The sequence below is a fragment of the Miscanthus floridulus genome, chromosome 18 (genome assembly GCF_019320115.1).
Source record: "Miscanthus floridulus cultivar M001 chromosome 18, ASM1932011v1, whole genome shotgun sequence".
NCBI classification, from domain to species: domain Eukaryota; kingdom Viridiplantae; phylum Streptophyta; class Magnoliopsida; order Poales; family Poaceae; genus Miscanthus; species Miscanthus floridulus.
The window spans coordinates 94,889,403-94,960,603 of NC_089597.1; the positions used below are offsets into that span (position 1 = coordinate 94,889,403).

At 45.9% G+C, this 71,201-nt stretch overlaps 4 protein-coding genes and 1 non-coding gene across 6 annotated transcripts; 3 read left to right on the forward strand and 2 right to left on the reverse strand.

Moving 5' to 3' along the window:
* The first annotated feature begins 10,019 nt into the window (after positions 1-10,019).
* LOC136524904 (small nucleolar RNA R71) lies at positions 10,020-10,128 on the forward strand. The gene has a single exon (XR_010776253.1). It is a non-coding gene; the product is annotated as a small nucleolar RNA R71 (small nucleolar RNA).
* Positions 10,129-31,703: 21,575 nt separating this feature from the next.
* On the forward strand, positions 31,704-37,026 carry LOC136520715 (phosphatidylinositol/phosphatidylcholine transfer protein SFH9-like). Of its 2 annotated transcripts, XM_066514361.1 has the most exons (12): positions 31,704-31,971; positions 32,151-32,179; positions 32,481-32,548; positions 34,171-34,254; positions 34,349-34,402; positions 34,515-34,592; positions 34,845-34,898; positions 35,376-35,435; positions 35,525-35,620; positions 36,002-36,103; positions 36,177-36,257; positions 36,419-37,026. In XM_066514361.1, the coding sequence occupies exons 3-12, from the start codon at positions 32,504-32,506 to the stop codon at positions 36,710-36,712; spliced, it is 948 nt and encodes a 315-aa protein (XP_066370458.1). In that variant the 5' UTR covers positions 31,704-31,971; positions 32,151-32,179; positions 32,481-32,503; the 3' UTR covers positions 36,713-37,026. The 2 variants fall into 2 exon arrangements, with proteins under 2 accessions (XP_066370458.1, XP_066370457.1); XM_066514360.1 differs by lacking the exon at positions 32,481-32,548.
* Positions 37,027-37,464: 438 nt separating this feature from the next.
* On the forward strand, positions 37,465-40,114 carry LOC136522477 (ABC transporter G family member 26-like). Its single transcript, XM_066516292.1, has 5 exons — positions 37,465-37,614; positions 37,725-38,008; positions 38,125-38,280; positions 38,376-38,559; positions 38,672-40,114. Exons 1-5 carry the CDS (start codon positions 37,465-37,467, stop codon positions 39,896-39,898), a joined length of 2,001 nt encoding a protein of 666 aa, XP_066372389.1. The 3' UTR covers positions 39,899-40,114.
* Positions 40,115-63,768: 23,654 nt separating this feature from the next.
* LOC136524213 (uncharacterized) lies at positions 63,769-66,008 on the reverse strand. The gene is made up of 2 exons (XM_066517664.1): positions 64,123-66,008; positions 63,769-64,012 (listed from the first exon to the last, which is right to left on the reverse strand). Exons 1-2 carry the CDS (start codon positions 66,006-66,008, stop codon positions 63,769-63,771), a joined length of 2,130 nt encoding a protein of 709 aa, XP_066373761.1.
* Positions 66,009-68,736: 2,728 nt separating this feature from the next.
* LOC136524214 (predicted GPI-anchored protein 58) lies at positions 68,737-69,237 on the reverse strand. Its single transcript, XM_066517665.1, has one exon. It carries the CDS (start codon positions 69,235-69,237, stop codon positions 68,737-68,739), a length of 501 nt encoding a protein of 166 aa, XP_066373762.1.
* Positions 69,238-71,201: the final 1,964 nt, after the last annotated feature.

Below are 71,201 nucleotides of genomic sequence, written 5' to 3' on the forward strand. Positions count from 1 at the left end.
CTCGGTGAGATCCGTGTCTAGTCTAGCAGCGGCGCCCTTGGCCTCTAGCTTCTAGGCTTTCGTGGCCTCAAGCTTGGCCTAGAGGGAGCTGATTCTCTACTGCGCCTAGTCGCGCTCTCGGATGGCCTGGTCGCACTCCCCGTGGGCCATACTGTGCTCCAAGCAGAGCCTCTCCATAGTCTAGCGTAGCTCGTCTCGCTCCTTGCAAAGCTAGGTGACCACCTTGGCGTCCAATTTCACCCTCTGCTCTAGGGCCATAGACCTATCCTTGGCTCCTAGCCTAAGATCTCGCTATCGACACAAAATTTTGTCCTGTGCCGAGGACACACGTAGCAAGCCAGAAGGGTCTGCTCGATGGAGCTGAGGATCCACCTAGCTTCAGCGTAGGGATGGTCAATCCTGCGCACTCCTCCTGAGATGTGCCAATTATTTTGACCCTATAATTTACAAGGAGAGAAAGTTTATTAGTAATTAAGGGTGGAACGTGCCGGTGTTGCCAGACAGTCCCGAATGTGCGGCTCTAAGAGCCGATACGAAAGGAGATCGATTAAATAGTCGATTCCAGCATATTCATAAGAATAAATTGATTAAAGCTCATGGGGTTGTGTAAGAAGAATCGGTTATCATTCTGGATGAATATCATTGTTTAGGCAAATATTAGTTGCTAGCAAAAATATATCAATAGTAATTAGTTCATGCTAAGCCAATGACTGCAAGTAACCAAACTCCTTTATAAAAGAAACAGTTCATCATCATTCAACCATTTAATAGAAATAAATCTAATGAACATATTAGATTTCATCTATCGCTATGACTAGTGGGGCATGATGCAGAATTATGTAGGCCGTAGAAACAATAATAAACTCGATGACCTTAACTTATTAATAATATTAGTAGGGCATGAGGCAGAATCATGTAGGCCATAATACAATAATAAGATCATGGGGCTAACACATCTTTCAACCTATCGCTACTTCAATGATCTCAGGATGCAAACTATTCGTGAAAGCGCTCGATATCGACTAAAACAGCTGATTCAGGCATAGCGCACAGTTAAGGTCATGCCCTCTTAAGAATAGATCTACTAAATAACGATCCCCACTCCATGGTGCTAATAGTTGGGTGTGAGGCAGAATCACATAGGCCATGATAATAGGCCATGGAACAGTTTTCGCTAGGCAATAGATCAACTCAAGATCAAACACGCCTTAACCGCACGGTATGCACGATCAATATTGATGTAAAACAGCCGATAAAACATAACTCATTATTTAAAGTACATATTAGATCAGTTTTAGATTAACAAATGATGGGTTAAAAAGGATATAAGGCCGATCTAGATCAATCCCAACCGGGCGAAGTGATATTGCTATAATTAAATAAATAATGGAAGCAATAAGCAATATCGGTAACTTAATGAATCTATCCAAAGGAACACCACCCTTAGATAGAGCTGATAACTTGACCTTAATCTAGTTTGAGCAGTGGTGGTCGAACGGATTGATGCAGCCTTACTTGAACTAGATAAGATTTGATAACTAACTCATACCAGAGTAGTAGTGGAGGTTGACCGGATTGATGTAGTTGTACGAACAGAGGTATAAGCCATGATGGTACTTACAGACAAGCAGTGGAGGTCAACCAGATCGATGCAGCCATACTTGCTAAAGAACTCATCGAGATCTACTCTACTCCTACTCCTAAGGGGTGGCTGGAGCCAAAAAAGAAAATAACTGGTATTTGATTGATTGTGTCTCCTTTACAATAGCCGGGGTTTGATATTTATACTCGGGACCTACGTATGACTCCTATCTAAGCACGACTCATCACAATTTTTGGCCCTAAGATAAAACATTCCTAATTTAAGATAACTTAGACTCTAATCTTTCCCCTTTTGTAGAGTCCATTATGTCTCATCCTGGTGCCAATCGTAGCCTTTGTCATTATCTGCCAGTGCTGCCCAAAGAAAGCCGATTCTAGTGCTACACTCGAATCATCTAATTTCAATCTACACACAATTGATTCCCTACTGACATGATCCTAGGGGCTTTCAAGTTCATGTGACTCTTCTTCCAAATTTTGGTGTAAACACCTGCTCCTTCTTGGCCTCGGCCAGGAGGTCGATGATCCGTTGGCGGGTCTCGGCATCCCGCTGGAGCAGCTCATCCTGCTCCTTCCACACTCTGGTGGCCTCCTCCTGATCCCGCTATGCCCTCTGTGATAGTTCACCAAAAGGCTTCTCAGCGTCCTCTGCATCCTGGCATGCCTTGGCCTCCTACCATCGAAGATTGTCTGCCTCTGTGGCAACGGGAGTCAACTTGGGCACCCTCTGGCAGAGCTGGGCGGTCACATCCCTATGCAGCCATGCCTTATCGATGAGGCGGTCCCAATCCTCCTTGTGTTCATGAAGGAACCGGGATTTCTCCCGGCTGTGAGCAATAAGAGACTGAAAAAAATCGATGGTCAGAAAACAAAAATAGATGAAGAAAAAAGAGATTGAGAGGCAAGACCAAGTGAATACCAAGCCAGTGGGAACGATTACATCTCAAAGGGTGCCCCTAGCCTAGTTTAGAGCCTCCAGTGCAGCCATGAACCCCTTGTTGAGATTCTCCCGCTCCATGCCCTCGGCGGCATCATCGTGGGTGAAGAGTTCCGATGATGGGTCCCACGGACTCACCCACCAGAGCAAGGGCTCATCCCGCATGGGTGGGTGGCAGCCCTCCGATGTCAGGACCAAGGACAACTCCATGCCAGTCTCCTTAGCAACCACCGTGGTGTCCGAGGGTCACTTGGCCATGACCCCCTCCGTCCCGCCCATGGCGGGCGTCGTCTCTCGGACTGTCGGTGGCACGGCACATGCCGCTGCCTCAGGCACCACCACCATAGCTTCTAGCTATGACCCATCCATCATAGCCACCATCACCTCTACCTCCATCGGTGAGACCTCATCTAGCTATGCCACGCCCGCTGTGGTCAACACAACGGGTGCGACCGATAGCTTCACCTGCTCTGACATCAGCAGCGAAATCACTTCCATCGCTGGTTGCGTGGCAACCTCTGAGGCCACCCCTCAGCCTCACTGGCCGCTTGACCCATCAAGGGCATGGGCACCACTATGGGCAGTGCCAGACCGGCCGATGGGGCTATGACGCTAGCTCCGCTCTCACCCAAAATGGGAGCGACACTAGGCGGCAGCCCCCACCTTTCCTAAAGGGCAACGGTTTTCTTGGGTGCCAACACTAAAGAACTGCCCCATCTAACCCATCTCCCAATGCTATAGAAGAAACAAAAGGCGTGAGTCACTATGAAAAATAGAGAAAAATAGAGATAATAGAGGAGTCGGCAACTTACGTTAGCGCTGTTGAGCGGTGGAGACGTTTGGGGGACGAACCCCTAGTTCCCTGCTCCACCTCATCGAGGCGGGACTATTTTGCATGTCCCCTACTCCTGGGTCGAGGGGTTTGCCTCCCTCGTATCTAGGGGCACGGCGGCGAAGCCACTCCCCTCTATCAACACCTCGGGCGTGGCGGTAGATCCACCTACCCCCGCCGACTCTTGGGGTGTGGCAATGGGTCTGCTTGCTCCCGCTAGCACCTTGGGAGCGATGGTAGATCCACCCGTCCCCATTGATTCTAGAGGCACAGCAGCAGGGCCGCTCCCCCCTACTGGCACCTCGGGTGTGGCGGTAGATCCACCCACCCCTGATGGTTCTAAGGATGGGTCGACGGTCTGGCCCACCCCCTGTGGCCTCACGGCCGCACCTTCCCTTGCGTGGAATGGGAAGGGTCCCTACATTGATGAGTGGGTACCTGTCAGCACGTCCACACTTCCTAGGTCACCCTACTCGATGTCTGTGACTACCTCGTCATCTTCCTCATCATCGTCATCGTCGTCGTCACTATCTATCTACTCTCCTCTCTCCCATGCCTATAGTTTCTGGTGCTTCTTTTTCCTCTTGACCTCCTTTGTCTTCTTCTACCACTCAGCTACAGTGTGGTTCACCGCCACCATGAGCGGGTCCTTCGGTAGCGAAGTCGAGCTGTCCATAAAGATGAGTCTCTTCGGCTTGTCCCGCTATCTCAATATCAGCGTCAAGGAGTTAGAAACTCAATTAAAAAGGAGTCATAGGAAAAGAGAACTTATGAAGTCGATGTACCCTGGTTTTGGCCATATTGGGGGGGTGCCCTGACCCTAGATACACAAAATCAAGAGTGATGCTGGCGTCGTCTCACGAAGGCTCCATCGCCTCCTTGATGCGTTGCACCACTTTGGAGGGGGATAGTGCTCCATCGGCAAGCATCGTCCCATCGAGTGACACTCCGAGCGCCATCAGGTATAAGGGAAGCATGCGACTCATCAGTGATGCCACCCTCCACATATGGTAGGCACTGATGTTCCTTGACCCCTTCACGCCCCTCTCCTTTAGAATTTGGATGGCGGTGAGATGGTCCTTGATTTTCTTCCTATCTTTATCTAGGACCCCCACTTCCTCCATGATTCTAGGGCCTCTTCGATGAAGCGTCCGATGAACGCTGGCAAGGGGGTGGCTGTGTCATTCTTGACATAAAACCAATGTGAAGACACCCCTTGTTGGAGGTCGACAGACGCATTGACGAGTATTCGTTGACCTAGTTGTTATGGAGTTGAATGCTGGCGCATCCCATCAGCACGCTCAGCTCCTGCCTCTTCTCCTGCTTCTTCAAGAGGGTGACGGCGAAGAAATGCCACCATAGGTTGAAGTGGGGACTAATCCCCAAGAACCCCTCATAGAGGGTGACGAACGCCACAATGTGTTGGATCCCATTAGGAGTGAGGTGTTGTAGCTCCACATTGTAATAATTTAGCAACCCCTGAAGGAACTTGTGGGTGGGGGTGGTGAATCCCCGCTCATGAAAGAGATCAAAGGACACAATGTAGCCATTGGGCAGTGATGGCGCATCCTCATTTCTAGGCAGCCACCACTCCTCAGCGGCGGTCTACATGCAAAGAAGGCTGCAGTGAATAGGACCCTCCAGGTGCTGGAGGGTGACATCGGATCTGCACCATGGCTCCATTAAATGATTAGGGTGGATGGATGCGAGCTTGACAGCGGCTGTGCTGTGGGTGTGGAAGGCTCAGGCGATTGGTGGCAGAGGTTGTAGATGCAAAGGCAAGGAGGCATTGTACGAAACCCTAGGGGGACCCTTTGGTTTTATAGGGGCAACGAATGTGAGGAAGGCAACCGTCCACTTGGATCTCCACGCCTATCACGATTCACCACCATGTCACCATGCGGGATATGTGCCCTCAATCCCTATCCTTTCCCACCAAAGTTGTGCTGAACGTTTTGCCTTCCTAGGTAGACCAGGACTCTTTTCCCGCAGAGGGGATACGGGTCAAAAAGTGTTTTCTCTAGCCTACCTAGGCCCAAGAGTTCGAGGGCTGGCCTAATGATTTCAATGGCTGTCCCAACGAAGGACGAGCCCGTGAGTGACCAAAACTCAAGCGCACGAGCCTCAAGGGAGTCTCGATCCACATCGAGTCTCAATAGGGCTGACCCTAGATGAATCCCCATGAATGGGATACTAGGATTCCCTTTAAACTATCTAGTTATCAAAACACAAAATCTCACAGCCATACCCATGAAGAGTCTGAATTACCCCAAGAGCGATTCTATCCGAATCACCTGGGGCTCGAGGGCTACATCCGACGGGTGCACTCACGCGCACCCTTTGGCAAATCAAAATACCCCCAGGCGATTCTATCTGAATCACCAGGGGGCTCAGGGGCTACACCCATTAGGTGTGCTCATGCGCACCCTCTAGCAAGTCAAATCACCCCCCGGGTGATTCTATCCGAATCACCCGGGGGCTCAGGGGCTACTATCGGGGACCAAATACTAGGGTACCCAAAGAGGTGGAGCTGATAACCATCAAACGTTGATGCTTCTGAATAGACAAGAACACAACTACACTTCTTGCCCATACGACCGAGGGTTGGCTACGCCTCGCTCGACCCCAAAGGGTTGGCTTTGCCTCGCTTGACCACCGAGGGCTAGACTCCGCCTTGCTCAACGTCCAAGGGCTGGCTCTGCCTCACCTGACGTCTAGGAGCAGACTCCACCTCGCTCGACATCCGAGGGTTGGATCCGCCTTTCCCGATGTCTAGGGGTAGGCTCTGTCTTGCCCGATGTTCAAGGGCTAGCTCCACCTCGCTCGATGTCTTAAGTCTAGCTCTGCCTCACCCAACATCCTAGGGCAGACTCCGCCTCGCCCGATGTCTCGTTGCCTGCTCCTTCATAATGATGAGCATAGGGTAAGATAGGACACTCAAGTCAACCATAGTACTAAGGACCATACCCTACACGCCTATGGGAAAGTACTATCAGGATATGATGGGATGGGCGCTTTAAGCCCTTCCAAGCATGACAGAGCCCAAATAGTGTTGTAGGCATTGACTTTTGTCTTACAGTGTTGTGGGTGCCGCCATGAGCCCTCGGGCATGGACCCTAACATAAGCATACGATAACCACTACTATCCAAGAGGGAACTCACATCATCTACAGTAACGGACATATGGTCACTTCCCTGTCTGCTCCCCATAGGGTCATGGCTCGGCACCCTAGTGCGTCACGTCGCACACCAAAGCAGGATGGGACATGACCACTTGTTGTATAAAGCCAGAGCATGGCCCTATCAAGATTAGTGAACGTGCTATTCGTGGCACCATCTGCCATGTTAGTGGGGCTAGCTCAGAGGAAAAGAAAGACCCATCACCTTCAAAGGACCTTCTTGGCCTTTGGTTTCTCTTCAAACTTTGTCATACAAGGAACTCATCATGTAGAATTTTTATGTTTTTTCAAAAGATAAATCTTTGGAACTCTAGTATCACTAGGAACAAGATAAACAATAGCTCAGGCATTCTCATATCATATCCATCAATTACCTAGAGTTAGATCAAGCATATGCTACCCACGAGTTTTAAGTTTAGAGTAAATTCTTATATCAAATCAGTTGTATCCAAAATTTGGGAGAATTCAAGGCTAAAAACTAGGTACTTGAAAGGAATTACAACAGAGCAACTATTCATCATTTCCATTTCAAGAGATTATCTTTAGAGTCCTTTTTATTTAGCTCTTATAAACAGAAAACTAGACACACTTTTATTTTGTTTTCTCACTTTTTTAGATCACACCTTACTAATATATATGTAAGACAAAGATAAATTTTTATTTTGCTTTTAGTTATGCATCTTTTTTTAACAAATGTAGAGCAAACTTAAGGATAACAAAAGGGAAGAAATACTTAGCTAGATCCATGGGGGATGCTCCTCCCCCAAGCTGGATGTTGTCGTGGTCCAATGTTGAAAGTTAAGTGATCCTTCTCAGAACATGTTTGCCAGCGGTTGTCCTTCACCTATTCAGAAATTGATTCGAGAAGATGTACTTTGGGTGGAGTGAGATGAAGATGACTGGGTAAAATTGCTCTTGATCATATGTTCCATCCCACAAAATACCAACAGGAACAACAAAACTCGTGGCACGGATTAGGATAGGGGGTTAGCGGTTCGCCATTTGAAGATAAGTTGTTCTTGAGGTTTAGAAATATTTTTGAAGCGACCGAATTCTAGGAGGATGTCTATCTAATATTTTTAGATTTTCTATTTTATGATATGCAGAACAGAAAACATGCATGCATAGTATTTTTAATTTTTATGCCACCATAGTGAATATTCCCATGGGTTTTTACACACCGTAGATTTATTCACATAGGGCTTTATGATGCAATGATGAAATGTAGTCATGAAACTTTTTATCTTTCTTTTATTAACATAATGTAAATGCAGAGAAGTAAATATGCTAAAGTGAAAAATAATTTATGCAATGCTAGAAAGTAAATATGGATAACTACCATTGTTACCCCATAGTGAGGGTTTGGATTTTTAAGGAGTCCGGACAAGACTTGACTGGAGAGAAGTCCCTCATTCCTTAGGTGCATCATCCGATCTCAGCGGTGGAGACCCAGATGGCTACACATCTTGTGATGGTGACTCTGATGATGATGCCACCTTTTCTTTCCACACCTGCTTGGACTACGGACTTGTCTTCGGCAGAGTAGGTTCATCTTTCACAGGCAATTTAGGTTCTTCATCTTCTCATTCATTCCATCGGGGTTGGTTCCTTTGATGTTGGGATGATCGATGTCTCCTCCTAGAGCGTCTCTTCTTGGGCTATTCATAAGTAGTATAACTATTAAAATAACAACATACCTTTTCTCTAGGGAATTGAAAGTGGACTTGTCTAGATCTGATGTAGATGATCACGTTGGTGGTGTTGAGGAACGGTCTTGCAAGGATAATGGGTGTATCGTCTTCTTCTTCTCCCATGTCTAGAACCATGAAATTGGCAGGGGCATAGAGATCTTGTATTCTTACCATAACATCCCTCGCTATTCCCTCAAGGAATCAGATTGATTGGTCTGCCATTTGCAATTGCATATATGTAGGGAACAAAGGTTTGTTACCGAATAAATATTCATACATTACCTTGGACATTATATTGACGCCTAATCCAATGTTGCAGAAGGTCTTGAGGAAGATTCTTTTTCCAATGGTACACTCAATCGTCGATATGCCTGGATCATCCTTCTTAGCAAGGAATGGTGAAGTGAGGAGGTGATCGTACTCAGATTTGAGTGTGTTGATCATGTTGACCATTTCTTCTTGTGGCTGACTGGTCTTGTTCTTCCTCCTTTTTTGGTTGTTCTTTTTCTTGGTCATTGTTGTCTCTTCAGGTAGGTATGCCTTTTGTGGATGACTAGGAGATTATAAGATGCGGTTCTTGAATGAGAACTTCTCCTTCTTGTCCTTGATTAGAAACAGATCTTGGCACTATCCGTGTAGATAATGGCTTTTGCTATGCTCAAGAAAGGTCGGCCTAGATGATGGGTGCCCTTTCATCTCCACCTGTTTTCAAAATCACAAAGTCTATGGGAGCATATGATTGTCCCACTCAGATAATGGCATCTTCAAGAACTCCCTTGGGGTAGTAGAGTGGCGGATCTATGAGCTGCAAATGCGTATTTGTGTACAACAAAGTATCTCCATTATTTTTATCATAGATTACCTTAGGCATGATGTTGACACTTGCTCCGAAGTCATAGACAACTTCCTGGAAGATGTGAGGTCCAATGGCAATAGGGATGACAGGTCTCCCTGGATCACCTTTCTTGTTGGGTTGGGTGTAATCTATCCACCTTCCCCCTGATGGTTGCATATAGTAGAAAGCTGCATTCTAAATATCAACAAGATTTGCAGTTTCTAGATCTTTCGGATGCCCTAGAATCTTACCTTTGTCGGACGGACGAACAGCAGCCGCCAGTTGAGCTATTTGCAATTTTATCATCTTATTAAAGCTATGCTAGTTCTTAATGGCAGAAGCAAAGCTATACATTTAGTTACTTATATTTTTTAGAATTTTATCATTGATAGCTACCTTCTTAGATAATCCTTCCATAAGTCTAGATTGGACATCAATTAATTCTCTCAAGGGTGGTTGATTGAAGTTATTATAATTATTACCTTGAGGGTTACCTTGGTAGTTCAGACTTTATTGTTGGTTCCATCCTTGAATCTATTAAGGATGATAGTAGTTGTTGTTGACCAAGTTCACATCCTCTTGGGTTTCAGGATAGCTGTTCCCTAAATACCCAGTGTTGCCACATACTTCACACGTCATGCGTGAATTATGAATGTGCATGACTTCTTGCTTTTCATTAGCTCAATCTTCGAGCCTCTTCATCAGTAGTTCCATCTTAGCAGATAGCATGTCTACCTCCTTGAGTTGATGCATACCTCCACCTCTCTTGCAGGTCTAAACACATTCTTCATTCTAGCCTTGGTTGGAGGCCATCTTCTCCACAAGAGTGGTCATAGCTAGAAGTGTAAGTGACAAGAATGCACCTCTAGCAGCAGCATCCATGGTCTCATGGGTACTATTGGGCAGCCCATGGTAGAACATCTGCATGAGTAGCCAATTCTCCATCCCATGATGAGGACATTCTGATATATAGTCTTGAAAGTGTTCCCATGTCTCAAGGATAGATTCATCATGCTATTGTTGAAAACTTGAGATTCTCCCACGTAGAGCATTGGTCTTGCTTGTGGGAAAGAACTTTGCTAGGAAGGCAGTGGAGCAGTTATCCTATGTAGTGTTTCTATCTTTGTTGGCATAGAACCACTACTTCTCCTTCCCCAAAAGTGAAAATAGGAAGAGGCGAAGTAGTATGGCATCCTTGGTTACTCCCTTAATGGTGAAAGTGCTATAGATCTCCAGGAAGTGTTGGATATGAGCACTAGCATCTTCATGTGCCTTTCCACAAAATTGCCTCACTTGCACCATGTTGATGAGAGCTGGCTTGAGCTTGAATCCATTGTCTCCCACATTGACTGTGGGTCCAGTCTAGATGTTGGCAATGATTAGAGTAGAGAATTCATAGAGTCCTATCAGTCATGGCTTCACATTCTGGTGTTAAGCTTCGCCTTATATGGTTGTTTTCCAACTCTAAAACTGAAACTTTTTCATGGAGACCACTTGCACTCAATCACACATGATCATAAGCATACACATAGGAAAACATAAAATAATAGGTCATGTTTCACATGTTTCAATTGCATGTTTCATATGTGAAAGCTCATATAGGAATGCTTATGCTCATGCAATGCAAGTGCAATTATGCAAGCCTAACACCTAGGGTGTTACAATTATCACAAATGTTATACTATCAACCCCATTGTTGTCAATTTGAACATTCTTGAATCATCGGTCATGTATTGTGTGCACCCACTATCAAGAACCTAATGCCTTCCTCCGGCTTTATAATTGACCTATAAAAGAAGATAATTTCTTTTTAGGTACCCAAACTTGCTTGGGTCCTTGAAGGTTAGTCACTAAGGTCTTTGGTACTCAAATTGCCTTCTTCTTTGGGCCCAATAAGGATGTACCAACAAACTTAGCCTTCACACAATTGGCACCCTTGGTAAGCAAATAACAAGAATCAAACTTGATTGAGGATACATTAGCATGTGATTTCTTATTCTTGCAATCATGCTCTTTGTGACCCACTTGCTTGCAACTATAGCAATATCGGCCATTGTTCTTCACAAAACTAGTCTTGTGAGGAGCAAAGGTGGCCTTGCCCTTCTTGTAGGTATAGCCTAATCCCTCTTTTGTAGAGAGATGCTCTTTGGCTACCCAAGCACATAAGCAAGCAGTTCTCACCACCATAGGCTTTGCCTAAGGTGCGAGTGAGCTCATTGACCTCCTTCTTGAAGGTCTCATTCTCAACCATTAGTGAGGAATTAAAAGTAAAACCAGCACTAGTAGATGAGGTAGAAGTGGAAGTGCTACAAAAAGGGTTAGTGGGAGCAATAACAATGGGCTTATAAAAAGATTCATCAATAATATTACATGTTAGTCCCACATCACAAGACATAATCACTTGCTCCTTCTTGGCTTCCTCCTTCTTGACTTGCTCAAGGAGAGAGGAGTGAGCTTTTTCAAGCTTAGTGTGAGCTTTGCTAAGCTCCTCATGGTCTTCCTTTAGACTCTCATGAGAAGGATTGAGCTCATCAAAGGATTGCTCAAGAGATTTGACCTTCTTGCACAATTCTTTGCACTCATTTCTCTTTATCTCAAAGCAAGTGTGGACTTGCTCCAACATGTCCATGAGCTCCTCCTTGGTGAACTCCTCATCATCATCACACCTACAATCATCACTTTCACAAGCATCATTATCACTCTCATCATATTTTACCTTGGTATGCTTTGCCATGAGGCAAGTCGATGCAGTGTCAAAGATGGATGGCTTGTTATTGATGGTGATGCTTGCTAGTGTCTTTTTGAGAGACTTCTTGTCATCATCCGGTGAGCCATCACTATCCCATGTCACCACATAGTCACCATCCTTCTTCTTCTTTTGGAAGGTCATTTTCTTCTCCTTCTTTTTCTTTTCCTTCCTCTCCTTCTTTTCTTTCTTCCTCTCATCCTCATCATTGTCACTATTGTAGGGACAATCCGCTACAATGTGATCCTTACTTTTGCACATGTAGCATCTTCCCACATAGTCCTTGCTCTTGAAGTTGTCTCTTCTCTTTCTTGCACCATAGCCCTTCTTCTTTATGAATTTGCCCATCTTGTGCACAAAGAGAGCCATAGCCTTATCATCAATGTCACTAGCATATTCATCATCACTTAATTCTTGCTTCTTTGACTTGCCCTTGTTCTTGGATGATGAACTAGCTTTGAATGCTACACTCTTCTTCTTCTTATCTTCATCCTCCTTCTTCTCATCTTTGTCAACCCCCTCTCTTTCCACACGGTATGTCTCTTGTGTCATGACATCACCTAGTACTTGGTTAGGGGTTAGTTGCTTCAATCCTCCTCTAATGATGATCAATCTCAATGTCTTAAATCTTGGAGGTAAGCACATCAAGAACTGATGAGAGACATCATCATCATTGATCTTCTCACCCAAAGCCTTCAAGTCATTGACAATCACTCTCAATCGATGGAACATCTCTGGAATGCTCTCATCATCCTTCATCTTGAAGCTTGTCAACTTGTCCTTGAGGATGTATAGCTTGGCACTCTTCACCACCGGTGTGCCCTCATATGTTTCTAACAATCTCTTCCACACCCCACTAGCTCTTTCACAATCCTTGATTTGCTCAAACACCTTAGAATCAATGGCATTGCAAATGGTTTTGAGAGCCATTGTATTGCATTGCTTGTTGGCCTTTGTCTTGGTTGGTGGGATTGTTGAGATCAAGAATCACATAATCACACTCGGTCACATCACACACTTGATCATTGATTGAACCAAGATATATCTTCATCTTTCTCTTTCAATAATCACAGTGGAAGAAAAATGGACCCTAGGCCCATTTACTTTGGATTTTGGTGTTTGATGATCATAACAACCAAATTAGACTAATGTAGTTTATAGTGTTTATTTTATAGTTCAATAGGATGCAACGTGGACTTTGATCAACTTTGGAACATGAAGAAAATGATCAATGCTCAAAAGAAGACAATGGAGGAGGTGTTGATAGCCGAGAAGTGAAGCAAGGAGTCGAAGAAACAGAAGCAAACCATGGCTGAGTGGGCACCGCCCTAGGGGTGGTGGTTCCACTAGAGAAGGGCTGCAATCGCTAGAAAAGAGACAGACACTGGACGTGACTATGTGCACCACCCTGGTTCGCCCCTAGGGTGGCATTGCACTAGATAGGGGGTGGCGGTGCCACTGCCCTAATTTTCTAAAAAGTAGAAGAAATGAGTTGGGGCATTGAACATGCTATGGTGGTTCACTGCCCTACCCATGGTGGTGACCATGTATCCCAATGGTTAGCCTATCAGTGAGCAACAGCTAGTCCACGTGGCGGTCACCGCCCTGTCTAGTGCCTAGCACCGCCCTATTCGGTGACCACATAGAGAAGAGGATCTTGGCGACAACGGCAAGTTTTGACTTGGGGGCTATAAATACTTGTCCCAACCGGCCATTTGAAGAGAGAGAGCTGAGGGAAGATAGCAGGGTATTGCTACACCTCATTTGTGCTCTCCACATGCATAGAGCTTAAAGAACACTTGGTGATTAGTGTAGGTGCTTTGCAAAGTGCTTAGGTTAGTTAGACCACACTCATGTGTGCTTGCTCTAGGCTTAGGTCTCATTACTAGTGAGGTTTGCATACCTGTAAACCCAAGGTGCTTGCGCGCCCCATGTTTGTACTCGATAGGGCTTGTAGTCTTGCGAGACCACAACAACCGCGTTTGTGGTGTGGCCACCACCATGTACCAAAGGGAACAAGGCCCATGCCGGTTCAGCCGGAAGCTTGATAGTGAATACGGCAGGGAGTGATCCAGGAGAGGCTTGCCAAAAGGCACACCAAAGACCCACTTTCATGTGGGAAAGGCCTAAGGCTATCCACAAAGTTACCTGACTAGGAGCTTGGCCCTTGCGAGGGATTCCTTATAAGGGGCTCCAACAAGGACTAGGGGAAGCTTGAGCGCTTCTCGATACATCGGTAAAAATACCAGAGTCATCGATGGGAGTTTGCATCTCTACCTCATCTTTTACCTTCTGCATTTACATTACTACCTTGGTTGATTGCTTTACTTTCCTAGCTTAGTTGATAGACTAGTTGATAGGATTGGAACCTAGGTTGCATAACTCTTTTGCGGTAGAGATAGCAACACACCTTGCAAAACCATAGTTGCACATATAGATAAGATTACTTTTTTGCATAGGTTTTGACTATGTGGAATTAGAGGCCATAGTAAGAAGTAGATTTTTAAATTGCCTAATTCACCCCCCTCTTAGGTGTCATGGTCCCCTATAAGTGGTATCGGAGCCAGTTGGCTCAATTTGGACTTTTGGCTTCACCACAATTGAGCTGACGCTATTTAGATTGGTTGGGATGGATACCTCTAGGCTTCCGCACTTCGATGACACTAACTTCCCCTACTATAAAGCTAGAATGGCTTGTTACCTTGAGGCGGTAGATTTGGGTGTTTGAAGAGTCACTCATGACGGGATGAAACACATTAAGAATATTGATAAACCCACAAAGAGTGAAGAAAAAGAAATTCATTTCAATGCTAGAGATCTCCAGAAAGTGTTGGAGATGAGTAGTAGCATCTTCATGTGCCTTTCCACAAAATTGGCTCGCTTACACCATGTTGATGAGAGCCGGTTTGAGCTCGAATCCATTGTCTCCCACATTGACTGTGGGTCCAGTCCAGATGTTGACAGTGGTTGGAGCAGAGAATTCATGGAGAGTCCTATCAGCCATGGCTTCAAATTCTGGTGTTAAGCTTTGCCTTATATGGTTGTCTTCCAACTCTAAAACTGAAACTATTTTGAGTTTAGCCTTAGTCCTCTTTAAGTACTGCTTCTGGATAGTCAACATAGTTTGTCGAAAGGTCAAAACCGGTCATACATTACCCTACATAAGATATGAATGCAGACAAAACAACGGTAATCCTGCTTGATCAGAGGTCAATGGTTATCTCAATCACATCAATAAGTATAAGTTTATCAAGACTTCCTTTGCCTAGCTACCTTTCTCGGCAACGGTGCTAGAAATGCTTGTTCGTATTTATTAACTTGTCACTTGTTTTAATAGCCACGTATTATAAACCCAATATCTCCTGACATTACTTTACTTGGTTGTTATCCCTAGTGATGATGCCAGAGTACTACCTAGCATTACTATTAGAATAACTCTAGGTTGTTATTTATTAATTTATGTGACTAGAAAGAATATATATGAATGAAAAGGGATCTGCAAGCGCATAGATAATATACCATTGTAGCATTTCATCCAGGAGTATTCTAGGTATCGTTATTTATATTTTTACCACAGGGAAGGTCTAGCATGGACAAGTATTGATAACTTATACTATTGATGGAGAAGTAAGCCATAACCAATATTCTACTCATAACAGGGGTAAGTTATAGGATAAGATATATATATATATATATATATATATATATATATGATAAGTATTGATCAATGATAATGATAAATCACTCAGAGTACTCCTTTCTATGGCATTAGCATGGCCAGGTAGAATATTAGAGGAATAATTCATAAGTGATTCTTAATTATAAGTCAAAGCATACATTGATTAGTGCAATTACACCTAATAGTCATTGCTAAGATCATCTTCATATCTACACATAAGGGATATTACTAAGGGAGATTAAGAATAGAGCTTGTCCCCCTTTGTAACCAGATCCTACATGCTACCTACATCGGGGAGTGGACTACAAAGGACTCAACAGGAGTGTCACGTCCGTGATCTACCACATGACCCAGAATATAGGGTGTATCCATGGGTAAACAACATATAAGCACCACGCTTACACAATGTCGACTACCCACCCATGGATCCATAGGGTGAGCGCTATATGAACATATGCATGAATACGATGATAATCCAACTATACTAGGTATATAATCAAGGTAGACGATGAACATTATAATGAAGAACATGAATAAAATGAATACTAATATTGTCATAACAGTTGTAGCAAGCATATAAAAATAATAGAGATACAAAAGAGAGGGGGTACAAAGATTATACCGAACCACGCTCTTGACATGATCAGGAATCCAAGCGAAGCCTACTTGCCTCCCTCTAGACCTAGCCTAACTAGCTATGCCCTAGAATATGATGGAGCTCTGAGAATGATTAGGGTTTTTATCTTCTCAAATGACTTGATGCCTTTAGGGGGGCAGGGGCTGATATATATAGGCCAGAGCGTCCAACGTGAGCCCTTGTATCAAACCAACTTAAGGAATGGCATAGATGCAACCTAGGAGGCGGTGGAGAACCGACATTGCAATGCGAAGGCTGACAGGTGGGCCTAGGGGTTGGGCGGCCTATAGGTGGAGCCAGCTGGCCCCACCTGGCAGCCTCTACCTCTATACCTCGACGTGGTGTCCTCTGGTGTCCTCTAGAACCTTCTAGTGTCCGTTTCATGATGGATAAGCATAATTAAATCTGACATGTAGATCTACCTTGACGATTTTCTAGATAAACCCTGCAGAAATCATAGATTCACCAAAACTCATGGAATTTGTTAGTTTAAACCCCTAGACCTTTGTTGGTGATCTCAATTGTGCCCTTATACATGTTTTATTAATGGTTTATAATGGTTGTTAACCACCGTCAACACCCCCTCTTAGGCATCACGATCCCCTACAAGTGGTATCGGAGCCGGTTGGCTCAATTTGGACTTTTGGCTTCACTGTCGTTGAGCCGATGCTATTTAGAGTGGTTGGGATAGATACCTCTAGGCCTCCGTACTTCGATGACACTAACTTTCCATACTATAAAGGTAGAATGGCTTGTCACCTTGAGCTGGTAGATTTGGGTGTTTGGAGAGTCACTCATGATGGGATGAAACCCATTAAGAATCCCGATAAACCCACAAAGAGTGAACAAAAAGAAATTCATTTCAATGCTAGAGCTAAAAATTGCTTGTTTGAATCTTTTAGCATGGATGTGTTTAACCAAGTGTTCACTTTAAATATGGCACATGAAATTTTGTTAAAATTACAAGAGCTCCATGACGACACAAGTAATGTCCATGAGCAAAAACATTGCCTAGCTCAACAAAGTTATGGATCTTTTGAAATGAATGATGATGAGCTTGTTTGTGATATGTATTCATGTTTGAATCTAATTATCAATGAGCTCAATTCTATAGGATTAAGAAAGCTAGGTGATGCGGACATCACGAAGAAGATCATCTCCGTGCTACCACAAAAGAAATATGCTAGCATCATCACCATCCTTAACAACATGAATGATTTGAGCACCATGACCCCGCCCATAGTCAATGGCAAGATAGTGGCATTTGAGATGTCACGTAAGATGGGTCACGAAGAAGCCTCTTCATCAAGCAAAGGCAAAACTCTCGCTTATAGTGAGCATAAGAAGATGAAGGGCAAGCAAGCTGAGACAAAGCCCAAGCTCAAGCTCCTCAAGTGAAGAAGAAGAAGAAGATGATGAGGATGATGATGATGATGAATCAAGTGATGATGATTAATCTTCCTCCTTCACCTCCGACCTTGATCAAGAATAAATCAAACTTATCAACAAGGTGGAGAAGATGATCCAAAGGCTCAATGTCAAGGGTGTGCCCATCCAAATTCAAGATTTAATTTTCATCAATCAAAGAAATGAGCAAAGGAAGAAAGGATGCTATGGATGCGGTGAGTTGGGACACTTTGTGGAAGTTTGTCCAAACAAGCCCACACCCAAGACAAAGAAGGCGTGCAAGGACAAAGCCCTCACATCAATAAGGTCATGCGATGATTCTTCAAGTGAAGAAGAAGACCATCACAAGAGGCGAGGCCACAAGCCATCATCATCAAGCACTTCACGAGTGTGCCTTATGGCATGAGGTAACAAAAAATATATCCCTAGTGATAGTGACAATAATAGTGATAGTGATGATGAACTACCTTCTTATGAGCAACTTGTGCAAGAAAATCTTAAATATGCTAAAAGTTGCACTAGTCAACAAAAGAAGCTAAAAATGTTACAAGAAAAGCTAGATAGTTCACTAGAAGCATATAAAACCTTGCTTGAACAATATGAGACATTTGCTAATCTCAATATTGAACTATCTACTAAAATTGAGCAATTTGAGGCTAGTGCAACAACAAATATATGCACAATCAATGATGAACAACTTATAAAGAAAAATAAAAAATAAAAGAAAAGTTAGCTAGCTCACAAGATGCCTATAAAAGTTTGCTTGCTAAAATAGAAACCATGTGCAAACATTGTGATGAGCTAACTAATAAAGTTGCAAATCTTGAAGCCATCGGTACAATCCTCACCAAGGCACCTAAAAAGAATTCAATTATTGACATGCCTAAAAAGGATGCCTCTACTTCTTGCACTAATTTATGTTTAGACTCACCCTTGTGCAACCAAGTTTGTGTTGAGAAAGTTGTTGTAGATACATGCACATAAGAGATCGCAATGGAGAATGTACAACTCAAGCAAGAAGTGGCTCGCCTTACCAAGGACTTGACTCAAGTAAAAGGCAAAACGGAGCAAGCCCAACTTCATCAAGATAACACCGTCAAGGGAGTAAAGAAGCTTGATGAAGGACAAACCATGGTTTGCTATGTATTCCACAAGGAAGGCCACAAGTCCTATGAGTGCAAGGTGAAGAATGGGGGAGGAGCTAAGAAGAAAGAGAAAAACAAAAAGGAAACAAGCAAGCTCTCCAACACCTACACCAACAAGGTGAACAAAAAGGCCTCCACACCTTATCTCTTGAAGAAGAAGAAAAATGACAAGGTGGTGGCCATCAAGGTGAATAAGCAAGCCAACAATGGGGCCAAACGGATTTGGGTGCCAAAGGAGATCATTTCCAACATGAAGAGCACCAAGAAAGTTTGGATCCCGAAGGGAAAGTCAGAAGTCCGATGGACTTTGGAGAATTTGGAGACTTGGCAAAGTTTGAGTGCATTTCATGGTGTGCATCACATCGGATCATGTCATTGCCAAGTGGATTAGTGAATACTATGTACCCAAATTCCCTTTCCCATGTTAGGTAACTAGATTTAATTTCTTGCAATCTCAATTAGCATCTAGCTCCTTTTCATGCCTAGGTTTGCATTTGCATGTTTAATCCTTTGTCATGCATACACTAGGCAAATCATATGGTAGGCTTGCTCGGTATCACTCTTACACTTGGAGCAAACCTACATGGTTTAAATTGCTTAGGAGCACGGCATATAGCTTGTTTTACAATTATTTATCTAATATGTGCCAAAGTCTAAATTATAGATAATTTTCCCCAAATATCATTCATGAAAATGATTCTCACATTCATGTGATGTCATTTTTCAAGTGGTATTTTGATTTTCAAAAATCAATGTGCATGTCTCCTACAAGTATTCTATGCTTGTATGCACAAATGTAGGGGGAGGTTATTCTACAAGTTGGATGCTTTGAGACTAAGACTATTTCAAGCTTATCATATGTGTAGTAGTCTCATTGCAAGGAAAATGGAGTCCCTGGAGATAAGCATCATGCTTCAAAAATCCACCACCCAATGCAAGTGGTGTCAATCAAATTGGTTTCTATATGTGGTATTCCTAAACCGATATCATCATGTTGATTTCAATTTGGTATTTTTATGCTTTCCCCATGAATTATATAGATTAAACTCCCTTGTGCTTTAATTTGCCAATTATGCATTACTTTTCCATCCACCATATGTGTGCATATATTTAGGGGGAGCTTAGTCTATGTAATGTGAGAGTCAAGTTTTTAGATCTATTCCACTCCACATACAAAGGATCACAAAAGTTGACCCTCCCTTGTGCTACTAATGTATTCCTTTTCAGTGTCTGATTCCAAAGAGGGAGAATTTATAGGACCAAAAGCAAGCCCAATCAAAATAATTTACAATTGGTAATGGTCCAAGATAGAGAGAATAGTGGATTATAGAGTTAGGGGGAGGCTTAAATCCATAATGCCACATGGGGACATTTGCAAGGGCAAGATAAGTTTTCAAAGTTTTCACAAGTGGTATCTTTTTTCATCATATAAACTTGCCTTTGCATTGCATCCTAGCAAGTAGATAGTTTTTAAATTTTTGCATTTATTATTATTTGCTTGCTTTGGTCGTGTTGTCATCAATCACCAAAAAGGGGGAGATTGTAAGGAAAATGGACCCTAGGCCCATTTACTTTGGATTTTGGTGTTTGATGATCAACACAACCCAATTGGACTAACGTATTTTCTAGTGTTTATTTTATAGTTCAATAGGATGCAATGCGGACTTCGATCAACTTTGGAACATGAAGAAAATGATCAACACGCAAAACAAGACATTGGAGGAGGTGTTGACAGCCTAGAAGTGAAGCAAGGAGTCCAAGACGTGAAGATGTCGAAGCCTGAACAAAGCCACACGACAAAACGAAAGCAAACCATGGCTGAGTGGGCACCATCCTAGGGGTGGCGGTTCCACCAGAGAAGGGCTGCAGTAGCTGGAAAAGAGGCGGGCACCAGACATGACTATGTGCACTGCCTTGGTCACCACCCTGGGGTGGCGGTGCACCAGACAGGGGGTGGCGGTGCCACTACCCTAATTTTCTAGAAAGCAGCCAAAATAAGTTGGGGCACAGGATATGCTATGGCAGTGCACCACCCTACCCATGGCGGTGACCATGTGTCCCAACTATCGGCCTATTAGTGAGCAACGACTAGTCCATGTGGCGGTCACCGCCCTATCCGGTGCCAGGTCTTGGCCACAACGGCTAGTTTTGACTTGGGGGCTATTAATACTTGGCCCAACTGGCCATTTGAAGAGAGAGAGAGAGAGAGAGAGAGAGAGGGAGAGAGAGCTGAGGGAAGATAGGAGGGTGTTGCTACACCTCATTTGTGCCCTCCACATGCATAGAGATTAAAGATCACTTGGTGATTAGCGAAGGTGCTTTATGAAGTGCTTAGGTTAGTTAGACCACACTCATATGTGCTTGCTCTAGGCTTAGGTCTCAGTGCTAGTGAGGTTTGCATACCTCTAAACCCAAGGTGCTTGTGTGCACCATGTTTGTAACTTGTCAGGGCTTGTAGTCTTGCAAGACCACACCAACCGCGTTTGTGGTGTGGCCACCACCGTGTACCGAAGGGAACAAGGCCCGAGCCGGTTCAGACGGAAGCTCGATAGTGAAGACGGCGGGGAGCGGTCTAGGAGAGACTTGCCAAAAGGCACACCAGAGACCCACTTTCGTGTTGGGAAGGCCCAAGGCTATCCACGGAGTTACCCTACCGAGAGCTTGGCCCTTGCGAAGGATTCCTTGCAAGGGGCTCTAGCGAGGACTAGGGGGAAGCTTGAGCATTTCTTGATACCTCGGTAAAAATACCAGAGTCATCAATGGGAGTTTGCATCTCTACCTCATCTTTTACCTTCCGCATTTACATTGCTACCTTGGTTGATTGCTTTACTTTCCTTGCTTAGTTGATAGGCTAGTTGATAGGATTGGAACCTAGGTTGCATAACTCTTTCGCGGTAGAGATAGCAACACACCTAGCAAAACCGTAGTTGCAAATATAGATAAGAATACTTTCTTGCATAGGTTTTGACTAGGTGGAATTAGAGGCCATAGTAAGAAGTAGATTTTGAAGTTGCCTAATTAACCCCTCTCTTAGGCATCATGGTCCCCAACACATAGCATGTGCCATCAAAGAACGGTGGTTTGCCCCCCACATGGTTAACACAACTTGAGCCATCTTTTGACATCGAGGTTGTTAAGCCTTCAATCAAAAGGGTGACCACGGCTCCAATACCACTTGAAAGGTCCTAATATGGCTAGAGGGGGGGTGAATAGCCTATTTAAAAACTCTACAAAGCACTAGAGCAATTGATTAGTACAACAAACGGTGTAATGCAATTTTGCTCTAGCTCTACAAGGATTGCAAGCCACATATTCAACAATTTTAGTTGCTATGATCACTAGGCACACAAACAAGCTAGGTCACTACTCACTAAGCTAGTGTGCTCTCAAAGACTAACTAAAGAGCCACACTAACCAAACTAACAAGCTCTCAAAAACTAACTACACTAAAGAGCTTGACAACTAGTTTGCAAGGAATGTAAAGGAGTAAGGTGATTATACCATCATGTAGAGGAATGAACCAATCACAATATGAAAACAATCAATCACCGGGAGAAATCCAATCACAAGAATGACACGATTTTTCTCCCGAGGTTTACGTGCTTGCCTCCACCGCGCTGCCCCCCTTTCCTACTCTACCTCCACCACGCCGCCCGCCTACACTACAGCATCCGCCTATCTATTGATGGTCCTTAACACCTCATGTTAGACCATCAACCATGCCTAATTTGGTGATATAAATGACATAAACCATAGTCATAGGGCTTATTCCTAACCACTTCCACAAGTTGTGATGGCTATGTGAGTCTAGGAACAAGGTGGCAATATACATGTAAAAACACTTCATCAAATGCTGATTTTGACTACACCATATCAAAGAGCTCGTTGAGATACACAAAATCGAGTTTTGGTTCACCCAATTCAGAGTCCGGACGACAAAGTTACGCCTTCTAAAAGATCACAAGATGGGCCGGGCTGGTTTGGACACACATGGACGTTGGGCGACGCCCTATGGCATCGAGCGATGTGGACATGTGTCTAATGGCCCCAAAACTTGGTCAAGGGCCTCCACACTCACCCAGGAGTCCAAGGGAAGCCCTATCCATCCCATAGACCCAAATGGTGGTTCGGGAAAGCCTGGACAAGTGGGCCAATCCAACACAAGAAAAGATGAGTCCATAACTAGAGGAAGGAAATTCCAACTTCAACCAAACTTCATACCCATGCGCTGGAGGACCATAGATGAAGTGAACCGACTCAAGACGGATGGCAGATGTGCCAAGGGGGCGTCGGGCGATGCCATGCCACATCGGCTGACGCCCAAGTTCCACCAAACTGCCTCAAACTTTTGGACATGCAAACAAGCACAGTGGTGATCAATCCCATGCATTGATTTAAGGCGGTTTCAAAGGCGATTTCATCCAAGGGTGTGGAGGTGCTCTCCCACAGATCGTTGTTGTGGCGATGGAGTAGCCCTACTCCACCTCTCCACTATAAATAGCACCCTCACCCCTCACTTGTAACACACACCACAAGAGAAACTCTCTCTACTCTCTCAAGATGTAGCATTAGTGATAGTACTAGTGGGAGTTAGAGTGAAGAGGAGCTCTTCCTAGAGTCAGGAGCAGTCTTCAGGAGTCTGGTATAGCTTTGTATCTCTCTTGTAAGACTTTCCTTATTTTAATATATTACTTTCTATGAAATATATTAGTATCTTCTTTATTTACTTATCTTGCTTAAGTGTTACTATTCCTTTATTGTAGTAATACTTTTGGTTGCTTTAGTATAGCCTTAGTAGTACATCTATAGTATAATTAGAGTAATGTTCACACCTTTGTGCGGGTTCACTACTCTTAGTTGAGTGCTCTAGTTTGATCTTCCTTAGGGAACTAGAGTAGTATACGATAGTGTAAGCATGGTGCTTAGGCTAGAGTATACCAGTGTTTGTGGCTTGCTCCTCAGATGTGTGGTAGCTAGTGGGTGGTGATAGCCCCATATAGTCAATGTAATCCACCACGTGTTTGGGCAAGTTCTTAAAGCATAGGGCCCGAAGCTGTAACAGCACAAGTTATCTTTTGTAGTGCTTGACTGAAACAGAGCTCTGAAGTGCTTTGTGTGTGCTCATTAATCTTGTTATGCTAAGTTACATTGCTAAGTGTTGACAGAATATGCTCGGCAGTCCACCGAGGGGTATCCCGCGATGGTAGATTTGTCAGTGGGGGTGCGCATGATCAGGAACCGGATGGTGACACAAGGTGCAGAGACAGCAATTTAGACATGTTTGGGCCGTCTGATCGACGTAATACCCTACGTCCTATGTCTTTGGTGTATTGTATTGATCTAGACGACCAAGTAGCTTAATGTAGCCTATCCGCTAGGGGACCCCTACCTCTCCTTATATACTCTAGAGGAGGTAGGGTTACAAGTAAAGTAGCCTATTTGGTACTATACAATGTCTTGCGGTGCACATCGAGTAGCACCGTGCACGCCTTAATCTTATGGGCTGGGCCACCTCTGATGGTGCGGACCATGTCTTAGGGGCCATACCCCCACAGCTAGTCCCCAAGCCTGACAGTAGGTGACATAGTCACATGGTGCCAGGGTCATAAAGTAGAAAACTAGCTGAGTAGGCAGCCAGTCCCCGGGCGTAGCCTCGAGATGAGAACAAGCACATTTACCGCAAGGTGAAGTGTGCCCACTTAGTCCCTGAGCCTGCTAGAAGATGAAGAATGAATCTTGTAGCAGGGTCAAAGAAGTCTGAAAGCTTGCCGACGTCGTCTGACATGCATGTATCAAGACCCCAAACATGCTGCCCAAGATCAGCACCCTGATCCAAACAACATGGAGCAGCTTGATAGCACACCGATGAGACGTAGCAAGATCCGAGCGCCAAGGAGTCCTCAGCGTAGCTGGCGATGACCAAGCACCGAGGAGCGAGGAGTCCCTAGCGTAGGTGGCGATGACCGAGCACCGAGGAGCGAGGAGCGAGGAGTCCCTGGCGTAGGTGGCGATGACCGAGCGACGAGGAGCGAGGAGCAAGGAGTCCCTAGCGTAGGCAGCGATGACCGGGCATTGAGGAGCAAGGAGCAAGGAGTCCCAGGCGTAGGCGGCAATGACCGAGCGCTGAGGAGCGAGGAGTCCCCGGCGTCGCTGGCGATGACTGAGCACCAAGGAGCGAGGAGTCCCCGACGTTGCTGGCAATGATGGCGTAGGCGGCAATGTCCAAGCACCAAGGAGCGAGGAGTCCCTGGAGTCACTGGCAATGATGGCGTAGGCAGCGATGTCTAAGCACCGAGGAGCGAGGAGTCCCCAGCATCGCTGGCGATGACCAAGCACCGAGGGGCGAGGAGTCCCCGACATTGCTGGCGATGACGGCGTAGGCGGCGATGTCCGAGCACCAAGGAGCGAGGAGTCCCTAGCGTCGCTGGCAATGATCGAGCACTAAGGAGCAAGGAGTCCTCGACGTCGCTGGCGATGACCGAACACCGAGGAGTGATGAGTCCCCGGCGTAGGCGGTGATGTCCGAGCACCGAGGAGCGAGGAGTCCCCGGCGTAGGCGGCGATGTCCGAGCACCGAGGAGCGAGGAGTCCTCGACGCCGCTGGCGATGACCGAGCACCGAGGAGCAAGGATTCCCTGGCGTAGGCGATGAGGTCCAAGCATCGAGGAGTCCCCGGCGTAGGCGGCAATGTCCAAGTACCAAGGAGCGAGGAGTCCCCGGCGTAGGCGGTGAGGTCCGAGCACCGAGGTGTCCCCGACGTAGGCGGCGATGTCCGAGCACCGAGGAGTCCTTGGCGTAGGCGGTGAGGTTCGAGCACCGAGGAGTGCCCGGTGTAGGTGGTGAGGTCTGAGCACCGACGTAGCTGACGATGTCCGTGCGGTGAAGTGTGCCCACTTAGTCCTCGAGCACGAAGAAACCGAGAGCCGAGGAGTAACCGGCGTAGCTGGCGATGAAGCACGAGTGGCGAACTGTCTAATCAACTGGTCGGCGATGGAGTCCATGAACCAAGCGGTCCGACCAGTTGATCGGTGGAGAAGTCCGAGCACCAAGTGGTCCGATCACCTAGACGATGATCCTGCAATACAAACATGTAGAACGGGTAGTACATGATGTAAAAATAAATAAACTTCGGAGAAAAATCAGCAATGGTGATGAAACGACGTATGCAGTTTGACGATCAGTTGACGTGAAAATATATTTATGTTTAATATAAACCACCCAAACAGTTAGTGTGTAGCTAAGTCTCCAGCCCTAGCTAGCCCATAGTCCATAACGTCGAGTGCGGAGCTCGTGCACGTGTAGGAGGAACAGGCATGACCAAGGAGCCTCTGCCGACCACCCATAATGCAGAGCGCGGAGCCCGTAGCACGTGTAAGGAGGAGCCAGAGACAGGGTCATCTCTGGAGGCGTTCAAGCATCAACAGGACTATTCAGGGGTTTGGAAAATCATTTTGGAGAGCAAATATGGAGAAAATAGCTCAGAGAAATATTATGGCGATATACGAAGATCGGAGAATATTTAGAAGAATATTAAAGCGTGACTTAGCTTTGGACGAAGTGTCTGGTCGGTGGCGTATGGCATTGTCTGGTCGGCGTTGACGGCGAGCACCTGGCGGGCAGTGAGTTGTTGGTGAAGACGACCTCGGAGGTGGTTCCGAGATCAGATCTGCTGTCACAGGGGCTGGTGTAGCAGTGATGAATCATCGTCGTCGACCGGCATGGATCTCCACGAGATTGATGACGAGAACACGTTGTTGATTTGAGGTCCATTTGGCTCGCCATAGATCAAGCGCACACCCCTACCTGGCGCGCCAACTGTCGACAGAATATGCTCGGTAGTCCACCGAGGGTTATCCCGTGATGGTAGATTTGTCAGTGGGGGTGCGCGTGATCAGGAACTGGATGGTGACACAAGGCGCAGAGACAGCGATTTAGACAGGTTCGGGCCGTCTGATCGATGTAATACCCTACGTCCTGTGTCTTTGGTGTATTGTATTGATCTGGACGACCAAGTAGCTTGATGTAGCCTATCCGCTAGGGGACCCCTACCTCTCCTTATATACTCTGGAGGAGGTAGGGTTACAAGTAAAGTAGCCTATTTGGTACTATACAATGTCTTGCGGTGCATGCCGAGCAGCGCCGTGCACGCCTTAATCTTGTGGGCTGGGCCACCTCCGATGGTGCGGCCCATGCCTTGGGGGCCATACCCCCACACTAAGCCATATCTAAGAAAGAACCTTTGTGATAAAGAAGAACTTAGGAAACTCCCTCGCTCGTTGTCCTCCCACTTAGCTATGCTTTCACTCTATCCTTCTAGAGTGGATCTTCTTGTGTGTCACCCTATCTTATCTTATATCACTTACCCCCACTTTAGTCTAGTCGGTGTACTAGTTAGTAGATACGTGATGGTTAACAATCAACTTCTTTAGCCACTTCTGCCCTATGGATAAATACGATACCCTGAAATACTTTTAGGTAAAATGCTACAATGATATTTTGTGTGCTTGTGGAATTATCTACTTGAGCATAAGAAATATCAACACCGCCGCGGCCACTCCACCAAGTCGGCGAGCCTCCATGACGGATGCTCCAGCAAGCAAGCGAGGGGAGGAGTTTCATGTGATGCCGCCCCGCTGGTGAGTTGCTTGCACCGCTGCCGCACCGGCGAGCTCCATGCACTGCCCATTGGAGTCGAGCTCCACAACGACGAGCCTCCATTCGCCCAAGCAGCAAGCTGAAAACACATGTTGTAAGTGTATGTTTCAAGTGTATCAGATGTTTTAGAGATATGTTGTAGGTGTTTTATATCGATGTTGCAAAAGTAGATCGGGATGTTGCACATGTTGCAATGGCTATACACGTTTGTTCCAAGTGTATGTTCCAAATGTTTAATCTGTTTAAGACGTATGTTGCAAGTGTTTCATTTGGATGTTGCAAAAATAGATCTGGATGTTGCATATATAGTCAAAAAAGATGTTGCATATATATGCAAGTGTTTTATGTGTTTTATACGTGTGTTGCAAGTGTTTCATTTGGATGTTTGTAATGACTACACATGTGTTTTTAAGTTTTTTCTATGTTTTTCAAATGTTGTTGCAAGTGTTTCGACTGTTTCGGACATATGTTGCAAAGTGTTTCATCTGGATGTTGCAAAAGTAGATCGAGTGTTGCACATGTTGCAATGCAACCCACCTGCCGCAACTATTGGGGTGCCGCCGAGTGGGCGTAGACGGTCCCTGTGTGCGGTCGGACGGTACGGGCGATGTCCGGACGTCGCGCGCCCCCACGTGAGTGCAAGAAATGGGGTGCAGACGTGGGTGCCAGATGTTCAAGGGCTAGCAATCCACAATAGGATAAGGCCATCGGTAATTCAACTCCAGATGTGTGGATCCAGTCCATCGGTTGTTTTTTTTTCTTTTTTTTATTCAACTCTTCACGGTAGTAGAGTCCATCTAGCCATTGGTATGTTTTTTCTTTTTTTAATCAACTCTAGGCCATTGAGACAGCGAGGTGATGGCCAATAGTAAATTTGGTTAGGGACCTATAGGTTATGCTATGGTATTATCTTTGTACAAATTTAAATGCTATAAGATCAAGTATTATGAGCTGAAGGGAGTATCTTTTTTGCCTTTTCTACTTAATCCACATATATTCCGAAGCTCATATGCCCATTAGAATGAATTTGGTCAAATGTCATTCATAAATTAAATTGTTGACTTCATATATCATTAGGAATATCTCATTGACATCTTTTCTCCATTGACCTCCAAATATGTTACCTAAACTATAACCTCAAACTGTCATCTAAACATTAACCTCAAATTCCTGCGCACAGGCAATCCACGCAACCAGAACAAATTAATGGTAGTCCAAAACAGACTTGAATAAAATTTTGTATGTCCCAAACTCAGTGAATACGAGATTGCTATATTTATAGTATGTAAGAATCTATGAATGTTTTTAGAAATCTGGTACTCCGGCTTTGTGTTAGATAAGAAGGGTTACAGAATTTGACATCTTACAAGCGCGAGAGGCTCTTACGCTTGTCTCAGTTCTCTCGGCCATGCCAACCTACCACCTTACGATTTTTCTACTGGTAGCATGGGCAAGGAGGAAAATGGACAAAATAAGGAGATCATTCCTATGGAAAGGGGAGGACAACGCAAATGGCAGTCACTGCTTGGTAAATTGGCCTACGGTCACGCGGCCGAAGGACCTTGGGGGATCTTGGAGTGCCTGGTCTCGAGAGGTTTGGCTGTGCCCTCCGTCTCCGATGGTTATGGCAGGAATGGACGAAAGACTCCAAACCTTGGTTAGGAATGGACATCCCTTGCAATGACATTGACCGCCTTTTTCAATGCATCGACAACAATCACCTTGGGCGATGGCGCTAAGGCACGCTTCTGGCACAACAACTGTCTCGAAGGGGAGGTCCCAGTATGTGGCACCCAATCTCTTTAGAATTGCCACTAGAAAGAATAGAACGGTAGATCAAGAGCTCAGAAAACAACAATTGCATTCGCTCACTAAGAGGTCGCATCACCTCAGCCACCCATGTCGAAGAGTTTGTCTCCCTATGGATTAGGATACACGATATGCATCGGATTCAAGGTGTCCTGGACCCGATCACTTGAAAATGGACTCCGGACGGCGCTTTCTCCACCTGCTCAGCTTACATGATGCAGTTCAGTGGGTCCTTCGGTGCCTTCCGGAGCGACCACATTTGGAAAGCACTTGCTGAGAACAAGTGCAAGGTATTTACCTGGATACTTATGCACGGGGAAAGTGCTAACAGCGGACAACTTGCAGAGAAGAAGGTGGCCACATCAAGACCACTGCGCACTCTGCAATGGGCCCCTGGAAACCGGCCTACACCTGTATTTGCAATGCCCCTTTGCCATGGCGGTTTGGAATCAGATCTTAGCATGGGAGCACTTTGAGGACATCCTGGGCCAACTACAGCATGCCCCCTCCCAGATCTTTTCTTGGTGGAAGGACGCAACAGGAAAAGTTCCTAGTGCGGAGTGGAGAAGATTCAATGGCTTGGTGATTTACACCTTCTGGAATTTATGGAAAGAGAGGCGTACCCAGTGCAGAGAACTCCCGCTCTGTGCGGGGTCTGAGGAAAGGTGTCAGTGGCAAGCTTTATCCTCGCTTGTGCAATGCGAGGAGACCGCGACTCGAACCCGGGACCTTCCGGTCACAGACGGTAAGACTCTACCGCTTGCACCAGGCTCGCCCTTCAATGAGGAGAATTTTTAACAATGCCACAGAGACAGCGCTGCAAGTGGCCATGATAATTAAGGAAGACACAGGCCTTAGAAAAAGAGCTTTTTCATATGGGCTGCTCTTCTATTCTGATTGGGGGCTTCCAATTGCTCTGTTGTGTGACAACAGCTTTCCCCTCTCTTGTATATAAACATCTCTTTTCGCTATCTTAATTGAAAGACAGAGCTCCTGCCATTTCTTTCGAAAAAAAGAAGCGCGAGAGACGCTGCCTCCTGCAATAGACTACTGTAGGAGGTTTAGGAGAAAACTATGCTAATTACTCACTAAGGGATGAGCTACCAAAAGAGAAAAGGGAACTAAGTACTTTCCCTCCAGCCAAGACCCAAGTGGAGCAATCTTCATTGTTTTCTATGGCTATGGACTGTGCAGACTTCCTGAGTGTTTCAAATGTAGCACAACGTTCAGATTGACAGCATGTGTGCCTGCTTCGTACCAACAGGTGTTCCGGCGAGGAATCGGCCCTCCATGTCTGCAACATCTTTCCACCTTGATGTGCGCAGATTGTGGCACTTGCTTCAGATAGCAGCATTTGGGCAGCGAACTGAATGAAATTCGCTGTAGAGAAAGAGAACGCCTCAAGCCGACAGTCCAAAAAAGAGAGTTCTACAACCGCAGGTTTACAAAATCATGGATGTTAAGATGATTATCACGGGACTAATTATAAACTAGGGACGTAATTTTGAGTAAATTTTTGGAGGTGCGCGTGCGTTGCTCGTACCCTACTCCACCTAATATTCCAGAGGAGGATCTTAGCATGTGCAGCAGATCGACTTACGCTCGCGCGTGGACCTATGAGAGGGTGAGTCCACGCTGTGGAGCACATGGAAAATACGTAGCTAGACAATCATATTCTTTTTTTTTTAATCATCAGATGTGCTCGGCCACTTGGCATCTTTTCATACGAGGAGCATCTTTGCTCAATGCTTAAAATGGACTGAAATATATCCATGTCTACTTTTCTCAGATAAATGACCTTTCTTTTTTCCTGTTTTGCTTGGGCTGGGCCCAGCACGACTGAAACACAGTCGTCTTAATTAAATGCAAAATTCAGAAGGTGGCACATCATACACCTAACCCCCTGGCATCCAAATCATGCTTTGACTAGTTGGGCTACATGAGTCATGCATGAGTGTAACCAACAAGTTGAACATCTAGGGCCAGGGAGTGTATATTTCTTTTGATATATATCATATAGAGTGCTTCGAGCTCGACCAAAAGAGATGCAAAACTGTTGAAGCTAGGTTAGGTGACATATTACTAATTTTGACATCCCACATATGTACTCTTTTGTGTTTCTTCATGCCTTAGTGACTTCCTTTCATCCTAAAAGTGCACTCATTTGCAGAGCCAAAGAATACTAAGTGTGCGTTTCTTTGAGAACAATCATAGAGGAAAGATGTATGCTATCTCCTAGATATTTCAAGAAAAAAAGTTAAATTATTGTGCTCCAAAGAGGGCTTTCAACACTTCCCAAATTACAACAAAAGCTAGTAAAAAGATGCTAAAGAAGATGCAACATCTTCAAAAGAAAAGAAAAGAAAAGAAATACTAGTACATCAAACGAGAAGCACATAAAAGCACTAATCAATTGCTTTTTTATATATGAAAAAGAAATTCACTGCTTTTTGTAACAGCAACGGGCAGCCCTTCCCCTACTCCACACTTCAGCACAGCAGCAGTATATAGTTATAGATGGCCAACGGACGGGCCCGGTCTGTAGACCAACCGACTCCGAGTGGAGGCGACGACCTCCGCTCCCCTCTTCCTCCCGCTTTTTAGTCCCTCCCCGCCAGCCACCGCGCCACGCGAATCTTTTTTCCCTCTTGGCCGCGCTCCTAAATCCGCGCCAAATCGTCAAACCAAAACCAGGCCGCTCCCGCCTCGTCAGTCCTCGCTCGCGGACCGAGCTCCGGATCCCTCCCGCGGCGGCAATGGCAGCCGCCGCCTGCGACGCCGCCGCCGTCGAGCAGCTCGCTGGCCTCCTGGACCAAGGTGAGAGCTTTCGCTCCGGATCACCAGTAAAGTTTGGATCTTTTTACGATTTCGGAGCGGCGGCCCCGCTCGGACTTTGGGTTTAGCTTTCGGAGTCTTCGGTTCTGGGTTTTGTGTGGGTTCGTCTGGTGCTAATAATGTCACTCATAACGTGCTTTCTCTGGCTTGGATTCTTGCAGTGGACGCGCCGCTGAAGAAGACATTAGAGGTATGGATCTATGCGCCTTTTCTTTTTAACCTTCATATTGAGCCTTCGTGATATCTGAGAAATCTTGATTCTTCTGTCAAGCATGGGCATTTTGTGCTGTATTTAGTCTGCATTTCGATTTGGATCAGACGGAACCTTTTCTCAGATCAGTTAAACAGTTTGAATGATTAGTCTGACTTAGATGATCAAGTGGCTAAGTGAGACCGGGCGTTTGTTAGATTGTTGGTACTAGACTACTTGTGCTGATTTGGATGAAATCATTCCAGTTCATGCCTGAGCTTTTGTTTTCACTCATGCGCAGTCAGTTGATACAGTTCAACCAGCATGAACACGGATCTAAGGATAAATTCACAGTTGTCCAAGTTGACGGTACTTATTGATTGGCTGCAAAATGTTATTTTGTTCTTTGATCTAAGCCACACGTTTGGGATCCCTGAGGTAATTTTGAGTAGTTTGACAACGGGGGCTGAGAGCTTTCCACAATGGATGTGTCGAGGAATATTCTGATCTCAGGTCCACTATTTCAACTAGTGGACAGCGACATTTTTGGTCCCCTCGAGCCTCCTGATATGTTGGTAGTAATATATACCTCAGTGCTTTTCCTCGCGTTTGGTTGCTTGTCAATGGAACTGTCTTTTGGTTGTTGCGGATTATTATAGAATGATTTCTCCTTTTGCTCTTTACTTTGTTAATATAATGGCACTTGACACTTGTCATATCAGTGTGCAGACACATGCCGGTAGGCATCCTATGCATCCGGCACTTCTGGATTGACTTCCTTTTGTTTTTATTCTGTCATTTTACCAGTTAATTTTAGTTTGCAAGAGAACATTTCCGTCAATGAAATTCTCTCTAAAGGCTAGGCTTAAGTGCGCACTGTGTGCTGAGTAGGAGATGCCAAATAATTCCCAGCAGAACCTCTTGGCTGGTGGAGTGAGAATCAAAAGAAAGTGCCACTTGCAACAGAATTATTGCCTCAATAACATGAGGCAAGCAAAGTATAAGTGCAATTAACTATAGCTTTCCTTAAAAATGGAAGTACAAGTTTCTCGCAGGATGCTTGGTTTGAGGGATTACCACATTCTAGGTTGATTGATCTGTTACAGGATCATCCCATGATTTTAGCAGGACGGTCCCATTCTGTATTCTTTTACCGACTTGTGATTGTTAGGGATGAGGTGGTGATAGGCCCATTCATCCCAACCCCTGAGCTGAAAAGGTTAGTTAGGATCAAACAGCCTATTTTATTGAGTTGCATTGCATGCACCGGCCGGTTGATACTATCCAGTTTCTGAAACTACACAAAAAACTATAACCAGCTCGAGGAGTCTTCATCTTAGGGATAATTACCATATTGCATTTAGTTGCTTAAAAGTTTGCAAATCCCTTCTCTTATCTTCTTGAACGCTGACTCACTGAGTGTGTGTAGACTTTATAGATACATGCCATAAACATACTATGTGCAGTATACTTTGCACTCTTAGCATGGAAAAGAATACCAGTTTCTTCATTGATAATAAAACTGAACTTTTAAGGGACGAGATTCTGCAATGGAGAATATGATAAAGTGGAACAGATGATAAACTTATGCCTTAGCACTTGAGGCAGCTATATTTGACAAAATTCAAGTAATAAGGTCGCACTAGTATCTGATTCTTCATGTCTATCCCTGTGGCCCTACTTGTGAATTGTTTCTATTGTACTATTTGCCATAATGCCATGCCAGTGTCCTGGTGGTGGGGATCTTTGAAAACCTCCTGCCCACCTTGTTTTTGACCAACTTGAAAAAAATGTGTTGAGAAGCTCTTGCAGTACATATCATTTAAACAACCTAGTTTGAAAGCTGTGGTACCAGTATCAGTACCCTTGGCCTTCAGAAAGAACCATGAGTATATGCAGTTGTTTTGAATTTTTTCATAGATGTAAAAAGTTTTTCTTATTATCCTAGGGAGATTGTCTTTGAGCTCTCATGTTTTCTTTTTATTTTTCAGAATGTGCACCAGGGCTACCCAACAGAGACATTAGTGCGTTTCCTTAAAGCTAGAGAGTGGCATGTGAATAAGGCTCACAGGATGGTAATTGTTGACACTGCAATTTTCCATTTCAATTTTCATATTGATGAACCCTAAAGTAAATGTTTCATTATCTGAGGAAAATTTCTTTTGCTAGCTTGAAGATTCTTTGAATTGGAGGATACAAAATGAAATCGATAGTATACTGGAGGTAAGTAGTCTCAGTCCTAGAACAAGCTTGGCTATTGACTATAGTGTTAGGACGTTCTGCACGTATTTACACTTCCTTATTGTGATCATCTGTTTGTGCTGGACTATCGCAGAAACCTATTATCCCAGTAGATTTGTATAGATCAATTCGTGATACACAGCTTGTTGGGTTATCAGGATACTCCAAAGAGGTACAGCTGTTTTATGCAAGTTATAATAATTTTCTTTGCATGCTTGCTGTATTCATCTTAATTTAGCATTGGTTTTTGAACAGTCCTGGGTTTGAATTTTGTACTTAGACATTTTCATCTTTTGTGCTTTGCCAATGAGTTCTATGCTGTCTATGCCATAAAAGTCTTCACATCCAGTCTGTAACTAAGTTATTATTATTGGATAAACTATGCAAAGTTGTCTAATAGTCCACTTTCCTTCTCCTATTGTAGGGCATCCCTGTATTTGCAGTTGGTGTTGGACTGAGCACATATGACAAAGCTTCGGTAACTGTCTCAGACTATTTAAGAGTTTTAGTAGTTTCCATTGTTACTAACCTTTGGGATTTTGAGAATATGATGAATTAGGACACATGATTGTAATATGTGTGTATAGACATCCTCATGGGCCATGGGCTTTGATATACTTAACATTTGTCAGAATGCATCCATGCCAATCAAATTAAATATAAGTAAACACTGTTGCACTAGTAAGTTGCAATATAATTGGAGTCATATATGAATCCAAATAGATTTTGACCCTTTTATCAGATTGCATCCATATGTATTTGAGATCCATCCATGTCAATCAAATTAAATATAAGTAAATACTGTTGCACTAGTAAGTTGCAATATAATAAGAGTCATATATGAATTTAAATAGATTTTGACCCTTTTATCATATTGAATCCATATGTATTTGAGATCAAGTCATACTCGTCCGTCCATGAATTTATGCCTTATACTTCATGCATGTATTTCCAGGTTAACTACTATGTGCAATCTCACATTCAGATCAATGAGTACCGTGATCGTTTTATTTTGGTGAGTGTTTAACTAAAGCTCCATGGACAATTAGATAACTTCTATAAATTTTCTTAACACATATATTTGCTCACTTTTGTTTCATCTAGCCTATGGCGACAAAGAAGTATGGGAGACCTATTACCACCTGTATAAAGGTTCTCGATATGACTGGTCTGAAATTGTCAGCACTAAACCAAATGAAGGTACAGCCTGCAATATCATTGTATTCTACCCTCTTCTGTTCTCCAAACTACAAGAGTGTAGATTGATTTTCATAACGTCCATAGGGAGACAACAATGGGTATATGCCTACTTTAAGTAACTCAATATGCTGTATAAATGAGGCCACACACAAATTAGAAGACTATCAGCCTGTTCGCTTGTTGGTTTCAGCCAGGGCTTATCAGCCATGATACAATGTTTTCCTCTCACAACAAACTAGCACTAGCCGGGCTTATCAGCCCAGAAACCAACCAGCGAACAGGCTGTATAAATAATACCCATCAAAATAAGTAAAACGTGCACAGTGCAAATGCTATCCATTTTTTTTTATCCTACTGCTGACTAATATTGATGTGCTACAGATTGTGACTGCAATATCTACTGTTGATGATTTGAATTACCCTGAAAAGACTGAGACCTATTATATAGTAAATGCTCCATACATATTTTCCGCATGTTGGAAGGTGCTTTTCTTGAAATTATTACAACTCTTTTACTTTTTCTGTAAAGGTTCTCTAACATTTCATTTGATTTTAGGTCGTGAAGCCTCTGTTGCAAGAGAGGACAAGAAAGAAGGTTCATGTTTTGCGTGGTTGTGGGAGAGATGAGCTTCTAAAGGTAATTAAGACTGATTACCGTTTACATGGCCAAATAGTATGTCTGCAAAGTCACATAAGAGAATCTGAGCTGCACTGAACTTGATTTTACTCCTAAGCATCTTCTGGCTTTCTGCTTTGACGATCACAATGCAATGACATGGGCAATTCTGGAACACGCAGATCATGGACTACTCTTCCCTTCCCCATTTCTGTAGACAGGAGGGCTCGGCCTCATCCAAACATTCATCAAGCGATGCCGACAATTGCTTCTCTCTCGATCACCCGTTCCACCAAGAGCTTTACAACTTCATCCAGGAGCAGGCACTGAATCAGGAGCTCATTAAGCAGGGCTCCTTGCATGTGAATATCCCTGAGCAGGACCCTGAGGATGCAAAAATCGTGGAGGTCATTGAGGCTGAGTTCCACAAGCTTGGTGTGCAGAACGGGTCCGCCAATGGCATCGACCAAGCATAGCACTTGTGACTTGTCTAATAAGGCCAGCCTAATTCAACCAAGACGTTGCTTGCCACTTCTGATCCACCTGATCCTATATTTTGCGGGGTGGGCCACCCCCATTGCTATTTCCTGGGGGTGATTGATATAGGTGATATACATAGCAAAATCTTTTGCAGATCCATGCATGATGCAGGACTGAAACAAGAGAACTGATACTATGGTACTAGATAGACGTTATCATCTGTTGTAAACTTGCAAATTTGCAATGTGTTCTCATATCTCACTTGTATGATGAACTGAGATGAAATGAATAAATCATCCTAGTACCTGCACTTTGAGTCATCTTCAGAAATGTGTTGTGCTCAGTCAGAGGGTAACGATGCGTTTTGCCCCTGTCCTGAGAGTTCAGTTTTTGTGCTGATTCTGACTAGTCCTAATTAACATAATCGAGAGGTGTATTTGGCCAAGACAAGTTTTTTAGGAAAGAAAGAATGTCTTTAAGACGCAACAGACAATGCCTATCCATTGGAGGGATTAGAGGAAGGTTCTCTCCACCCAAAGCCCCTTCGAAAGATTGTGGGTCACCAAACAGGGTGAAAGAACCGAATCATGCATATCAACAACGTTACAACAAAAGTAGGCATGCTCTTGGTTGGTAGTAGTTACCTGAGCTCACACCTGTCATTTCCTACTACTTCATAAAAGAAGAGGGATATCACATTCTTTGGCTTCCTCTCTGAAACAACTTTCTCGCTCCAGAATTGTTAACAATGGAGATCAGCGATGAGCAGAGGATGGAAGTGGAGCGCCAACATCTTCCTCCTTCCTGGCAAGGAAATGGAGACGCCGATGTCGAAGTCGAGGAGGAGGAGGATCATCTGTGGCCAACAAAAGATGGCCCTCTTCCAATATTCCTCAAGGTATTATGCTTTTCTATCTACTACTATCTCACTCCTGTTTTAGGCTGTAAAAGAAACTCTCTAATATGTGCAATGACTTACTGAACCCCAAAACCCCGGGCAAAACGCAGTTCGAGAATGTGGAGTACAGGGTGAAGATGACTTTGAACAACCCCCTCACAGCTGCGAGAGAGGCGTTTGCATCCCAGATGAGGGTAGATCAGGGAAGCAGCTGCAAGCACATCCTCAAGGGCATCGCAGGGACTGTGGACCCTGGTGAGATCCTGGCGCTGATGGGCCCATCTGGTAGCGGCAAGACCACCTTGCTCAAGATCCTGGGAGGCAGGCTCGATGGCGGCATCAAGGGCCAGATAACCTACAACGACACTCCCTACAGCCCCTGCCTCAAAAGGAGGTAAATTAAAACTGTAACAAGCAAGAATTTTCACTCAACTTAATAACGGGATAGTAAAGAAACGAACTAGATTCAGTGACATTTCTTTGTGTTATTAATCTGTGCGCCGGCTGCAGGATTGGATTTGTGACTCAGGACGACGTCCTCTTCCCACAGCTGACGGTGGAGGAAACCCTGGTGTTCGCCGCCTTCTTGAGGCTCCCTGCTTGCATGTCCAAGCAGCAGAAGCGCGACAGGGTCGACGCCATCATCACCGAGCTGAATCTAGAGAGGTGGAATTTGAATTTCCATGGGGAGTTTAGTTTTCACATGTATGCATGGGGATCGAATGAGTTGCGATGCGATTCTCATTTGATTGCATGGTCAGGTGCCGGCACACCAAGATCGGGGGAGCGTTCGTGAGGGGGGTGTCAGGAGGCGAGAGGAAGAGGACCAGCATCGGGAACGAGATCCTCGTCGACCCGACGCTGCTCCTCCTCGACGAGCCCACCTCCGGTCTCGACTCCACGTCGGCGAGCAAGCTCATCCTCGTCCTCCAGCGCCTCGCCAAGGTAGCAGCTATATAGTAGGCCACATACATTTGTGCGCAGCAACGCCACCGACGACGACGACGACGATCATGTTATTAATTAATTCGATCGATCCTGGATGGTTATGTTGCAGACGCGCAGGACGATCATCACGACGATCCACCAGCCGTCGAGCCGGATGTTCTACATGTTCGACAAGCTGCTGCTCATCTCCGACGGGCACGCCATCTACCACGGCAAGGCCCGGGACTGCATGCACCACTTCTCCTCGCTGGGCTTCGTTCCGGAGATCCCCATGAACCCGGCCGAGTTCCTGCTGGACCTCGCCACCGGCAACCTTGACGACATCAGCGTCCCCGAGGCGCTGCGCGGCTCGCCGGACCCGCAGGAGTTCAGGTCCCAGGTCATCAGGCACCTGCAGGTCAAGTTCCGGGCGGGGGGCGGCGCCGGCGCTGGTGGGAGAAGCAGGGTGCCGCCCACGGAGCAGCTGCGGCTGGCGTTGCGGGCGCGTAAGGACCACCGCCGTAGCATCGGCTGGCTCCAGCAGTTCACCGTGCTGTCCCAGCGCACGTTCCGGGAGCGCGCCTCAGACTACCTGGACAAGATGCGGCTCGCCCAGGCCGTCGGCGTGGCGCTCCTGCTGGGCCTCCTCTGGTGGAAGTCCCAGACCGGGAACGAGGCGCAGCTGCGGGACCAGGTGGGGCTCATCTTCTACATCTGCATCTTCTGGACGTCGTCGTCGCTGTTCGGCTCCGTCTACGTGTTCCCCTTCGAGAAGCTGTACCTGGTGAAGGAGCGCAAGGCGGACATGTACCGGCTGAGCGCCTACTACGCCAGCAGCACGCTGTGCGACGCCGTGCCGCACGTCGTGTACCTGGTGCTCTTCATGACCATCCTCTACTTCATGGCGGGCCTCCGCCGCACCGTGCCGTGCTTCTTCCTCACGCTCCTCGCCACGCTGCTCATCGTGTTCACCAGCCAGGGCACCGGGGAGCTGCTGGGCGCCGCCATCCTCAGCGTCAAGAGGGCTGGGGTCATGGCGTCGCTCGTGCTCATGCTCTTCCTCCTCACCGGCGGCTACTACGTCCAGCACATCCCCAAGTTCATCCGCTGGCTCAAGTACGTCTCCTTCATGCACTACGGCTTCAACCTGCTGCTCAAAGCGCAGTACCACGGCCACCTCACGTACAACTGCGCCAGCCGGGGCGGCTGCCAGCGCCTGCAGTCGTCGCCGTCGTTCGGCACCGTGGACCTCGACGGCGGCATGCGCGAGGTCTGGATCCTGCTCGCCATGGCGCTCGCCTACCGATTCCTCGCCTACTTCTGCCTCCTCAAGCGGATTACCCTCACGCCCTTGTGATCACCCACCTACCTCTGCACCGACCGGTTTCATTCTTAATTAATTTGGGGTGCAATTTCGCGTGCCGGTGTGAATGCTAAGGATTGTTAGTTATTGACGGAAAATGGCTGCACGGTGATGTGTATCAGCGATGCTTTGCATGCTAAGGATTGTTAGTTCTTAATTATTTGATCTATATGAGATAAAGGATAAGGATTCTTGGGACATGTCTTGTTAAGGCCTGCATAGTCAACCAGCATTCTCCATTGTTCTTTTTTAGTACCTAACTAGTCTGGATGCAAAACCTCCCTGATGAACTGCACAGCTAGGAGCTTGGCTACCTCTTTCTCTATTTGGGAGCGCAGCACTTTGGAGCCCCCGAGTCTGGGTTTCCGTTGAATCTCGTATTTGAGTTCAAGCTCGTCAGAGTGAAGGGCCCGTACGGCGTGCTCGACGGCTAGCTTGTCACATTGGTGGGCGTCCTAGAATTTCTCGGCCACCATAATGATGCCATGAGGGCCTGGCATCTTCATCTTGAGATAGGTGTAGTGTGGGATGACCATGAACTTGACATAGCATGGCCTCTCGAATATGGCGCGGTACGACCCTTTGAAGTCGACGACCTACCGCTTCGCCAAAGGTGACCCTAAGGGCCACTGTGCCCAGAGGCATCACTTGTCCTCCAGGGACAATTCCATGGATCGGATCCTGTGAGGTGCACAGCCTCCTGTTTTGATCTTCAATATTTTTTTTGAGACGACGTCTTTCGACGCGTATTTCATTAAGCAGAGAGAGAGAGAGTTTTAAGCGAAACAACAAACTCGGTAATACTCTGATTATCAAGGCCAACACACACGCACCCACCGGACAACACAGGGGACTACATGATTGAACCAAATTTAAGAACTTCACGGGACTGCGCTCAGCGTCCAGACAGAAGGATGCCGAGCTACCTGTACCCAGCCGTTCGCCAGTCCTCCGCGACGAGGCGAATGTCCACGGCGAGCTCCCTCGCTGTACGTGTACTGCCATCGAAGGTCCTCGCGTTCCTTTGTTTCCAGAGCATCCAACCGATCAAGAACACGATGGAGTCAAACCCGCGCCTGAAGTGCTTGTCGACGCGCTTCCTATTGGACAGTCACCACTCCATGAACGGCTGCGGGCGAACATCCACATTAGGCAAGTGAAGCCAGTCCATCCAGGTCGCCCATGAGGATCTTGGTCATCTTTACAGTCTCCACCATCGCACTAACAACCTGGGGAACCGACTGGCCTCGACGATGTGATCAGGGCGGTCGCTCATGTCATAGGTGATCGGTCATTCGGACCATCGTGGATGAAGGGGTGTAGCGAGCACCACGGCGTAGACGTCTTTGCGTGTCAACTTCTTACTTTGTCTATATTGGTAAGCTTCAGGTCCACCGAAGATGATCATGACGTGCCTAGCGTCCTGCTCATCTTCCCTGCATCGCTTGTCCTTGTTGATCAGGGGGTCCCTTTTTGTCGCCTTCTCTTCCTCGGCGAGATTCCTTCTATAGGCGATGCAATCTTTGGCGAGGTGGATCACCCAAAAACCATGATTTTGGCACGGACCGTTCATGATCTCGTCAAACCTATCCTTGTTGCCTCACTTCTACTTGTGGCTGATGTTACGGCTCTTGCGCTTGCGGTCCTTTCTCCTTAGCCAAGAGGGCTCAACCCCGTTAAGGCTGTCCGCACCGTGCAGCGCTAAAGCGGCCGGTATGCCAGCGGTAGCGTACCGCGTGCCTGCAAACGCCCCGGGAGCGTACCGGCTGCACATGAAACCGCCACAGACCGCGCACGCGAGGGAGCCACGCCAAACACTATAGCAACACTGTAGCAGATAGTTTGAGAGTTGGGGAGAGAGAAAGGGGGAGAGAGGAGAATAAAATATGGAGTAGTTGGTATAGAGTATAGGATAGAGATAACACGGGTGTGGGAGAAATACGTATAGAGTAGAGAATCTCGATGACTAGGATAGAATATTCCTTTTAAGAGATGGAAATAGAGGTCGACGAGTACGGATAGCCTAAGGGGAATCTCGATGACTTTGCGAAGCCGTAAGGCATGAGTTCACCGCTACATTCCTGAGCCTGATTGGGAATTCAGGCAGGGGGTTGTCGGGTAGCGGTGGCGCATCTGTGTCACGGGTCCAGCGTGGATCTTTCTAGATCTCGAAAGCTATGTCGAGGAGGTACTCCCGGCTGAACTTGGAGAAGGCTTCATTGGCGTCGAGGTTCATGTGGTGGGCTAGCTCGATTGGCCCCGCCTCCATGGCACCTTCAAGTCCAGCGATGAAAGCACAGACGGGAGGTGGTTGCTCCTTCTGTGTGTGTGGTTCGGGATCTTGTAGATGCAAATTCCCAAACTCATCAGCGGCGAAGGCCAAGCCGCCAGAAGTGATTTTGTCATCCTGTTGCATCCGGTCGGCGCCATCATTGATCTTGGTGATGAGGCCCATCTGAAACACAATAAATCTGCATGCAAAAGATCCCTACCTGATGCGCCAACTGTCGAAATAATTTGCTCCGGCAATATCGATCATCGTATTCATGTACAGGAAATCAGATGGGTACCACACAAGACACAGTGATTTATACTGATTAAGGCACGTGGTGTCCTACATCTAGTTTAAAGTGGCTTTCTCTGTATTCTTATGCTCAGTTATGGAGGTCGCTGATTGTAGCTATGCGATAGAATGTAAAGGGTGAGATCCCGATTGGGGCCCCTACCCCTCCTTATATAGTCCGAGGGGTAGGGTTATAGTCTAATCAGTTAACAAATGTTTTTCCTAATATGTTATATGGAAAGCATAATAGAATGATTCGTTCCTATTGCCTAGATATGATGGCGTCGGATATCGACGTGTGTAACACCTCTAGTGTTACGAGCTCGTTTAGCACCGCGATTTAGGCCTAAGTAAAATTTCCAAAAACGGGTTTCTTGGATTTTTGATTTAAAAAGTACTTGAAGCGATGAGTGAATCCGGTGACTCAGTTTTGTGGACTCGAATCAACGTCCAAGTTAAATTACTTAGTGCGTAAAGATATTTAAGAATGTTGGACAACAATTCTAGCCGATAGATAGCGAACGGTTTATTCTATTAGATTAAGCATGAAAAGCGATTTTTATAAATAAAATAAAATCCATTAATAAATAGAACGATATATGTATATAGCTTTTGAATCTAATTTAAATTCGAGCTTTGTTGAAAAGCCTTGGTCTAGTGATATGTTTTTACGTATAGACTCGTATGAGTCCCCGTGATAATTGGTAACGTACCCACGACAGATGCCCGTCTGGCCGCCTCATAAATTCAACGTGATTGGCCTGAAAGCATGAACTGAAGAGAGAGAGAGAGAGAGAGCGCGGCACCTTCATTTATTTTTTCTGGTGTACAGCGTACTCGTTGCATGACAATTATTCACTGCCTCATCCATGCCACTGTTGTCCTATGCCCGACGCCTTGTGTGAGCGTTCTTGCTGCTGCTACGCTGCCGCTGTCTTTTGCCCTTAAGAAAGATGGTCGGCCTGCTGCTCGCATCATCCCGTCGATCTGCAATGCTGCCGACGCACGCCGCACTGTCCCGGCGTTAATGAAGTTGGCTGGTCACTCTCGTTGTTTTCTTCCTTCCTTTTCTATTTCTGCTGCCTCGGTCTTGTCTTGCCTGCCTCTGCGGTCTGTCCATGCTTGTCTTGGCTACTCTGCCGCTAGCCAACGTACCCCGCTCAGACCTCATGGCTCTGATTCAATGCATCACGCAAGTTTTTCTCTGTTCGTCAACTGGGCCACGTGCTCGTGGCCGCTGTCGCTCTATTCGCGCTGTATTAGCCTGGCGAGCCCACTCAAGATTCCTTGCTCTGATTCTGTGCGCCCTACCCCATGCCCTGTCCTCGATGTCGTCGTGGCCCGCTGCCGCTGCTGTCTCGCACGCTCGTGCCCTCTCTTCCTCTCCCTTTATTTTTCTGCAACCGAGTAGAGGCATCTCAGCTCCATGCGCCTGAGCCACCTCGCCAGCCACCGCGCCCTCACTGCCTCTGCACGCGCAGCGCGTCTTGGCCCCCGCCATGGCTCCTCCAGTTTCCCAGTGCATCGATGTCGGTCCTCCTCGTGCCGTGCTGCCCCCACGGCCGCACTGGACCGCTGCTTCTTCCCCGTGCCGCAACGCTGCTCCTCCTCTCCCCTCCTCTCCGCTCCTCTGTGTGTAGTGCCGGCATCCCCTCCCCTTCACCACTGCTGAGCACCGGGCGGGCCGCTGTGCCACTTCTCTCGCCCGTCGTCGCTCGGTTTTTCCCGCGCGCGTGTGAAGCCATGGCCACGCTGGTCCACTGCTCCACGTGCCTCCACCACCTTCCCCTGCCTGAGGCGTGCTCACGTTTGCCCTCTACGCTGCCCCTACCGCGTTGCCGCACCACGTTACCATAGTCGCAGTGCCCCGCCATTGACTGGCCCGGACGTCAAGCCCTGTGAAGCTCCCTACTCCCTACTGTCTCGTGCTAGTCCCCACCGTGGTTGCGCTCGCGGTCGCCCAAGACTTCACGTGTGTGCGCGAGCGTCCGAGTTGCGTGGACCCGCGCCGCTCCACACAGTGGCCTTGGCCACTATCACTACGCCCCTCGGCCCGCTCTGGACCGTAGGCCCACAGCGCGCCTGAGCCTACGTGCTTCGCACCACCACCTCATCGTGGCCAGCACGTTGCTCGGTAACACCATCGCGCCATGGCTACGACCCGTAGAGTCCCCATCGATGTCCGCTGCCACTGGGCGCCCCTATCGGGCGCCAGCGCTCGTGGCTAGACCGTCTTGGGCTATCCCTGGCCTTGTCGCCAACACCTTTGGGTGCGGCAGGTACCTCGTTGCCTCACACGTTGACCCACGATGGCACCACTGTCGGCAAGCCGCTCTCTTGTCTGGCGGATGGCCTCCCCTGCCGGTGCTCTGCTTTGAGGAGGATGAAATGATACATGAGGACTCAAGCTTAAATAACACTTTTTACCTTGTTCTTTTTGCAAAAGCGCTAGACTCATAGGTTTACAAATAGGGTCTTAGTTGATTTAGAGTTAGTAAAGGGGTCTTTTCGCAAAGGGGTGCCGCCGTCGCTGGATTCTCCCCCGTGGGCCAGCTTGCTGGGTCGGCCTACCGCTGGCTGCCGCGCCTAGGCCCCCGTAGTGTTGCCGTGCCTTGTTGGGCCACCCACGCCGTTGCCTTGCCTTGCTGGGCCACCCGCGCCCGTTACTGCGTCATGCGGAGGGTTGGTTGCTGGGCCGCCAACTGCTCCGCTGGGCCGCTTCTGGCCAGTAGGCCGCGCGTGCTGTGGGCCGGGCCACGCTGCTAGACTGCCGTTGCGCTTGGGCTACGCGTGTGCGGATTTCCGTGTTGGGCCGAATACGTGGCCGCTGGCCATTTAGTTTTATAAAATCAATATAAAATTTTGTGGGTGTCCAAAAATGGTGAAACCAAGTTTTTTAAGTTCCTAAAATCATGATCTATCTAATAGTGTATTTTGTTCACATAGATTCGGTATATTTTTAGGGTTGCTCTAATTATTTTAACATGCTTAATATTGTTAAAAGGTGAACTTATAGAAATTTTCGTGATAAATTGGTAATAGTGATGGATCTAAAATTTTTACAGTAGGCTCCTAGCAATATTAGGTACTCACTGTAATATTTGTAGTTCTAGAATAATTAGTTTACTAGCGTAGTTAATGATGCCCTATTTTGATTAAAGATTAAATCGATAGAATTGGAATAAAGAAACACTTTGGGTCTGTATAACTAAAACATCTGTTGGGAAATAACGCCTTATTCGACAATATGGATATCTAGCCTAAGTACGGTCGTCGTTAGAACTAGCTCGTTAACTTGAGAGGCGTAAATCATATTTTACGAGTCACGGTTGCAGTCACTGTTCGCCTAAACGGCCGTTTAGTCCGTTTACACACCATTTAAACGCTACACAGTGATACACCGTTTCCATTTAATTGGCTGTTTTGACCATTTAAATGGCTGTTTTCCCGTTTAAACACCCATTTTGCTCAACTAATGGGCTAAACGGTAGGTGACCGACTGTTTATCGTTTAGCGTTTAGGATAACGCTGGTTGCAGTCGATTAATTATGTCTTTGCATTGCATCACATTGCATATCATAATAGGGACGTCGATGGATCGTGGAGTCATCGGGAGTTGCTAGAGAAATGGTGCTTTTGGAGATCGTGTCACCATGATAGAAAGCTAACTTCTGATTATATTTTATCCAGGCAAGCCCTAATGCATAACCCCTACCTTTCTGCACTTTGTGTGTGGATTCCTCCTGATGGGCTCAGAGAGGATTCCTTTACGCTGCGGTCGTAGTTTTTATTTATAACTCTTACCAAATGTTTTAATAAATAAAAGTTTATAATCTGTTGTCATAGTTTTTATATATCAATACTTCATCATGTCATGAATAGGTATTTATTTCCGCTGTAATTCTGATCATATGTTTATATTCCGATGTTCCATTAAATTGTTCGTAACTCTAATAATATGATTACATTCCGCTATCATAATAATAAATATTATACTCCGATGTTGTATTAAAAGTGATGTAAAAAATGGTTAAGAATGATATAAGCTTTATTCTCTCATTTGTGATCTTGATGAAAATATGGATTTTTGGGTTCTTCCTTGGGGTGTGCTCGACGGAACCGAGTAATTTAGTGTTCTCCCTTGAGTGCTTAGTGTCTAATGGAAGATGAGTACTCCTGAGAGGCATTAGGTTAGGCGGTTCTGCCATAGGTGGTATCAGAGCATAAATGAGAAAATAAAGCTTCGAAAACCTTTTCTAAACTAAAATTTGATAACCTATTTTTACAAAAAGTTAGGAAGTTCAACTGTAAAGTTATATAAGTAGCCCTACTACTATGGTTGTGTATCCTGGATAGATGGCACTCTGCTGACTTAGGTAGGTTTAATCAATTTTTCTATAGGTACACTGACCCCGAGCATAGTCCGATAGTACCGACTAGCTACAGGGAGAGAACGATGTACCAAAAATTTGAGAACGGTTGCCCTATATGTTGGCAACAGTGAAAGGATGTATAGGACGTGCATTTATGTATATCCTGTTTGTGCATTATAGTGTTGTATTGCTGGCACCTACGCCATCCATAGGTGTCACACATGTCGTATTGTGCACGACTGACTTGTTCCTATTCCAGAGTTAGGTCTACACTGTGGCTTTGTGCTCCGCGTTCACCCATGGTTTACGTCTGTCGTGACCAATGTTTTCCCCATACTCTTTTATGCGCTCTTGTCGAACACCTACCCTGTAGTCGTACTAGTCAGTAATGGCCTCAGACCTCGCTCACCTCAAACACGAGAAAAATTTGGTCGATTCATTCATAGTGACCCCGTGTAGGAACCCCGGTGGACCGCATTAGAATGCTCCGCCTTTATAAGTAGAGCCTAGGTTAGCCATTGGTACCACCACTCGGCGCCCTTTAGCTAGTCCAGCTTTTCCTTTGAGCAAGCTTTTTGCTCAGTCCTTCCTCACAACCATCGCTAGGGATGGCAGGAGCTTGGGTTAGTAGTTACTGCCTAAACGTTGAGGGTTTTCCCAGAATCCTGCATGCCACCCTACAAAAGCTCGAAGTCAAAGATCATCCCGAGTATGAGGGCCATGAGTATGAGGAGCATGGCACCGATGGGTGTGAGGTTACTATATACATCGGGAAGAGTGAAGAGTTCCCTGACCTCACTGGAGGCTGGAATGTGACAGCAATCGGGTTTAGCTTCATCGACACCTACCAGGTTGTGGCCCGCAAAGCCTTGCGGTACCTTTGCTAGATCTATGAAGATCCCATTGCCCATACCCCCATGAGGTTCTTCCCACCCTTGGACAAGAATCAGCGGGCATGGAGGGCTCACATGGAGGCCTTGTAAGGGTGGGAGGTGCAAGAAGATAGTCCTACCGTGGTGCACTTGACCACATACCTGCTTGCTATGGATGAGCAGTATGACCGGCAAGCCTTGGAACTGAGGATCTACCTCCGGCAGGCGGAGGAAGTGAGATCTTCTCCAGGATGCTCTAGGTGCAACTTGCCGAAGCGCATGCCAGTGCGGTAGCCGCGGGGAGTCGAGAGACTGCCATGCTGGAAGCTCTAAAGGAGGCTAAAGATCAGCATGTCCATCAGCTAGGAGAGGCCTACCTTGTCACCAGGGCCAAGCGAAGGACGCTGACTGCTGAAGGGTAGGATCCCTCAATCTTGGAGGGGATTCCTGTCCACCCGCTAGAAAGAAGGAGAACCAGTGTTGCAGCGCCGTCAGCACCTCCACCTTCAGAAGTGTCAGAAGTAGAGCCCTTGATTCCTCTCACTCAGCCATTGCCCTAGGAAGATACAGATCCATAGCTAGGGTGGTAGAAGAATCCATCGAGCCTAGGAATGAAGATGTGTGGTCTATGGTAGATTAGTTTCCTTGGGATGTTGTACCCGTAGTAGTAGTGTTGTTCGTCACTGTCCTCCGGTATTGTACTCTTGCTGTTGTTTTTCATCTATAGTTGTTGAGATCGTCCGACCGTAGGTGAATGATGTGACGTGAATGGGAGACTGGATGCTTGTATGATGTACCCATATAAGATCGTTGGAATATGCATTTTATTATTTTGCTGTGTTTATTGCGTCCATCTACCCTTAAGTTTTGTTAGACGTGTTCAAAGTTTTCATGGGTGATATTAAGCGGGTTACAAGAGAAGTTGCCATTCGGATACCAACAGACCAGCCATGATTGGATAACATAGGACACTGTATCGACTAATTGTGGATGTCCTAGTAGAACACTTGAATATCTTTAAAATAAATCTGTCGTTGGATTTGAATTCCTTGTCTCTTGTTGTGAAGGGAACCCTTGTCGTTTGAATCTTCCCTTACAATACTCCCCTTATTCTATGGTCTATGACCCCACTGCCTTCGTGGCGTGTAAGTTGGTAATAGTTGCCTGGTTAATAGCTTATGGTGCCATGATGAAACCGAGGCCCCCTATAGAACAACTGCCACATGGTGATGCTGCTCGGCACATGCTGGTATTGAGGTTGTTGACCAAGTACCCTTACCAAGTTACACCATCATACCATTTTTACTACAAATATTCTTCTTGAAAATATTCAGGTGTTTAAACAGGAAATCCACAACGGGTTGATAAAATAGTGTTCTCTCAAAGAAAGCAAGAGAATGTGGTTTTGGAGGAAGAACGTAGGACGTGGTGTTAGTCTGCATGAAAGACGGATGTGGTCAAGGAAGAGAAGAAAAGAAGAGTAGTAAGGAAAGTTAGCTGTGGGTAGTCGGGTGTGATTGTAAAAGCCTGAGTGGATGTCATTTCCTAAGCCCTGTGTTTAGTTGACCGCACTATGCATACCGGGTTATTCGCTATGTGCCCTACGGACGCCGTCTGTGTCGGGCCCTTTAGCTCCCCGTTCTTGTGTGGCCGTAGACTCGTGTTGCAATTGTCGTCCTTGTGCATTGTGCGCTTTTCCTTTTCCTGGCATCCGATCGGCTCTTGACCCCCATGCCTCGTCCCTCATACTGGACCCCCCCTTCCCTCTCCTTTTTCTTCTCTTAGGGACTTGGCCGCCACACGCTTGCCTAGTCGAGCGGACCCCCTCTCCTCTCCCCTCCCTTATCCTCTGCCCGCTCGTGCATGGAGCGCACCATGTCCAACCTTATTTCCATAGCATGAACCGTCTATGTACCCTATCCCCGCCGTCTCCACTTCCAGTGTGTTGCGCCCCACCTTCGTTCACCACTATAAGATACCCTTGGTTCTTGCTCTTCTTCTTCATATCCATTCCCCACGCATTCGGAGCAGAGCTATGAAATTCGGTCGACATTGTGAAGCTAGGTTCGTTAGTCTGAGGAGAAGAAAGGATTTGGCTCATCGAAGAAGTTCAAGTTCCCTTGGGTAGTTGAGCCTTAGGATTCACAATGTTTGACTTCTCAGTCGACTATTTCTAGATCTGTTGGACCTATGCCATGTTTTGGATACTTATTATCTTGTTGTTTCTCCATTGCCCTCTTCTATCTCGACTTCTGGATTAAGTCTCAATTGTATTAGGTTGCTTTTAGCCATGTATCTCTAAATCCCCATGTGGTTTAGTATTCGAAGTTGTGTAATCTTTCGTGTAACCTATGATCTATGGAATGTAATCGTGTTTCCCCTCTGCTGGTTCTTGCTTTGAATCTTGGGATGAGATTCTTTTTAAGGGGGGTTGGTTATAACACCTCTGGTGTTACGAGCTCGTTTAGCACCGTGATTCAGGCCTAAGTAAAATTTTCAAAAATGGGTTTCTTGGATTTTTTATTTAAAACGTACTTGATGCGATGAGTGAATCCAGTGACTCAGTTTTGTGGACTCGAATCAATGCCCAAGTTAAATTACTCAATGCATAAAGATATTTAGGAATATCGAACAATAATTCTAGTAGATATGAACAGTTTGTTCTATTGGATTAAGCATGGAAAGCGACTTTTATAAATAAAATAAAATCCATTAATAAATAGAACGATATATGTATATAACTTTTGAATCTAATTTAAATTTGAGCTTTGTTGGAAAGCATTGGTCTAGTGATATGTTTTTACGTATAGACTCATTTTAGTCCCCGTGATAATTGGTAACGTACCCACAACAGCTGCCTGTCTGGCCGCCTCAAAAATTCAGCGTGATTGGTGTGAAAGCACGAACTGACGAGAGAGAGAGAGCGCAACAACTTCATTTATTTTTCCTAGCGTACAGCGTACTCGTTGTATGGCAATTATTCACCGTCTCGTCCATGCCACTGTTGTCCAGCGCCCGATGCCTTGTGCGAGCATCCTTGCTACTGCTATGCTGCCGCTGTCTTTTGCCCTTAAGATAGATGGCCGGCTTGCTGCTCACATCGTCCCATCGATCTGCAATGCTGTTGACGCACGCCGTGCTATCTCGACATTAATGAAGTTGGCTGGTCACTCTCGTTGTTTTCTTCCTTCCTTTTCTATTTCTGCTGCCTCGATCTTGTCTTGCCTACCTCTTAGGTCTATCCTTGCTTGTCCTGGCTACTCTGCCGCTAGCCGACGTACCCCGCTCAGACCTTGTGGCTCTGATTCAATGCATCACGCAAGTTTTTCTCTGTTCGTCAACTGGGCCACATGCTCATGGTCGCTGTCGGTCTATCCATGCTGTATTAGCCTGGCAAGCCCACTCAAGCTTCCTTGCTTTTTCTCTCATGTCTGCTTTCCCTATCTCCGTGCACCCTACCCTATGCCCTGTCCTCGATGTCATTGTGGCCCGCTACCGCTGCTGTCTCGCACGCTCGTGCCCTCTCTTCCTCTCCCTTTATTTTTCTACAGCTGAGTGGAGGCGTCTCAGCTCCATGCGCTTGAGCCGCCTCGCTAGCTACCATGCCCTCGCTACCTTTGCATGCACAGCGCACCCTGGCCCCCACTGTGGCTCCTCCTGTTTCCTTGTGTGCTGGTGCCGGTCCTCCTCGTGCTATGCTGCCCCTACGGCCGCACTGAACCACTGCTTCTTCCCCATGCCGCAGCACTACTCCTCCTCTCCCTTGCTCTTTGCTCCTGTGCTGGCATCCCCTCCCCTTCACCACCGCTATGCGCCGACCGGGCCGCTTCTCCCACACATTGTCGCTCGGTTTTCCCCATGCGTGCGTGCGAAGCCACGGTCGCACTGGTCCACTGCTCCATGCGCCTCCACCACCTTCCGCTGCCTGAGCCGTGCTCACCTTCACCCTCTGCGCTGCCGCTACCATGTCACCACGCCGCATCACCATAGCCGTAGTGCCCCACCGTTGCTCGACCCAGACGTCGTGCCCTGCAAAGCTCCCTGCTGCCTCATGCTGGTCCCCACCGTGGCTGCGCTCGCGGTCGCCCAGGACTTCGCGTGTGTGCACGAGCACCCGAGTTGCGTGGACCGACGCCGCTCCACGCAGTGGCCTTGGCTGTCATCGCTGCGCCCCTCGGCCCGCTCCAGACTGCAGGCCCACAGCGCGCCCGAGCCTACGTGCTCTGCACCACCACCTCGCCGTGGCCGCACGCTGCCCGAGAACGCCATCATGCCATGGCTACGACCCGTAGAGTCCCCACCGATATCCGCTACCGTCGAGCGGCCCTGCAGGCCACCAACACTCGTAGCTAGACCATCTTGGGCTGTCCCTGGCCTTGTCACCAACACCTTCGGGTGCAGCACGTACCTCGCAGCCCCACGCGCTGACCCACGACGGCACCACCATCGGCGAGCCAATCTCTTAGTCGGCGGATGGCCTCCCCTACTGGTGCTCTTCTTTGAGGAGGATGAAAAGGTAGAAGAGGACTCAAGCATAAATAGCACTTTTTACCATGTTCTTTCTACAAAAGTGCTAGACTCATAGGTTTACAAAATAGGGTCTTAGTTGATTTAGAGTTAGTATAGGGGTCTTTTCACAAAGGGTGCCGCCGCCTCTAGATTCTCCCCCATGGGCCGGCCTACGGCTGGCTGCTGCGCGTAGGCCGCTCGTGCTATTGCCGCGCCTTGCTGGGCTGCCCACGCCCGTTACTGCGTCGCGCGGAGGGTTGGTTGCTGGGCTGCTCCTAGCCAGTAGGCCACGCGCGCCGTGGGCCGGGCCAAGCTGCTGGACTGCCGTCGCGGCTGGGCCGCGTGTCCGTGGATTTTCACGTTGGACCGACTAGGTGGCCGCTGGCCATTTAGTTTTATAAAGCAAGTGTTAATTAGTTTCGGAAACAAACTTGTAAAATTAATATAAAATTTTGTGGGTGTCCAAAAATGGTGAAATTAAGTTTGTTAAGTTCCTAAAATCATGATCTATCTAATAGTGTATTTTGTTCACATAGATTCGGTATGTTTTTAGGGTTGCTCTAATTATTTTAACATGCTTAATATTGTTAAAAGGTGAACTTATAGGAATTTCCGTGATAAATTGGTAATAGTGTTGGATCTAAAATTTTTACAGTAGGCTTCTAGCAATATTAGGTACTCACTGTAATATTTGTAGTTCTAGAATAATTAGTTTACTAGCGTAGTTAATGATGCCCTATTTCGATTAAAGATTAAATCGATAGAATTGGAATAAAGAAACACTTTGGGTCTGTATAACTAAAACATCTGTTGGGAAATAATGTCTTATTCGACAACATGGATATCTATCCTAAGTACGGTCGTCATTAGAACTAGCTCGTTAATTTGAGAGGCATAAATCGTATTTTATAAGTCACGGTTGCAGTCGATTAATTATGTCTTTGCATTGCATCGCATTGCATATCATAATAGGGACGTCGATGGATCGTGGAGTCATCAGGAGTTGCTGGAGAAATGGTGCTTTTGGAGATCGTGTCGCCATGATAGAAAGCTAACTTCTGATTATATTTTACCCAGGCAAGCCCCGATGCATAACCCCTATCTTTCTACACTTTAAATTATATTTGTGCATTAAGTTTTAAGGAGTTGAATGAAACCCACTTGCATATATAACTTTATCCTATAAGTCTTACTAGTATGATAGGATCGTGTAGAATGCTATGCTATATGACTCCGGTAGAAGTCGAGTGATTGCCTGTCACTCGCGAGATATATGAAATATATTACTGTATTATTATCACTTGGAAAATATGAAATGGTGGAAAGGAAAATAGTGATAGGGCAGAGATATGGTTTGGGTATTGGTGGATGTAAGAGGTGTCCTACGGCCAATGGGACATAGCTTGGTTACACCGTTTTTCCCTGTCTGTGTTGGTTAAGGACCGACCATTGCATAAGGCTCTAGGCAAGTCACAGATTTATTATCCCGAGCATATACTTGTGTATGGGCACTTGGAAGACTTGTTACTCTCTTGTCATGGGTTCTGGCTCTTTTTGGACAGACTGTCACAGTGGTTTTTGGGTTAGGAGGTCCTTGCACCATACTGAGTCTAGGACTCAGGGGCGGGAGCTTGGAGTCCTAGTTTGGAAGGGGACCTGGACCCCATGACATGAGGGTAGTGGGTTGGTCCTGCTTGTGCCCGGGGTACAAGTAGGGCGTGTATTTTTAGGGTATCCAGCTGGGGGCATTGATTCGCGAATTGCCGGTGTTCCGGTACGGCTTGTCTATGGTTTAGCATTGTAGTAAGAACTAGAAGATGAAAGATGGAAAAAGGAAATATGATTGCTTACCACCTGCTTGAAAGTAGTATAGGTGCTTATATAGAATGGTTAGTTAATGAACTAATGCACTACTAATAAAAATCGAATATAAGGATGCACTTTTAGTAATGCTCCTGCAGATGCAACAAACCGACAAGCCAGATAGCCTTACATATCCTTGGAGTATTTTCTTTTCTCCTCTCGGGTAAGTCTTGCTGAGTATAATTGAGTACTCAGGGTTTTATTTCCCCCTATTGCAGGTGACAGGTGGAGGCTAGAGCTGACCTTTGTGTGTGGATTCCTCCTGGTGGGCTCAGAGAGGATTCCTTTACGCTGCGATCGTAGTTTTTATTTATAACTCTTACCAAATGTTTTTATAAATGAAAGTTTATAATCTGTTGTCATAGTTTTTATATATCAATACTTCATCATGTCATGAATAGGTATTTATTTCCGCTGTAATTCTGATAACATGTTTATATTCCGCTGTTCTATTAAATTGTTTGTAACTCTGGTAATATGATTACATTCTGCTGTTATAATAATAAATATTATACTCCGATGTTGTATTCAAAGTGATGTAAGAAATGGTTAAGAATGATGTAAGCTTTATTCTCTCATTTGTGATCCTGATGGAAAAATATAGATTTTTGGGTTCTCCCTTGGGGTGTGCCTGACGGAACCGAGTAATTTAGTGTTCTCCCTTGAGTGCTTAGTGTCTAATGGAAGATGAGCATTCCTGGGAGGTATTAGGTTAGGCGTTTCTGCCACAACATGATAGCTTGATCTCCATGTCTACTGATGTGCCCGGTCTACGTGGGCCTCGTTCCTTGTCCTCTTCGACCTAGTAGGCAGGCGTGGCCGCGACAGCAGCTCAGGCTCTGCCCGGCGGCTCGGAGGAGCAACAGCGACGGCGAGAGCGGGAGAAAGGGAAGTGAAGGCGAGCATGAAGTGGAGCTCGGTGTGGGACAGCATCTGGCAGTGGCGCAGCTTAGGTAGGGCGTCCATGATGTGTGGAGCAAGGGCGGCGAGCATGGCAATCCCGTGTCCCCTATGGGGCCCACCATTGAACACCTGGTTTGCATCGGTGTGGGTGAGGTGGGGAGCTGATTTGGGTTAGCTACAGGCTGATTTGGACCTTGGGCCCAAAAGCAAAGTTGCATCCCACCTAATGATCTACAAAACTCATTAAGGGTGCCTAGCCATTAGAGCTCTCCATTAGCACCTAATTAAGCCAGAAGTTGACAGCATCAGCGATTAATCGAGGATTAAGCCTTTCTCTGCTTGAGCTCAAATTACTTGGTCAAAATGTGGTCAAATTGATTCCAACTTTTTGTATGTCCTTCTCTGAAACATATATTCCAACTTTTATATTTGGCTCAACTTGAGTTGCTTAACAAAAATCTGAGAACGCGAAATGCCAATGTCAATGATGATGAATTCTGGACTTAGAATTATTTAGAGCTCAGAAACAGCAGCTGATTCCATCTTGAGTCCTCTGTTTGAGCCACTTAGGAGTTGAATTAGATCTTAGTCCAAAAATAAAGTTTGTTGTACTCCACTCAAACTTCAACTTTTATTAAGGGTCAAAATCTATATCTGGTACAGAAACCATTTCTTCATCTTGGTCAAAGCAGCATCTCGTTAAACCCTAGAATTAGGGTTTTCGACCAATTGAGGCCTTTTCTTGACATTTGCTCAACATGAACCCTTCATGAATTTTGTTGTAGAGTTCAATTAGAGTCATTTGGTCAATGTAGCAAGGTTTGGTCGACATCTCATATTCCCATTTACTTAATAAAGCAATCCAAGAAAGATTATAACTTATCATTTCATGTGACTTCTTGATTCCAAACTTCATGAAACTTTTCCACTGGTCAAGATGGAGGCATATTGATGTAATGTACATGAAATAAGCATATTTAACATTACTCTTGCATAATCTTAACAATGGTCCACATATAAGTAAGGGTGTGTTGTCCAAGTTTAAGTTGGAGCTCACTCTTTTAGATTTGATCTTGACACCTTCATCACCACTTAACATGTCATGTTTAAGCTCAAACCCATTGCTTAACTGGTGACAAACATCTATGGTGTTTATTTCTCATCTGTATGCTGTTGTTGGAGGACATCACTTATGCTAGCAATGTATTTGGAACTTATATTAATGTAATCATTTGAAAGCTATGTTGTTTTCCTTTAACCGGTTTTGAAACCCAACTTGTACTATTATTTGTGAACCTATTTATAATATTATTTCCACTGCGACTCTATGTATGTGATGTGTATTTGCTTAATCACTCAATCTTGGTTATGATGTTGATTTACCGAGGTCCATCGTGACACTTGGCAGACTACTGGGTTTATATAAGTGAAAGTATGTGCATGTCAACGTGTTAACGGGGACAGCCGTACTTGAACTTATATAAATTAGATGGTTCTGTCACACTTGTGAGGGATTTCTTGCGAGGAGCTCCAACGAGGACTCGGAGGAAGTTTGAGCGCTTCTTGATACTTCGCTAAAAATACCAGAGTCGTCGACGGGAGTTTGCATCTCTACCTCATCTTTACCTTCCACATTTACATTGCTATCTTGGTTGTGTGCTTCACATCCCTAGCTTAGTTGATAGGATTTGGAACCTAGGTTGTATAACTCTTTTGCGGTAGCGATAGAAACACACCTAGCAAAACTGTAGTCGCACATTTAGATAGATTACATTCTTACATAGGTTTTGACTATGTGGAATTAGAGGCCTTAGTTAGAACTAGAATTTTAAGTTGTCTAATTCACCCCCCTTCTTAGGCGTCATGGTCTCTTACAGCACTAACGGCATTGAGGACAGACACACCACGCCTTCTTCGGCTGTCCCTCCATCACCACGCTGTGGCCACGCTTAGGGATGACTGCAGCTACCTCTGCATCAGACGAGGATATATGGTTCCTAACCCTCCTAATGGACTCGAGAAGCAACTTTGGCCATCCATCCTACTTTCAATCCTCTGGCAACTGTGGAACGCACGGAATGAAGTCTTCCAGAATGAACGATCCTCTATAACGCAAATTATCAGCCGCGTAATTGATGATCTTACAATCTGGAGTAAGCGCTTCATCTTGAATAAGGCCAGCAACTCTGCTGCTATTCAAGCCTGGCAACTGTACCTACAAACTGTAGGAATCTCTCCAATGTAACTATCGGATAATATGTAGTTGCATACTGAACTCTCTGGTTTTTGGTAATAAAAAATTTCTAGGTGGGGATCCTCGCCCCCTAAGTATTCCTAAAATCATATCATCTTTAATGAATGCCGTGCTTTTATACAAATTTACAAATATCTATTAGTCCCTTCATCCACTAGATATATATGTTGGAATAAGTCCTCTGAGTACGCAATGTACTCATGATGCTGCCGATAAGTTGTTTTGCAGGTACTTTAGACTTGATGATCAAGCTCAAATGAAGTCGAAGTGTAGCAGTTTACGGGACGAGCGTCCCCATGAGCTGCAGTTACTCTGATGATAGTAGAAAAGCGACGGAGAGCAAACTTATCTAGAACATGGGCAAATTAATGAATTATCTAGTTATCATGTTTAAGTTTATCTTTCACTTATATTTCTTTTATGGTCAATGATGTAAGTTGATAATTATTTCTCAATGTATGATGACTGTGTTATGTGAATTGCTTGATGATTGGCATGTGAGATATATCTCTGCTAAAGATCGTAGAAGAGGAGGTGCGGACGGCACTCTCATGGGGATCCTTAGTGTCGGTTTGGACTAATGCGGCTCGGTCAAGTGGATGACACCCGGAGCTGAATTGAAGCGGCAGACCCCCAGAATATATTAAAATTTGATTAAAGTAAGCATATGTGTCATGCCGGTATACATGAGCAATATGTTATGTTTCATCACATAAAAATATTTTCTTAACAACTCATATACTAATTATACTAACAAATTGTTTAAAACCTCGTTAGTAACTTTGACATATAATTTATAGGTTGTTACATTAGAAATATTTATATATTTTAACTAAAATATTGGACACGTATATATTTATAATAATATAACTATAACTGCACATGTAGTTCCTTGATAGTTAAATTCAATCATCTTAAGAAATATGAGAAAGCACTGGTGACTATTTTTCTGATCCATTAAGATAGCTTTAAAGTAAAAAATTGATTATTATAAGGCTTAAATATTAAAATTCTATTGAGGTTAGCATTGTGACCCTCGTTTGAGATCTCACGTCATGCTGTATCAATTATGTTAAGCAACATGGTGCTGGTTTCAAATGATTGCTTATGGTAATGTGGTATTTAAGAACCCATTCTATGACCTAGATTTTTTATTCTAAAAGGTGCTAAAATGAGAGTTAATAAAAGATACACTAACTACAAGACTTTTAACTTAACTTGATAATAAAAAAATATGTAGTAGTCAATAAGAATAAAATTAGAATCAAAATTCAGATTCATGACTTCTTGAGATATATGATGCAACAATAACCACCATAGTTAATGGTAAGGTTTCAAACTACTCACTTCGTCCTGTAATATAGTGTATTCTAGCATTCACAATTTATCCTCAAATATAATGCATTCTAGTGGACAAAAACCAGTTTTGCATTAAATATTTTCTATTTATCAACCAATCACTATTAATCATATTGATGATAGCGTTTGATTAGGAAATAAAATTAGGGTACATATGTCTTTTATGTTCTCTCTTAATATGTCTTAAGATTCTTAGAATGCACTATATTACACGACACGGGGGATAATTAAATATTTAAAATATACAAAGGTGCCATGTATGGATGAAAACGGTCGGAAAACCCCTCAAACATTTTCTACTTCTACGTTAATATGAAAACAAAAGCGAAAGCGATAAAGCCGGACACGAAAACAAACACGAACTTACGGAATATTGTGAATTTTGAAAATGAACTAATTCGAGCGGAATTATGTCAAACACGGTCGGTATACGAAAAATCAATATAGAATATTGACCCGTAGGACCAACCCCATAACAATTAACAAGCGCATGACCAAGTGCATAATAATTAAAAAAGTGCTATAGCTTTCAAATAAAAAGTATCTCCATTTAACACCATATAAGAATTAAGAAAGATATGATTTTTAAGGCAACAAGCGCTTGCACACGATTAATACATTGTTGCAACTTTGTTTAACTTTTTGAACATCTTAACGACTTTTTGTAATATGTTATTAGTGTTAGAAGTTGGTATTATTTCAGAATAATATTACAGTTGTTTATGGTATTTTTTCTTAATTTGGTTGTTCGTAATTTGGATGTCGGGCCATTTTTACATTGTTTTTAAAAATGACAAACATATAGGTAATTTAAGAATTGCTTTAGATTAAATTCCATAATGACAGATGTGCATATTTATTTGGAGATTTAGGAGGTTAATTTAGGGGGTACTGGATCCGCCGCCTTTGTCGAGTGCCGGCCGCACTCGGCAAAGGATCCTTTGCCGTCGGTAAAGGCTTTGCCGAGTGTGGCTCTCGGCAGAGCCCACTCGGCAAACAAGTGGTCGGCAAAGGAATCTTTGCCGAGTGCCACGTGGCAGGCACTCGGCAAAGGATTTGCCGAGTGCCACACCAGCTCTCGGCAAAGGTAACGGGCGCCGTGAACTTGACGCCACCCTTTGCCGAGTGCCGACGTGTCAGGCACTCGACAAAGGATTTTTTTTTGAAAAAATCTTCGCCGAGTGCTGACGTGTCAGGCAATCGGCATTTTTTTTGAAAAAATCTTTGCCGAGTGCTGGCACTCAGCAAAGATTTGGTCACTTTGCCGAGTGCCACGCCAGCACTCGGCAAAGCTGGGCTCTGCTGGGAAAAATGCCCAGCTTTGCCGAGTGCTGGCACTCGGCAAAGCTGGGAATTTTTTTTTTGCTTTTTTTTTCTCTGTTTTCTTGCATTCTAGACATGCAATTTCACATATATTCATGACAATAAACTAGAATATCATATAAAAATTACATTTCATCATCAAATGACGTCTCAAGACGATATAAGTTCATAACAAGTTCATAACATGTCCAAAACCTGCAAGAAAACAACGGCGCGAAGGCCGATAACCACAGCGGCATGAAGGCCGACAAGTCTACAAGCGGGCAGTAGAGGTACCTAGCTCAACCTGATGTCCCCAGGGGCCCCAGAGTCCCCACCTTGCTCCCACGGAGACCACCCTGATTGCGGCGCCGCCTGGAACGTCGAGTAGGGCCCGGAGTGCCCCTGCTACGTCGGTGGAGGAGGAGCGGTACCTGGCCACGTGAAGCCCTGAGTCGGGAAGGTTGGGTGAGCCAGCCACCCGTGTGGTGGAGAAGGGCCTAGTGGAGGGCTGGCACCTGAAGTCGGGTTCGAACCCGCCGACTGTTCTTGCACAAAGGACAAGTGATCTCATTAGTACCTGCAGGATGGACGCACAAGCTAAAGCAACAGGCAATATACTCACCGGAGTCGCTATAGGAGTAGGCACAGGAAAAGGTGGTGGAGCAAAGATCGAGGCAGGGAGCTCGTGCTGCTGCATTCCCGGGATCTGAAGGCCCCGGAAGTAGGCGGCAAAGTCCTGCATCTAACGCTAGTAGTGCTGCGTGACAACCGCCAGCTGCCGCTGATGGGCCACCGCCATGTTCTCTTGGTTCGTCTACAACTGTGCGATCTGGGCCTACAATATTACACCCGCAAAGTTGATGGTATGTGAAAGCAAGGTACATGTGTGAAACGAGTGAACGATGAATGAAAATGCACTTACCTAAAATGCCGAGAACATTTGCGCGTTGCTTGGCTACCGAGGCGCTATGGGGATGTCGGAGGAGCTCCTGGTCCCGTCTCGTCAAATCTGGCTCAGCGTGGGAACAGAGGACAACTCGATGGCGCTGTTGGCCATCCAGTACCGGCCGTGCTGCTTCCCTCCTCCCAACCTCATCAAGAGGTCCGTGTCCAGGGGGTCGGTGGTGAGGTCGAACATCTCCCCATGGCGCTGGCGAGCCGCGGAGGTGTACTCGACGAGCTTGGGGTAGACGCTCCCATTGGTGTACGCGTTGGGCCCGTCCGCCAGGTCGTAGACGTTGTCCGCCGCCGTCGCTTTGCCCTTGTGAGCAAGGGCGTACCCCGTGAACTCATTGACGACATGCCCACCATGCGACTGGGTCTACGAGGAAAACACAAACATGGTTACAAGTAATGACAATTGAGCGCTAGAATTAATAGATCAATAGAAGCATACCCATCTTTCCATGAACACTGGGAGGGACAGGTTCCCTTGGTGGTGTGGTGCCCCTCGCATCTGCAGGCGGCCCTCCTGACGTTCTCTGCGCCTCTGGTACACCGCGTCCATGGTCCACTCACGCATAATGGCCGCCCAACAGTCCTTGTAGTTGTCGCACCACCCCGGACACATCTGCATGACATCAAGTATTTGACATGCCAGAAGATGAATTGAATGTTTCACGGAAGGAATCAGAACGAATGTTTCCTACTTAATTACCTACATGTACTGCGCCTCTGTGAGGTCGGTCTCCCTCTGGAGTATCATCTCCCTGACTTGTGGCTTCTTCACCACCTGGCCAAGCACGTCCGTAGTAGCTGATGACGCACTGGAGATGCGCCTCGTGGTATAGGTCCTTGAGACGATCTTTGCAGACCGCCTCCTGCACTCGCCGCATGCTGCTCTCTCCCCTCCTCACGTGAAGAAGTCCTGCACACAGACATCATGTATCATTTCATTGTTTCAAGAACGTCCAACGAATGCATAGTATTGAGAAATGCGGTGCGATGAAAATACTCACCTAGAACTCCCTCTTGATCTTCGCCGCAAGGGTATCGCCATTGGAGTCCGTGACGCTGGAGAAGTGCTCCCACTTCATGGGCGCCTGTACCTCACCCTTGTGGGTGACGAAGCCAGGGTAGTACTCCCTAATAGCAGGCCCTGGATGCCATTGATATGGCGTGAACCGCTCCCTCCACTCACAACGTCCAACTACTGCACGAGTCATTAACAACAATTGTTAGTCTACAGTTCGATTTTCAACATGTCATATGAACAAGTAGTGAAATTAACAATGGTTACTTACGTCTGACCCACAGGTCGAATCACCGGGCGGCGGGAAGGGAGCGATCGTGGCTCAGGGAGCGATGAGGGCCTGCGCTGGTAGGGCTTGCTCGAACCTGAGGAAGCCGTCTCGCCTGGTGTTGGCTCGCCCCCATCGTCGTCGTCGTCATCGCCGCCGCCGTCACCGGTCATCATCATCGTCGTCCCCTCTTGCGGGGCCTCCTCGAACTGCAGCCTCCTCGTCGACGTGCGACGTCCGCTGCCCCCCTACTGGTCGACGGCTCCACCAACTGCTCCTCCTCCTCGTCGACGGTGGTCGCCTGCTCCTCGTGGCGGATCTAGTACTACGAGCAGACCTGTCGATGCGGCCGCTGCCGCCTTCCGCCCGACATTTTGTCGAGTGCCTGCAAATGACAAAGATTAAAACAGTTAGCATAAATAACTGACAAGTACTTGTAAAGAAAACAATAATTGCAAGGTAATAATAATAACAATATAGTATTACATGAATTAGAAATTATCTCGCGAACGGCAATATGGCTAGCGTGTAGTCGTCATCACTATTGTCATCATCACTATTGTCGTCATCACTATCAATATTATCGAGCTCTCTTAAGTGTCGGGCATCATCTCCATCGTCCTCATCATCTCCATCATCATCATCTACATCGTCCTCAACTCCATCACACTCCATCTGCCATCGCTCAAGGATTCGTAAGTCCTTAGCATCCTGCACCTCATCACCCTCGTCCTCATCGATGTCGTTGTCTACTTCCATGCCCATGAGCGAAAGAATGTCTATCTCCAAACTCCCTTCTAGCCCCTCAGGTTGATAGAACTCATCTTTGTTTGGGTCAAAGTTGTAATCATCATCGTTTGGGACAGCCGCTTTACCGCGCGGCGAGACCAACTGCACAAGGCTCCAACCCGCAAGCTTCTCGTCTTTTTGGCACGCCCATGGGAGGTAATACACTTGCATGGCGTGTTGATTAGCCACAATATAGACAATCGTCTCCTTTATAATTGGAATCCTGTCGAATTTTGACTTGCCCAATCTTAAGGTCTTTTTTTGTGACATCAGGATCGAACCAATGGCATTTGAATACCACTGGCTTAAAAGCTTTGGCACCCTTAAATTTGAGCTCGTATATCTCTTCGACTATGCCATAATAGTCCTTCTCATCTGTGTCGGGCGTACGAACTCTGCTGCACATGGTTTTTTAGGTTGGCCCGACTCTCCTCGTAGGCTCTCGTGCGAAAGCGATAGCCATTCACATCATAAAATGGTGAATGACTTGACCCTACGGGAGAAGCCACCGGCCACTTGTTTCAATTCATCACCCATTTCCGCATCCGTGTGGGCCTGCAAGGTCAGGATAGGTAGATCGTTACATTACTCGCTCCTAGGAGCAAAGTGGAATCTTCTAGGAGCAAATGAGGTTAGTTGGATGGTACCTTTGTAGAGAACCAGGAAATGAAATCGGGCACACCATGTCTGAGAAGATGGTCTTCTTCTTGCTCGGTAGGAGCCCTATTGCCTCTCTAGTGTTCATTAATATATTCCCTGAAAAAACAAGAGACAAGGGGGTCGGATCGATAGGTGGAGGATAGTCACGGCGTATGTAACAAGCTCATTGAGAACTTACTTCTGATAAGGAATCACTTCATCAAGGTTCAACAACAAGTAGATCATGATAGTGCGCCACTCATCATGGGTCAATTTCTTGTTGGTACCTGGGCTTCCTCTTCTGAGATCCCCTTGGAAAAGGCTGAGGTTAGATGAGTTCTCGTCGGCGTTGTAACGAGGGGTTGGATTGTGCACGCTGGGAAGTTTCTCAGTATAGTACGCCTGTGTGAATATCGACACCTCCTCAAAATGAATGCCTCTGCCACGGAAGCCTCAATTTTGGCTTTATTTCTACACTTTTCCGAAGAAGCTTTAGACACCTCTTGATTGGATAGCACCAATGGGCCTGCACGGCCCCCCCCCCCCAACTGTGCCTCGTGCGGTAGGTGCAAAATCAGATGCTGCATCGACAGGAAGAAGCCGGGTGGAAATATCATCTCCAACTTGCAGAGCAACAGAGGTGCAGCCTTCTCTAGGTCAACACAAACGTCCCGAGATAACTCCTTGGCACAAAGCTGGTGGAAGAAAAAGCTCAACTCTGCCAGGATGCGCCACACTGGCTCGGGGAGGTATCCCCGGGTCATCATAGGAAGGATCCGCTCAATCCATATGTGGAAGTCATGACTCTTCATCCCTAAGACTTTCATAGTCTGCAAGTTCACTCTCCTACTCAGATTCGCCGCATACCCATCCAGGAACTGTAATGTCTTCATCCACTGCAGTACTTCCTTCCTATCGGCCCTTTTCAGGATGTAATCGGCCGGGCCCCTTTTCCATCTCTTGCCTGGCATAGGGGTCTTCATCACTAGCTTTGGTCTATCGCAAATCTTTTCCATGTCTAGTCTAGCCTTAACGTTGTCCTTTGACTTTTTACCAATGTCCATGAGTGTTGCCCAGAGTGCCTCAGCGACATTCTTTTCTGTGTGCATTACATCGATGTTGTGTGGAAGAAGAAGGTGCTTAAAGTACGGGAGCCTAGTCAAGCCCGATATATGAGTCCACATGTGGTTGTTACCATATCCAATAAAACCATCGTTGACTTCATCAATTTGGAGAGCCTCTATCTCGGCAAGGACCTCGGCAGGGCTCTTAACCTGAGGAATGGGGTCGGTGACTTGAACACCTTTCGTGAAGTGCTTTTCATCTCGTCTCAATTCATGGTTCTCAGGCAGGAATTGACGATGTTTGTTGAAAGAAGAATACTTGCCACCCTTGTGCAGCCAGGTGAACATCACATCTGCCTTGCATGTTGGGCAAGGGAACTTCCCGTGAACACACCACGCGTTGAATAAGCCATACGCCAGGAAGTCATGCATTGAATACTGGTACCACACATGCATTGTGAAGTTCCTCTTTGTAGCTCGGTCGTACGTCAGTACCCCCTCTTCCCAAGCATGTTGCAATTCATCCCACACTAGCTGCATGAACACACCCATATTGTTGCCCGGGTGTCCAGGTATTATCAGCGTCAAGACGATGTTCCTGGGTTCAAACATGATGCTGGGGGGAAGATTGAGGGGGATCACGAACACGGGCCAACAAGTGTACGGGGCTGCCATCATTCCAAACGGGTTGAACCCATCTGTTGCCAGCGCTACACGTACATTCCGAGCCTCCATAGCCTTGCCAGGATTCATGTCATCGAAGTGCTTCCATGCATCACCATCCGCTGGGTGTACCATCTTGTTAGGACTGTATATTTTGCCATTCTTGTGCCACGTCATTTGTTTCGCAGACTCCTCTGTCATGTACAGCCGTTGGATCCTCCATAGGAAAGGAAGGTGCCGTAAGACCATCTCGGGGATCTTAGACTGTTTCTTCTTGCCATCACTGCCTTCTACCTCCACAAACCTAGAGGCTTTGCACTTTGGACAGTGTGTTGCTTTCTCGTGGTCTCCCCTGAATAGGACACACCCCTTTGGACAAGCTTGGATCCCCTCATACGGCATCTTAAGTGCACGAAGGAGTCTCTGTGACTCGTACGTGTTCTTCGGCAGGGTGTGAGGATCCGGAAGCAGTTTGCCAAGAACTGTCAACACGAGATCGAAGCCATCTCGACTAATGCCCAATTGCGACTTCAATGCTATTAGGCGTGAAATGGCATCTAGTTGCGAAACCATTGTCTTCTCGTGAAGGGGCTTCTGTGCCGCCTCCATCATGGTGTAGAACGCCTTTGCGGTTTCCTCTGGATCATCCTCCACCTCCATTCCTTCAACGAACCGTGCTTCATGAAAGTCTACCATCATGTCTGCCATCCCGGCATCTGCATCATACTCCTCAAGGAGGGGTCTCACCACCTCCTCCCTAATACGATGGTGTTCACCATGGTGGATCCAGCGGGTATAGTTTGGAACGAATCCGTTATTGTGAATATCTACTCCCACGGCACGCTTTCGTTTCTTTTTCTTGTTCTTACACTTGCTGTAGGGACACGGCATCCGACTCGACCCTTTAGCAGCTGGGCCAAATGCATGCTCCAGGAAAGCATCGGCCCCCCCTAACCCATTCAGAGCTCTTACTTGCGAAACCCGTGTACATCCACTCATGGTCAGCCATCCTCTGTCATGCGCCAATGTAAGCGGGTAATAAAACATGTATTTGCATCTACACGGCGTTCCTACCATCTAATAGGTGACGGATAGGTCCTAATCCCACCCATGGATGCATAGATGGGTTAGCTTCCATGTTCTGCCCCCGTCCGAGTCAGAATTTCGGCAGCACCTCCCTGCTGTTCTCCCGATACACGTCCCCGCAGGGAGAGTGTGTATCCGAAGAACACGGGGAGGTGCTGCTGAAACTCCGACTCAGACGGGAGCAGAACATGGAAGCTAACTCATCTACGCATCTGCGGGCTGTCTAAAAAACATGGACAATCTGAAATAGATACGGTCGCAGATATGCAAAGACCTGCATACCTCCGACCGTATCTCTTTCGGACGGGAGACGCCTAACTGGGTGACGAGATCTACGACCAAGGTACGGGTACAGGGGTTATACCTAGGGTGGCGGTGCTGTGGTGAAGCGACGCTATGCAGGCAGACCGGCACGGCGCGGGGCTACTCCAGATCCGCTCTTCTCTGCAAAACAAGAAAATATTCTAGATTCAGAAGGTGGATTTGGCTCATTAGAGATGCAGGTAGATAATTTCTGAGTTTATATTTATAATTTCTTACTTATAAAAAATCTGCAACCCAAAAGACAGCAATAGGAAAACAAGGATATGAATCATTCTAAGGAAAAGGGAGAAAAGCATTAACCAAATATCAAGAATATAGCAAGGGCCGCGGCGGGGTTTGAGGGGTTGGCGAACTGCAACTTAGGTAGCTATTTTGCTATCATTAGCGCAAAGTCGCAAACATAAATGTCTTCCTGTCTAACCAGTCCTCTTCATACTATACAATCTCTATGTTCATGCAGGACTCAACAGGACAGGAAAGAGCTGCCGCCTGCGGTGGGTGAACTACCTTCATCCTAGCCTCAAGCATGGCCGCATGTCACCACAAGAAGAACGCCTTATTATTGAGCTCCATGCTCGGTGGGGGAACAGGTTTGATCTGAAGTTTTTCTAGATAGTAACTTCTCTCAGTTACTAAATTTAGGTGAATACAGAGAGATTGCTGAAGGAAATGAGAAGACATGCAGCAGTATCCCCTGTCATCTAGCATCACCTGCTATGTGGGACTACAAATATCCTGAGGTATTCTGGAAGATGGAAGATCAAGAAACCATGATGTGATAGAATATGAAGAAACCATGATGTTGGCTCCACTATTTGGTTACGGTAAATAAGGCCCTCACTATTGAAGCCTGAAGGAATACATCTATATAGGTCAGGTCACTCAGCTATCTGCCTAGCAGATTTGCAGTACTTGTACTTCCTAGCTATGCTTGCATTAGTATGGGTTTCAGTATTTTAAAATCTACTATAACACTGGAGGTATGCTTATGATGTATGTATCTATGTAGCGTGCAAAATAGTTTGTATCAGTTTGTGGAATAGCGTGCAATACAAGGACGCTCTATGTGCATGATATATTTATTTCTCTGTTCTTATTGTGCTGAACAAATAACAGTGTAATCTGGTTTGCAGTTATTATTCAATAGAATATGATACAAATTGAATGTTACATTTGAAGTTATATAATAAAGAGAACACCTTTACTTCTAAATAAAGCTTGATAAAACTGTATCCGGATTCAAGAAAAATTGAAAGCAGACTGAGAATAAAAAATATTCGTCCAATAAAATAGAGCCCAAGATAGACAAGAGCTTAGTTTACAACATGTCAAACAGAAACTGTAAAAGCAGAGAATATTGCGTGGGATTAGATTGATGATTGTCAAGTACATGATACATATGCATATATACAGGGTTACAGGCAACCACAGGGTGCGCCAAAGCTATAGGCAGCAGCAACCCTAAGTGCATGGGCCTAAGCCCACCCACGGCTTAAACATAGCTAGGCCCCTAATAGCCTGTCTAACAGAAACAAATCCACAAGTTATTTGTAACAAAGAACAGGAATAACAGACTGTTTATTCTTAAGTTCAGTTCCAACAGAACAGAACTGGCAGGTTCAGTGCAAGAGTAAGTGAGCTATCATTTTTTCTCTCCATAATTATAAAGCTGATAGCATTAGTATCTAATAATAAAGTTAAATCACACTAACCAATAAGACGAGGAAGAAGTTGCAGGTAATTAAGCTAAGATTTTGTTCTAATTAATCAATAAGGTAGTGCATGGACCACAAAGAACCAGCCATCACTTCTCTCTTATACTATCATGGCCATTCCAGGAAATAATCTTAGACTAGCATCAACATACATGGAAATCTGGAGCTACAGTGTACCTCATGGATCTAGCAGAGGATAGGGAGCATACCTCAGCGCCGCTGCGTACTGTCGGATGGACGGGCGCGTCCGCGGCGGCTGCAGGGATGTGGTCAAGTCTTCTTGACCGGATGGACGGCAGGGTGCTCTATGCTCAAGGAGGGAGCTTCCACCGCCACGATCCACGCCTGCAGTAGATGGAGAACGGGACCACGAAATTCCACGGTGGCGAGGAGGAGAAGGGATCTCTGGGCAGCGCGGGGCGGAGCTCGGGGCGCGGCAGCCGGGGATGCGGGGCGGGCGGGGGAGCTTGGGCCGCCGGCCGGCTGCTCGCGGGCGCGTCGGAGCTCGGGGCGCGGCAGCCGGGGATGCGGGGCGGGCGGGGGAGCTCGGGCCACCGGCCGGCTGCTCGCGGGTGCGTCGGAGGAAGGGGCGCGGCAGCCGGGGATGCGGGGCGGGCGGGGGAGCTCGGGCCGCTGGCCGACTGCTCGCGGGCGCGTCGGAGGAAGGGGCGGCGGCGGCGGGAGGGCGGCGGCGGCAGCGCGAGGGAGGAGTGAGGAGTGAGGAGTGGGGAGTGGGGGTTGGGCCGGCCCGTGTCGGCCTTTAGGTTAAAGGCTTTGCCGAGTGCCAGATCGGCACTCGGCAAAGACGCCATCTTTGCCGAGAGCCGGCCACGTGGCACTCGGCAAAGGCCTGCCATGTGGTAGGATTAGGGTCGGCCAGGGCGACAGCCTTTGCCGTGTGCCACGTGGCCGGCTCTTGGCAAAGGACCCCTTTGCCGAGTGCCACCCCTGGCACTCGGCAAATAAATATTTTTTTTTGTTTTTTTTCTTCCTATTTTTTTGTGGGGTCTTGATACAGTAATTACACCTCAACTTCAAAATTTGGGACAATTTTGAGTTTGTGTGCTATATTACTTTAATTATTTTTGTTTCGTTGAATTTTTCCGACAATTCCAAATTTGAACTGCAGGTACATGAAATAATGGAATTTGTTCATTCAAAAATGGTATTCATGATGTTCGGCGTATGTTGAGGCCGTATCCAGGACCTCGCATGAAGTTACGACCAACCATGTTAGTGTCGTAACATGACGAGTTACCTGCAGGAAAAGTGTTTTTAAATTATATAAAATACAAACGAAGTCCGAAAATGACGAAACTTGTCGAGGTGTGTTGTCATCGCATGTGGAGGCTCTGGTAAAAAATTGAGAAAGTTTAGAGCAAGTTGTGACGTCAGATGCCTAAAACCCAAACATCTCTACATGTGATCACTAAACGGTTTAGTCACTTTTAGTAACTCCAGAGTTACTAGAGAGGACTAAAGCCCTTTTAATAGCTTTTAGTCATAGCGGTTGGTTAAAAAGTTACTAAAGTGACTAAAAGTTACTAAATTTAGTAGCTACTAGGCGAACCAAACAGCCCTTAGATTACCTTTCATAATAGTTAAGGTGGGTAATTTAAATAAAAATTCTCAAGGTTACTTCAGACTAATTCTCATCGCAATGTCAAAGATGGGTAATTTCTTACAAAACAAAATAGAACCAATGACTATTATTTTTAATGATGATTAGAGTCAGTTGGATTGATGACATGATGCTTTGACTAGTTTCTTATTAAATAAAATAGATCCTAAGGTTATTATTGTTAATCAAAATTTTAATCTACCAAAATGATGGCTAAGCAGTTCTATTTTCTATGGGAATTTCTTATGTTAATCTCCTCCTCTACTGCTTCTCGTGAGCAATAGTTGGATAAGGTGTGTGTTGAGCAAAGTATGTGGCACATACTATTGAACTAGTAAAATAGTACTCTTAACTTACTGCGTCCTCACCTAATTGTAACTCATAAAATATATAGGACACTACATGCTACATCAATTCGCTGTGGGATCAAGCTGACGGAAAAAGAAAATCATAAACCCAGCTTTCCCACCTACGTTTCCTTCTCTGGTTAATGTTTCCCTCACAAGCTCTCAGATCTCAGTTACTCTGTGGACCTCTTCCTCTACAATGCAAGGAGAAGGAACAACACGGCGGGGACGGCCATCACTTGGTGAAGCTGAAGAAGCGGACCGAGGGTCTTTCCAGTTCTATCTATTACCAATCTCTCTCAATAATATGGCTCATACATAGAATACTCGTACCGTCCAATAATATGGCTCATTCAATGAGCATGCATAATTTGTTGGATGGATTGAATGAAGCCGGTATCAATCTGTTGACACAAACGGCATATTCGCTGGTTGGTTTCTGGGCTGATTTGGGCTGGCTGGTGCTGGTTTATTGTGAGAGAAAAATACTGTTGGCTGGTTGGTTTGGGTTGGCTAAAACCAACAAGCGAACAGGGTGAAAAATCGGTCACACATCACAGAGAGCTAGAGTGCTCGGATCACAAATGAATCGGAGGTGGGCCAAAGTCGGCCTAGATGACTTTGAAGTCATACGTCACCTAAAAGCATGTTCGCATAGTGGCAGAAGTGGGTGATTTTTTATAAATTAAAATAGATTCAATGACTATTATCAGTGATGATGATTAGAGTCTATTAAATTAAAGACCGGATATTTGTTATTAATAATGTGAGAATTTCTAGGATTTATCTTTTTTAGCGTGTCTGGTAC

Excerpts from the sequence above, each read along its gene's own strand:
- LOC136520715 (XM_066514360.1), top strand. The coding sequence starts at position 31,911 with ATGGCAGCCGCCGCCTGCGACGCCGCCGCCGTCGAGCAGCTCGCTGGC. Across the intron at positions 34,403-34,514 it reads AAATCGATAGTATACTGGAG|AAACCTATTATCCCAGTAGA; the intron begins GTAAGTAGTCTC and ends GGACTATCGCAG. Across the intron at positions 35,436-35,524 it reads ACCGTGATCGTTTTATTTTG|CCTATGGCGACAAAGAAGTA; the intron begins GTGAGTGTTTAA and ends TGTTTCATCTAG.
- LOC136522477 (XM_066516292.1), top strand. The coding sequence starts at position 37,465 with ATGGAGATCAGCGATGAGCAGAGGATGGAAGTGGAGCGCCAACATCTT. Across the intron at positions 38,009-38,124 it reads AGCCCCTGCCTCAAAAGGAG|GATTGGATTTGTGACTCAGG; the intron begins GTAAATTAAAAC and ends CGCCGGCTGCAG. Across the intron at positions 38,281-38,375 it reads ACCGAGCTGAATCTAGAGAG|GTGCCGGCACACCAAGATCG; the intron begins GTGGAATTTGAA and ends TTGCATGGTCAG.
- LOC136524213 (XM_066517664.1), bottom strand. The coding sequence starts at position 66,008 with ATGGCAGACATGATGGTAGACTTTCATGAAGCACGGTTCGTTGAAGGA. Across the intron at positions 64,013-64,122 it reads CACCTACCGCACGAGGCACA|AGGCATTCATTTTGAGGAGG; the intron begins GTTGGGGGGGGG and ends CTTCCGTGGCAG.
- LOC136524214 (XM_066517665.1), bottom strand. The coding sequence starts at position 69,237 with ATGGCGTCTTTGCCGAGTGCCGATCTGGCACTCGGCAAAGCCTTTAAC.